This window comes from Carassius gibelio, chromosome B3, assembly GCF_023724105.1.
Source record: "Carassius gibelio isolate Cgi1373 ecotype wild population from Czech Republic chromosome B3, carGib1.2-hapl.c, whole genome shotgun sequence".
Lineage (NCBI taxonomy): Eukaryota > Metazoa > Chordata > Actinopteri > Cypriniformes > Cyprinidae > Carassius > Carassius gibelio.
The window spans coordinates 21,824,259-21,882,811 of record NC_068398.1 but is presented as its reverse complement, the minus strand read 5'-3'; the positions used below and the strand labels follow the sequence as shown (position 1 = coordinate 21,882,811).

The window sequence follows — 58,553 nt, the reverse complement described above, 5'->3', positions numbered from 1 at the left end:
GTGACTTTAGTGATAAGAAATATCATAACGGCACAATAAGGTACAGTAGTCCGTATGACAAATCTCAAAAAGTCATTATTGATAAATGCTCTTCAACCAAAGTTGTATGACTTTTCTTTGACATGGAATAAAGAGCATGCAATATAGAATACTTCATAAAACAATTTTAATGTATTTTAGACATTTTTGATACTTGAAGGTCATTATTAACTTCCATTCCATAGAAAAGAGCAGTGCGATGATTCATCTAAAAATCTCCTTTTTGTGTTCTAATGAAACATACAAAAGCATGTGAGTTTGGAACAACACGAGGGTGAATAAATAATGGAAAGACGTTTATTTAGCATAATTAAAGAGCATTGAGCCACTGGGTTTCTCCGACACCTGCTAAAGAGGTTAAAGTGCCTCCCATTATAATGTCATTTATGCTCCAATTCCACAGACAGACAACGTAAGCTACACATACATTAAAATTCCACAGTGTCTCTTCCCAGCACCGTAATATGCTTATGTGACATTTAGATACCCTTTTCTGAGTGTTATAAATAAACGTTAACTATTGAGATCATAGCCAGCTCTAACGTATCAACTACACTCCCCACCGTCCTACACCACCTCCTCCTACGCACGGGCTTACACTCAGATTGGTCTGGAGGTGTGTAGAAAGCCATTGCAGAAGCATTATGGACAGAAACAGAGAGAGCTACCACCATTTCCATCATGACTCTGTGGATTTCACAGCTTCCGTTTAGAACTGATTGTTTAAATATTAAAAAAGAATGTGTTAAAAAGCTGCGGAAAATGTTATTCTGTCGTTTACTAGGGATATTTTTAATTGTTGTGCTATAGCTATATATGAGATTTATTGCACACTGTGTTTACTATTGACCTGCTCAGAGAAGCTGTCGTTTGTGGCTGTGGGAAGAGAGGCGCCCATCCTGTGACCTTATGATTGGACAGCTCTCCGTATCTAAATGAATCTCTGTGATTCACTGGATGCTTGACACCCACCCACACATGGTATGGATCCACAAAGAGGCAAATAGTGCTGAAGGCTGCTTGTGAACGCTGTGACATTATTCATTTCTTGGCACAGACTTATATAGGCCTCTTGTGCAAACAAAGCCATTTGCTCAAGGATAAAAATACATAGCTGCCCATGTGTCCTTGGTCAATAATTTTGCATTTTTATAAGTGCAAAGAAAGTTTTTTTCTCTAACACCAAATGTTTATAATCTTTGGTTAGTTACAGCTGCTTGAATTGTATAAAACATTGTGAGGGGTTATTTATTTTCTATTGTGTAAATGTTTGAACCATGTAAGTACCTGAATGCAGATGTAGCTTGATACAAAAGCTTAATTTTCTCACGGTGAAGGCTGCATTCTTAGCATTGCCACCGGAGGTGTTATAGCTGGAATAGTGTGTTTCGGTCCTCCTGGGAAGTTATAATTATGGTTTTGTATTGATGTTCAGCTTGTAAATACAATTTGAATGCACCATTAGTCTAAGTGAATTGTTTCCTTTTAAGCTAAGTTTTCTCTTTTAGGTTAGCGGTTAAAGTCAATATGTTTCTAGCAGTTTGACAAAATAATAACACATCTGGTTTAATGTCAGACCCAAATTTTTATTCTATCTCTTTGGAATTTTGTGAGCAAAAAAAGTCTATCAGTTAACTATTGAAGTAAACTCTGAATTTGCGTGACTAATCTGAATTTGCGTGACTAATTTGAACCTGTTGCGAAATCTGCATGAGGAAATATTTTGCGTGGATCCCCAAAAATTTATTCTATTACCACCACATGAATATGTGTTGGCAAAGCCATTTTGTCTGCATTCACGTACTTTCATATCTTAACTGTTCTCTTTAAAAAGTTCTGCTTAAGCTGAAGGCTGCATTTTGTGTTAGATTAAACAAGTTCTTTCATTTGATAAATCACTGTGTGTGTAGTCTGATATTTACCAAATTCTAGATTTATAAATAAATAAATATTTTGTCTCTGTGAATGTGCTTTTTATGCTTGCTTTAATTTTTTTCTTTCTTTTTAATCATAGCTGCTGGCTATTTCGGTTGTTTGCATTTGATTGAATTTGTTAAATTAATCATAATTAATACCAAGAAAGAGGAGAACTTTAACAAGAATAGAATAGAATAGCGTTGCTTACTACAAATAAATGCCCTAACAAAAAACAACAACACTGCAGGCATTGAAAATGGCAGTTACATGGAACTAGTTCTCGAAATGACTTGCAACTACATGTGGCTTGACATAACAGACTGCATATCTCCAAGCACCAGAGTGGAACATCATGTAGCCTTGCACTTTTGCTTTTTTTTATGGTTTAGCATGAGCAAGCCAGTGATTGCACAACAATGCCAGCCAGGTTCTAGTTTGAAGAAAATTCAGAACTTCAATATCAATAGTTGATCTAATATCAATAGATCAATAGTGGTTCCCATCATAGGCTTAAGGCTATGAAAGTGGTCAATCACTGCTGAAGTCTTGCTGTTTTCTTTTTAACCTAATAATAAATATGCAAAAGATTTGCAGCACCCCAAGCAAATCTGTGAATATAGGATGGCATTAAGTCATTGACGTCTTGACAAGCTGTTGTATGAATGTGTTAGGTGTACATGTCTTAGTGATATGGTCAGAGTGCTGGAAGCCTTATTTAGATGCCTTCCTTATTTGATACAGCCATTGATACAGATAATAGTGTGCTCTAAGTGAACTCTAAATGAGCTGATTAGTTGAATGTAGTGTCAGACCAAAAAAAATAAAAAAATAATAATAAATCAATCAGTCTTCTAGTATCTGTAAAAACATTAAGTTGCCCCTGGCAGGAGACAAGCTAGTATTTTGAAATAATTTCTGTTGTCAGTACTTAATTAGGGTAGTTCAGATCACATTGTTCCTAATAACATTTTTCCTAATTATTCTATCTATGCATTTTTCAGCGTTGTGACTCATGGGCCAATTATAGCGAGGTTGTTGTTAAAATGGAGAATTTAGACTGCTTCATCAGCCAGCAGGAAAGGTCTAGTAATTTCTCTTTCAATTAAATACTCACAATCTCCCTGAATCCCTTCTCTTTAATTTTCTCTTTCGTGTAACAGTGTTCATTACGCTGGTGTTTGGGACACAGGCATCACAGATGAAAGGAAAGGGATGGGGGTGGGGGTGGGGAGTATTGCGCAGGATTCTTGGAAACCAAGTGTACACAAACTTCCTGAAGCTGTATTATGCATGAAAGATCGACAAAGACAGAAAGCGGAGGAGTGAACAGGAAAACGGCAGAGCTGGAGGTCAGGTACTTGTACTGTAAGTGCAGAAGTGTATTATGCGGATCTGAATGGGTTTAAATACAAGCTTGATGGTTGACATCTGGCTGCATCTCTCGGCAGGATCAGTAATGCTACCAAAACATGACTCAAATGGCCCACACTTAACATGTGCCTCTTCAAATATATATATTTTTCTGTTATGTAACATTTAAAGGGGTGAATGATTATGATTTTTCTTTTTTTGAACTTCAGTTAGTGTGTACTGTTGCTTTTAGAACATAAACCATGTCTGCAAAGTTATGAGGCTCAGAGACATATTTTCCTTTAAAGAAATTGCTAGAAAAAAAGAAATAAGGACTACAGAAATGGTTGGTATGGACTACAACATGCTTCTTCCTGGGTTTTTGACATTACTGACACCAATGTTTTCATAAACCATGCCCCCAGGAACACGCTACTACCTATAATGGTAAGGGGCGTGACATTTCCAGACAACATGGATTAGCGGTTAGCGAACCAATCAGAGCCCATTGTGTATTTCTGAGGGAGGGGCTTCATAGAACCAGGAACCCAACAGACTGTTTTGATGAGAATGGAAACGATAAAGATAAAATATGTGAAAATAAAGTTTTTTTTTTTTTTTTTTTTTTTTTTTTTTTAGCATTTGATTTTTAAAATTGTATTAAATAATGAGTATCTCTCTGGACTCTATAGACAGCATAGTGAGCTGTAGCAAGCAATCGAAAAACATTTGTGTATGTGTTGTGTACTGTTATGAATGTGCCTCGAAGACTGACACAGAAGAGAAGAAATTAATTAATAAAGTCATTATTTTTGTTTTCTTCAGTATTGGCATAGTTTTATAACATTAAAGTTGAACCACTGATGTCACATGCACAATTTAAAAATGTCCTTACTAACTTTCTGTGCCTTTAGTGTGGTAGTTGCATTGCTGTCTATCCAGGGTCAGAAAGCTCTCGGATTTCATCAAAAATATCTTAATTTGTGTTTCAAAGATTAATGAATGTCTTATGGGTTTGAACTGACATTATAGTGAGTAATAAATGACACCATTTTCATTTTGGGGTGAACTATGCCTATAAACAACATAAAAATATAAACACATACATAAATAAAAAATGCCCTTAGAAATAAAGTGAGGTCTGTGATGGACTTCCAATACATTTAGGATGGCTCGAGACGCTGGGAGAAGATAAAGTGGTGCGGAAAATAGATGGATGTTTTTCATGAGGGAAATATTGAAACAAGGTGGTTTGGAGAGGAAATTGAAAAGAATATTATTTATTACAATTTAAAGATTGAATTGCCATTTAAAGAGACATGCACCAAAACAGCTTGCTGTGCACAGAGGTGTTTTGACAAGGTAAAAAGCGTGTTGTTTTACACAGCCATTGAGGAATTTTGCACATATTTGATGAAGACCCTAAAGAATCATACCAACTTGTGGAAAATGAAAATCCATCAAGTCTCCGAAATAATGCACACAAACATTTATTTAGTGGCCCTGTTCTAGATAGGTGTGCGACTCAGTGAAGGAGAAAGAGCAGGTATGCTACAGGAAGAAATGTTACACAGCAGCTGTTGATCATTTCACTCCCCAAACACTGGAGAGACGCCAGCAACTCAATTAGTCTTTCCAATTGAGTATAAATTCGTACATTTATGCTAAAGCAGGTGTAGTCTAATACTTGCAGGATACGGAGCCCTGAGAGGAAATTACCTCAAAGTGTCAATCTCAGCTCCTGCTTTCATTTTTCTTCACAATTATCTCAAAGGTTATTTGGGTTTCTCTCCCAGGCAGCTCCTCAAAAACACTTGGAGAAATGAGGCTGCATTAATATTAATTTAGCGTCTACCTTTGCAGGTGTAGTCTAGATATCTTTCTTTTATGAGCCAAATTACACCAATTACGCCATTATGCTGCATTCCTGCACACAATATTTTTTGTTTTGTTAAGGACTCGCTTTCGGTGAAACAGGTGCAGCAGCAGACATGTATCCAAAGGCAAAAACATGTTTACCTCTCACTCTAAATATCATTCTCATTACATAGTGGTACATTTTTAATGTGATATTTTTTAATCCTCACCGTGTCAGGGATGGTAATAACAGGCTCTGCAGCTGCCTTGGCTTTTAGTGAGGTACAGCGCACCGCTGTGCGACCTGTGGACGACCTAGAAATGAATGACAGGCCAAGATGTAAAACAGCTCATCTACCCTAATTGCAATCCTTCATGAGTGCTATGAGACGCTTCACCAAAGGAGCCAAATTAAATGTCACCACCCCTAATTTGCTGCCTCTCAGTATCACATACTGAGAGTACACTCGAGGTAACTTGTCTCTCAGCGGCTCGAGTATTTGCAGAGCGCAGCAACCTTTGAGTAGCGAGGATTGATTGATTTCTCCTTCTTTAAATGCATAGAGGCTAGTGGCTTTTATGGAAAGACTGCTACTGTATCACAGAGCACTGAGGTCTGCGAGAAAGGTTTGGGTCTCTGCTGCAGATGCAGAGATTCGGAGGACTTTTAGTCCTCACATGCCCCCTCATATGTTCATTTCCACACCAAAGTCATTCTGCTAAGACTGTCCTGAAAATGTTCATTTCAGTTTAACAACCCGAATAAACAGAAACAAAAATAACAACAGTCATTTACACGTGCCCACAAATGGAAGTTGAAAGAGAGAAATACAATTTTAAACCACATGCGTTTTGAAACTAGAAAACTTCACTCTAGCCTTAAAGGAAATGAGTCATGTTGCTAAGAGACCAAAAAGCTGAAGACAAGAAAGAAAAAAAGAAAGAAAGAAAGAAAGAAAGAAAGAAAGAAAGAAAGAAAGAAAGAAGGTGATATTAGAGTGCCAGGTAAGTGGGTGGTTGGAGAAACAAAGTATAGTTGAGAAACTGGGAGAAGAAGCAGAAAAGAGAGTGAAGATATGTAATATCAATAATAACAAGTGATGATGTTATTAATTTAATAGGATATTAGGTCAATACTTAGTTTGTATTTACATAACACTGTTCACCTACGATAATCTTTAGTTGACACCACTAAAGAAAATATTAAAATGACATTTTTTTAATATTTTGTATTTTATTTTGTAAATAACTTTTGAATGGTGTAATATTTTTAAAACATATTAAGATTAACGTTTTACAAAATGTTTTTGAAAGACATCTCTTATGCTAATCAAGAGAATTTAAAATAACCTTTCCATTTAATTTTTAAATAATGTTCTTTTTTTATTATTATAATGTAATTAACTTTTTTTAAGTATATTTTTTTTGAACTCTTTTAGCCAAAAACATCCCAAAACAGACTTCACAACAAGAAACAATAAATAAAACATCACTCATTCCCCCTAAAAAAAAGAAAAAAGAAAAAAAAAATTCACAGAAATAGGAAATGCATATAAAATCAGAGAATTTAGATAAATAAATGCATCAAGTCCAGAGTGTTGTGTTTAGACAGATTATAGATTACACTTCTTTTATCTAAGCCAAACATGCCTTCAGACTTAAAGACCCGTAATAAATAAAAAAGGATCCCGAATCAGATAGAACAGAAAAAGCTTTGCTCTTCATGCTGTGGAGAATTGCCTCCGATTAATCAGTATGTTTAGGCCTCCGATTGAATAATGCTAGAAACTGTAGATATCCATGGATTTAATGTGGGGGAGGGGGGTGGGTTCCTCATTAATCCACCTAATCAGGATACATAAAGTAAAATATAGAGAACGTCTCTGTTCTGAAAGCCTGAGGGTATCTCTTCATTTAAACCCGAAAAGCAGTCTGTGCTCCAACACAAAGTTGACATGCAAAGACAGAGTTGAGCTGTAGACCAATCAAGTCCCAGAACTGTTGAGGACATACAATGGTAGAATGTCCCAGTGTCAGATTTACATTTGAAACACAGGTCAGACAGACTTGGTTTCATTTAATGTCTAATTGGTAATTGTCTCATCTATGCAGAACTAGAGACAAGTACTGCAAAAAAAAAAAAAAAAAAAAACTACTAAAAGTATTCATTCATTTTTTTTAAACCCTTAATAAATAGAACATTAAAAGGAGCAGCATTTATTAAAAATAAAAGTTTTGTAATACATACTCACAGCTTGAAGAGGAAACAGTTGTGTTGAATTGTGGTATGTAATTGTTTGTGTGTCTGTATTATCTGCTGACCTTTCTTCGCCGGCTCGGCTCGAGACACTTCCATTACTCTTAATCAGTTGATGTCTGATTGGTTCGCTGCACCTATTATCCCCCTGCAACCAACTGTGCACAGTGACGACCTTATGGTCAGAGCTCTGATCTTACACCTCACCAGCCATCAGCTTTGATTTACCTCGAAGATGTGGAATGAGGAATCCACATGCCGACAGGTTTAGTGTGGTCAAACTTTAGATTGGAGACCTCACTATTCTCACTATTTACTATGACCTCACTACACTCTTAATTTGCTGCTTATTAATAGTTAGTAGGCTATAGTTGTAATATTTAGCTATTGGGTATAAGGGATCCACAATATAGTCATGCAGATTAAGGCGTTAATATGTGCTTTATTATTACTAATAAACAGCCAGAAATATGCATTCTAATAAACAGCTAGTTAATAGTGAGAACTGTTCCCTATTTTACTTTCAGTATGGACTTAGTGTGTAATATGACATGTGCATCCAATGAGGGAACAATAAACTATTTGAGCTTGCAAACTGAGATTTATTGTGCCATGTTAAATATAAATATGGTCACATGTAAACATTCATTCTTATTTGTAGTCCATTACAGAAGACTTCAATTCATAACTTATACAATTAATAAATATATGGCTGAGAGAGAGTACAGATAATGTCTTTTTTTCCATTTTGCTCCAGACACTATAGAGATCAGAAGGAGTGAAGTGCCTCATCTTTCATATACAAGTTATGTTTCTTTCAAAGCTCCTGTTTCCAGACTGACAAAACTGTCATGTTAAATGTGTCAAACAAATCTCAGCATGCCACTTTGTCTGTACAAACTGTACAAAATCTACATCGCTATCACTCAAGCTGCTACAGTTTCATATGTATGGCAAAGCAGGCACATTAAAGAGAATATAAAAACATTAACCCTGACAGTCTTTCCCACTCACTCAGTCTAAAGGTATCACTCACAAATGTGTTGTTTTTGCCTCGGGGGGGTAATGAAAAGCTTTCCTCGAGTGACTGCAGATCCAGATGTGCAATTCTAAAAGAAAGAAGGATGATATCGATCTGCTTTCGTATCAACGTCTAACACCACATAACTAAAATAAAGTGGTGCTCAGTTAAGAGAGCGATTCCTTTCATTAGCAAACGCTCCCTAAAACATCAAATAAACTCCCAGTCTCTACTAATGAGACCAGGGGAGTAAATATGCCTCATTTCTATCACGCCAAAGATAAAACGGAACAGATGTAAAATACCAGCAGAGAGAATCGCTAAAATAGTTTAATGATATGAGAGATGGCACTCAGCAGGTACTCTTGGAGATGTGTACAGGAAGCCAAATCTAACTAAACCCAGTGGAGAAGCAGTATTTACAGAAAAGAGAAACCATTTCAGTGCCTAAAGGAATATACCCTTCTGTAGTTTACCTAACGGGATTGTTAAATCACTCCAGATCTGCAGTTTCTCTGTTGTTCAGTAGAATCTGAACTGTTTCTTCAATATAATTAACGCTGAAAGTCTAAGCAAGGATTCCATCAAAGCTGTCAAGTCTCACAATACAACCAGTCTGTAAAGTTGACAGGGTCTGTACATGAATGCCTTCATTAGTTTCACACTGAATGAACAGAAAGACAGATCAATTTATAATGAAATGTCAGCATGTCCCGTAGGACCTTTGTGTGTTTGTCGGACAGCCATTAGGGCTGGTGCTGGCTCCATCTGCTGAGTAGTGTACTCAACTCCGCTCTCAGCATCGCTTTTATACATGTGTTTGCTCATCTTGGATCATAGCATCTTCCCTATGAATAAATGCATGAAGCTTTCCACACCACCGGGGCTCTGGGCACAGTCTGAGATCTGAAATGCATAAACTCAACCTAGTATTTAGCCTTTTATCTGACACTATGTGTGTAATATAGAGGGAAGGAAATGTCCCTGATGCAATGGGGCTATAGTGAGGATGTCAAATTTACAATTTACATACATACATACATACATCAAAAAAATAAATAAAAATACACACACAAGAGAAACTTAATCTGGCAGAGAATTATGTATATACAATAAAAGAGTGCAAACACTGCAAATAAATATGTGGTGTAGAAGTACTTTAATCAAAGTTTTGTTTTGTTTTGTGTTTGTTTGTTTTTTGTTGTTGTTGTTGTTTGTGCTTACTTCTTGATTTTTGTGTGAACGTGTTTATCTCCAAGAGTGCAGGAACTTTGCTCAAACATATCCTCAAACTGTGCCGCCTACACTACAGTTAAGTCAACTTGCAGAAAACATGCCTTGTTGACACACACATGAATGGAGTGGAGTGGGTTTTGAGGCTCTCCAGGGTAATCACTTTCTACCTAAAATATTAATTACTGAAAGAAAAAAGAAAAAAAAAATCTAATTTGAAAGAGAATTAGAACTTGAGAGCTGAAGCTGCCTGAAGTTGGCAGTAGGGGATGCATTTCTCAGTATTTTATGTGTCACACTGTAGAATCTGAAGAAGTGTGAATAAGAGTGACTAACTCTATTATTTTCAAACCCTAGAAATACACCAAGATTAGGAAATTTACTGATAATGATGTCCATTGACAAGACTAAACACAATTTTCCTAGTGTAACATGTAACAAGTTTATTTATAATTGTTAAAATAAATAAATAAAAAAGATACAACTGAAGAATATATATATATATATATATATATATATATATATATATATAGATATATATATATATATATATATATATAGATATATATAGATATATATATATATATAGTCCTCTAAAAGACTGCTTCTCGTACTGATGGCGACGATAGCTAGATGAATACCTCTCTCAATAAATAAAGCCTACCAAATAAATCCACAGGTAAAGTCCATAGAGTTCATATCTTTATCCAACAAATATAAAGTCAGGTACACTGGCATTAAACATATGTAATAAAGATGTGTAATGTACAAACTTCTGATCCATAATGGGTTAAAATGTGAATGGCTTGTTTGTGCTAAACTATTGGTTACATTCATACTATGAAGTCCAAAATTAATTCAACAACACGAAAAGGTAAATGTAAACAATTTTAATAGAAACTTAACTTGTACACATCCAAATCGTTGGTCTTCCTTTTTCAACCTGTGTGTGAGCTTTTATTTGTGAGATATCCGCAAATACGGGAGACTTTTATTTTATTTGTGAAGTGTCGTAAATTTGTAGTGACTCGTTCCTTTACGGCACGGCCTCTCACCGCACCGTCTGGAAGTAAGCGTGCATCCTTGAATCAATACGAAATTGTATTACAGTAAAGGTATGTTTTACGTGATATAATCTCAGATAGTGTATTACAACAGTCAAGAGCGAAGGCTAGAAACCGAAGCTCACGGAAAATAACTGAGATCAGTCAGTTCCCGTGTAATGAGATGTTCGCTGCTCAATGCATCAGCTGATTTTACGCGCTCAGTCCTTCCGCGCTGCTGTTTATCAGTCAAACTTATCGTGGCAGCGACTTTCGTAGAGTAATTCCTAACATATGCCTTTTACAAATATAAAGAAGAAGAAAAAGTCATAGGGAGAGTGAAGGGTTCTTGTTTTTGTGACTTCGCATTAGCGTTGAGTCTTTTCATCATGGAGGATGTCGTAGAAATGCTAACGTCACTACACAGTGGCCTTACTGATCAGAGGAGAGAGCCTCCGAAGCCCTGCTCATTCCAAGCGCTGTGCATTCTTTATATCCTGTCTATTCAATAACATTATTTTCGTGTTGTATTTCGATTTTACAGGATACTTGCTGATCAGTGAGAACAAAGCTTCAGGGCGTATGTAGATCTGTCACGATAACAACTTTTTCTTGTGCGATATATTGCCCCAGAAATAATTGCGATAAGCGATATTAGTGTCCTTTTATGCTACTAAATATATAACGTTAATCATAATGTAACCGCATAATAATGCAAGAAGGCCTACAAACTTCCAAATGACAACAAACTGAAGTTAAGAATATTTAGATCATGGAAATTAAGTTATCAAAATATTAGATACCCTAAAAAAAACCTGAATAGATAGCAAATAAATATTTTCTTTAAAAAAAAAAAAAATCACAAAGATATTTCCATCTACAGATGTTTCCCTGTTTTCTCTGTAAATGAAGGGTGCACACTATTGCTGAAAAACACTATCACTTCTTAGCAGTCAGATGTCTGTGTGCACAAAGATACAGATCACTAAATAAGACCATATCTGTAGAGTAAACTTTTTTTTATTTATTTATTTATTTTTTTCACTTTTCTTTTGTTTGAACTAGCTCCTCATGACTTCACCACTTATGTACGAGAAGCTGCAGAAAACATGGGCGCAAGTGAAATGTTCAAAACATGGTGACATTAATATTTAAGTAAATATAATGGCCAATATATTGCATCACCAAAAATTCCTGGGGTCATGTACATTGATCATTGCAACAGGCCTAGTCATGTGTCCGGAACCAGCTTTATTGTTTATGCTGGTAATGTTTATTTTAAAGCCAGTGCTCTGTTTCAAGAGACAAATTACAGAAATATATAGAAGTATATTTATAAAATATAACGTATAGAAGTGTTCTTAAGTGGTGCCTTATTTTATATTGTTAATTATGTACATTTTTTTTAGGCAATGGCAAAGTTCCATGCACCTGTGATCCAGGACAACCCGTCAGGATGGGGTCCTTGTGCTGTTCCTGAGAAGTTTAAAGACATGCCCTACCAGCCTTTCAGTAAGGGAGACCGACTGGGAAAGGTGAATTCGCTTGAATATTTCCTGCTCAATCCTGTTATGTCATATAACTGTGAAAGGTGGAAGATCATAATTGTATTTTTTTCCGCCAGAAAGTGAATTGCAATTATTTTTGTACACAGGTAGCAGACTGGACTGGTGCAACGTACCAGGATAAGAGATACACAAGTGAGTGTTGGCACATTTATTTTTATTTGTGTTCACCCAACAGAAGTTGCTCTTTTGGGGACCTTTCTTTTTTTTTTTGCTAAAGTCTCTTATCGGTCAGAATGGTTGTTCTCTGCTCTGTTCAGATAAATACTCCTCTCAGTTCGGAGGCGGCAGTCAGTATGCTTATTTCCACGAGGAGGACGAGACCAGCTTCCAGTTGGTGGACACTGCTAAGACTCAGAAGACGGCCTATCAGAAGAACCGTATGCGCTTCGCTCAGGTGGGTTTCTGAACATTTACATATAACCTCCCTCTTAACCTCCATATTCTTGCATTTTTAAGTCTTTATCATATTTTGTGCTTTTCTTCTACAGAGGAATCTTCGGAGAGACAAAGATCGCAGGACTCTTACTCAGTTCAACATGCAGACCCTGCCTAAGAGCGCCAAGCAGAAGGAAAGGTGAGCTCTGCTTAACCAGAGGGGAGAAAAAAACACACTAAAACATTTAGTTGTGACCTGTCAACATGCACTCACCCTTATGTTTCTGGGGATAGGGACCGTATGCGCTTGCAGAAGAAATTCCAGAAGCAGTTTGGAGTTCGGCAGAAGTGGGATCAGAAGTCCCAGGTATTGAATTCATGCGTTTCATCTCTTTTCATCTTTTCTTTGATCTCCAGCACCACAGCATTTCACCTCCACTTTTTTTATTTTCTTATTGCAGTCTTAAATATTTTGCACACTTTATTACCAGTCGTGTTTTACCATCGTCGTCTTTCAGCATTTGACTTTTCATTCACCCCCCCATCTATATTTAGATTCATACAAAGAAAACAGTGCTGTTTTGTTTTAACATTTGATTAATTTATTTCTGTAGAATTTCATGTTTCTCATAGCTAAAATTTCATGTAAACCTAAAATTACTATTTTATTTGCATCTTTGTTCTGTTGTATTTATTTGTCCTATTGCTCGTAATTAGTTTCTGTTGGTACTAGGGTTAATTTAGTCAATGAAAAATGTTTGTTGACTAGCTTTTTTCCCATGACTAAGACGAGATGACAATAAGGTCAATAAACGATAGCTAATACATAAATGTGCAAATTCATTGACTGAAAGGAAGACTAAAATGTATTCAAAAAGAAAAACCTTTAAACTTGCAAGCTTTCATGAGAGCGCTTGCCCCTAATCAAGAGTTCCTCGAATCAGAGCTTTGCTCTTATATTGATACATTTTCTTCCCGTTGGGTTTTAGCATATTTGAAGTAATCTGGCAACCATGCGCACACACTCGCTCCTCATTGGGGAAGCGCCACCGCTGATGATCTGAAAAACAAACAAGCTGGTAGTGATTTAAATGAAAGCGTCATTCAGCCGCTCTGTGTTCTGTCATGAGATCTCGACTGTGTTGTTTGTGATTTTTATCGCTGAATAAATACACTTACTACTATTTGTTTTGAATAACCCCCCCACCCCCGCCCTCCCCATTTTTTTGGTTTATTTAGACTAAGACTATTGTGTTTTTGTGCCAATTTCCAAGTTCAATAATGAAATTTATCGGAAGAATTTGGTAACACTTTATATTAAGGTGTCCTTGTTACACATGTTGCATGTACTTACTATAATAATAATAATAATAATACATTATGCATTATTACATGCAAGTAACCCTAAACCAAATCCTAACCCTAAAGAAAATAGTTAATTAATATTACTCCGTACTTAAATGTATAATTACACTGTAACAAGGACACCAGTAAAGTCTAACCAAAACTATTAGATGTTGTAACAACATAATTCAAGCACAGATTACTAATATTGTGGTAGTTATCATGAAATTAAATGCTTCCCTTTGACGTATAAGATTTGTCATATTGCCTGCCCCTAGTTTTAGTTTTGAATTTCAGTTTCAGCTAGGTACAAAACTTCGTGCTTTTCACTTTGCTACTCCTTCATTGGCTGAATTGATTCAGACTCTTCTCTTCTTCTTCGTGACTTCAGACCCAGCTCAAGCCCAGGGACTCCTCCGTGGAGGTGCGCAGTGACTGGGAGGTGAAGGAGGAGATGGACTTCCCCAGGCTCATGAAGATGAGATACATGGATGTGGCCGACCCGGCTGACATGTAAGCACTCTGACGTTAATCAGGTCACTGACAGATCATTTTATACGAGCGTGTTGCTCTCGAGGGAGTCCTTCACCGAGTGTTTTTTCCTCAGTGAGTGCTGTGGAGCTCTTGAGCACTACGACAAGGCTTTCGATCGCGTCACCACACGCAACGAAAAACCACTCAAGAGCATCAAGAGGATCTTCCACACCGTTACCACCACTGATGACCCCGTGATCCGCAAGGTACTCCCACAGGATCACTTCTGACAATCTTATATGTCTTTTTTTCTATTATAAGTGGCAGTGCTAATGTATTTTGTTCTGAAAATGACATCCACAGTTGGCAAAAACCCAGGGCAATGTGTTTGCCACTGATGCCATCCTGGCAACTCTGATGTGCTGCACACGCTCAGTCAACTCCTGGGATATCATTGTCCAGCGTGTGGGCAACAAGCTCTTTTTCGACAAGAGAGACAACTCTGATTTTGGTAAGCATGTGCTTCAGAGGAGTGTGCCTCATTTCGATGGATGTCAAAGGCTGTAGAGTCTTTATGCTGGTCATATTCGGATTTAACACAAGAGCGATTGCATTTTCGCTTGCCTTGATATGAAGAGCTCAGAACAGATTACCCTGGGTCAGTGTGAAGGGGGTCGCACAGTAGATGAAAAGCAAAGCAGTGTCGCATCATGCCACATCTTTAAAATTGAAAGGTGTTGTTTTCTGTGAGTGTGTGAACACTGGCGGCGCCACTCGGCGTCACCAATTCAGGCTGTTCAAAATCCTGCCATACCACCCACGTATTTTTGTTTATTTATTCCAAATTGATGTTTATGTACATAATGAATTCACCCTAGTCTGTTAGGTGGTGTATTGTGAGTGTATCTGTAGCTTGAATAAAGTTTATGTGGTTCATATAGAGAGCTATAATAGAATAGATTGTACTTTCGCTTTGCGTCTGTTCTGTTTATTTCAAACCCTGATCTTCAAACTCACTGACACCAGTTTGTTCATTCCTGAAATGAATTTCTGCCCATTTGGAGATTAAATGAACTGTTTTGGACTTAATTTACTTTCAATGAACCACTATTTATTCGTTACTAGTTTTTGAGCACACTTTTTTTCAGATTCAGCAGATTTAAATATGTGACGTATTTAAATACAAAGTAAAGGTATCAAGCTGGTTATCAGATGAGGTTTTGACAAATTTGACTGTTTTTTTTTTTATCTTTGTGCTATCAATTAGTATAAATACTGAATGTTACATCTTCATGTAGGGAGTCGTGGTCTAATGGATAGAGAGTTGGACTTGTAATCTGAAGGTCACAGGTTTGAGTCTCAGGTCTGGCAGGGATTGTATGTTTGGGGAGTGACTCTGTTCCACCCTCAATACCACGACTGAGGTGAGGCCCTTGTGCAAGGCACTGAACCCCAAACTGCTCCGGGTGTGTGTTCACTGCTGTGTGTGTGTGCACTGGGATGGGTTCAGAGCACATTTTGGGTACGGGTCACTATACTTGGCCACACGTCACTTTCACTTTATGAACCCTTACTTTTTTTTTAGTTGGGTCATTGAAAATGACTGTGATTAGTGGTGTAAAAAACAATCAAGCCCTGATAATTCAATTATTTGTGTTTTTGTTTCATAAAGTAATATCTGTGCACGTGTGCGGTTTTAAAGCTTAAACTTTTTCTCCTTCGTAGACCTGCTTACTGTGAGTGAGACTGCGAATGAGCCGCCCCAGGACGAGGGCAGTTCCCTCAACTCCCCCCGAAACCTGGCCATGGAGGCCACCTACATCAACCACAACTTCAGCCAGCAGTGCCTCCGAATGGTACGCTTGGGTTTTCCCACAGTAAACCGGCCATCAACATGATACTTTAATGATCCAGATTCCGTTTCAGACAAAGATATTTGTGTGAATGTTTTTTGGTTTGTTGCTTTGGTGTCAGGGAGGAGAGAGGCATAAATTCCCCAATCCTAACCCATTTGTTGAGGAGGACATGGAGAAGAGTGAGGTGGCATCTGTTGCCTACAGGTTTGTGCTAACCTTTTGTAGATAGATACAGACATATATTTTTTTTGTGTGTGTGGCTTTAAATCAGATCTGACTTTTGTTACAGACTAAGCATGGTGTTTGAGCCTGAGATTCTGATATATTTGTTTGAACAGCCCAACAATTATGAAATATATAATAAGCAATTATTATTAGTAGTAGTAGTATTACTAATTCTTAATCTTAACAAAGGATTAATATTAAGCAGAAATAGTGAATTTTGTAGGTTTTGAAATCATGACCTCACCGGACTGATTCTCAGGTACCGGAGGTGGAAGCTCGGGGATGACATTGACCTCATTGTGCGCTGTGAGCATGATGGAGTGATGACCGGTGCAAACGGAGAAGTCTCTTTCATCAATGTCAAGGCCCTGAACGAGTGGGACTCCAGAGTAAGACACAGAAAGAGAGCTGGATAATTGTATTTGGCTGTTTCAGAGATACAGGTGACATAATTCTGTGCTCTCCACAGTACTGCAATGGAGTGGACTGGAGACAGAAACTGGATTCCCAGAGAGGAGCGGTTCTGGCCACAGAGCTGAAGAACAACAGCTACAAATTGGCCCGTTGGACCTGCTGTGCCATTCTCGCGGGATCTGAGTACCTCAAATTAGGGTGAGAAGCATATAACCATTTCTATATGATGTTGATTTTTCATGTCATTTCCTATCCGATTTGTCATTGCACATCCTTCTCTCTTTAGGTACGTCTCCCGTTATCATGTCAAGGATTCATCTAGACATGTCATCTTGGGCACACAGCAGTTCAAGCCCAACGAGTTTGCCAGCCAAATTAACCTGAGCATGGAGAACGCCTGGGGCATCCTGCGCTGTGTGATCGACATCTGTCGCAAGCTGGAGGAGGGCAAATACCTCATCCTCAAGGACCCTAATAAGGCAAGGAGGAAGCTGTGCTGGGTTTTCAGTCTGTTGCATTGCAGAATTGAGATGTTTGATATATACTGCAACAAAGCAGGAAGCTCCAAATGACTATTGAAGGAGTAATTTTCTCTGATTTTTTTTACACATATATATATATATATATATATATATATATATATCTAAACAATAAACACACCTTGGGTAGAAATATACTGCGTGATATCGGTGGTGTTCATTTTAGTTGCAATACTGTGCCAGTAGGAATCACCTTGGTAACTTCAAAGTGTTTTTCTGCAATCAAGATTATTAATGCATAACTCTTTGTGTGTGTGTGTGTGTGTGTGTGTGTGTGTGTGTGTGTGTGTGTGTGTCCCTTACAGCAAGTAATCAGGGTGTACAGCTTGCCTGATGGAACCTTCAGCTCGGATGAAGATGAAGAGGAGGAGGAAGACGACGAGGAAGAAGATGAAGAGGGTGAGGATAACGGATTGTTTCTTACTTCATTACCTTTTTCCATATTTTTTTTGTTTTTATCTGGTTACCTCTGTGTCTAATGCACTTTTAATTTCCCCCAACAGATGAAGACAATTAAGGTGTCATTAACTACCACAGCTGTTGGTATTATGTGTTTCAATGCTGTCAGAGCTGAATAAAGATAATTGATTATTCTTTCACTGTGGCGATGTGTCTGTCTGTTTTATAATGTGCACATTCAGGTTTGACTGCCTTTCCTGTTTTAATCATTGTAGATTCAATTATAAAGTTTGAGGGCAATATAAGTTCCCCTTCTTTTAAAAACTTGTGCTGATATATTAGGATATTTCATCTTAAATTGTTAAAATATTGTGTGAGAAATGCCAAGACCATGGGTTTGATTCCCAGGGAACACGATAAGTAAAAATGTATAAATGTCTGATAAATGCATGAATTTTAAAATGCATAATGAGCAAGGCTGCATATGTTTGATCAAAAACAAAACAAAAATAGTGGAATATTAAAATAACTTGTTTGAATATTTATGTAATTTATTACTGATTTCAAAGCTGAATTTTCAGAATAATTTCTCCACTCTATTAGAAATCATTTTAATACTATTATTTGATGCTCAATAAACACTACTTATCAGTATTGAAAGCAGCTTTGCTCCTTAAAGGGATAGTGCATCCAAAGATAAAAATTCTGTCATTAATTACTCACCCTCATGTCCTTCCAAATCTGTAAGACCTTTTTTTTCATCTTCGGAACACAAATTAGGATATTTTTGATGAACTCTAAGAGCTCTCTGACCCTGCATAGATCACAATGCAACTGTAATGTTCCCAGGTCGAGAAACATGCCAAAGACATGGGTGGCTCGACCATAATTTTACGAAGCTACTTTTTGTGCACAACGAAAACAATAATTGAAACAATTCATTATACAATTCTTCTCCCCGAGTGACTGTCTTCATTACGAATAAGCATTAAAACATGTAAAGTATGCCATGTGGAATATAATTATTAAAGTCTGCATGAAATCTAAATTTACAATGTCTATTCTGTTAGTGCACAATGTCTTCAGGTGAAAAATTAATCTGTGCAAGTTAATCATTTGAATTTTTTTTTAATCAAAATCTGATCATTTGCTTCTGCTCCGGAATGGCAGGCCTCCTCGGATGACTGATGGCTTTGACAGAATTTGCTTAACCATGCCACCCAAACTGTTAGTTTGTTGCGAGTGAAACATTAGAGGACCATAAAAATAAAACCCCTCTCTCTACTCAATATTCTGTTTCAGTTGGAAATATGTCACCATACTGAAATACAGTGTCTATTACAATGTCTAACGTTGCTACTGTACAAAGCACAGTAAACTATTTCTAAAAATATTGCACTACTGATATTTTGCATTAAATACAGTGTTTTATGATACTATACTACAACCATTTATTACCACTGTTCATTTATTACCACATTGCTGCTGTTCATAATGTACATATAACCCTAAATTGCACTCCTATTTAAATTCTGCAAATACTCTGCTTCATTTTGTATATAGCAACTCCACTATACATACTGTAAATTATAGCTTCACTTATTCTGCACTTATCTGTATATAAAACACTATATTCTGCACTTCTGGTTTGATGAGGTTCATTAGCTCTGAACTTGTAATCTGCATAATGACAATAAAGTTAAATCTAATCTAAAAAAAAAATGGTTCACACGGACTTTAAACAAAAATCCAATTTGTTAAAGTGGACACTTTACTGAACGTTTAGGTAATGTAAAAACAATACAATTTTGTATATGTATTTTTGTTGAATGTCATGCTTTATATATATATGGGTTGTATAGGAGAATATGGAGCACACACACGAAGAGGGAAAATACTCAAATTATTGTGGGGGATGGGAGAACAATGTTTATAAAACCATGTTTTATGTCCAGTGCAAAACATGCTGGTTCTTTTGTGATTGTTTTCAGTTTGTTTTGGTGTCCAAGTCCCAGATGAAGTTCAGTGGTAAGTCTTTCACTCTTTCTTTAAAGGTCTGGTCAAACATTTCATTTTGTGCCACAGCGAATGCGTTTTTCCAATCTCCTACTGTCCCTGCAGCAGCAAACCAATTATAACAACAAAATAAGTGAAGGATGAAACCTGTCTACACTTTCCAAGTTTGTAATCTTTGAACACTGACCTTTGCGCATGAATTGGGGCTTAAGCAGATGATCTCCAGGAACAAATTCAGTTTGGCCTTGGGTCCTTCTTCATATTTTTAAAAGTGGCTTTTTCCACAATATGTGCAATAGCAGCATCATCCAGGCTTTTCTCCAAGAACTTGTAGATTTTCTCCACTGCTGTCCTGAGATTCTGAATGTGGCACCAAATACATCAGTGTAAGGACGGTATAAAGATAAATATTAAATATAGCTGCAAGCAGTGATTACTGGGGTTGAATTGCTTTATGATATTTAAGCGCATTAGGAAAAATACATTGTGTATTATTTAACAAGCCTGTAACCAGCTATTTCAGTAAATAAAAAGAGCTTTTATGCAATTCCAGGTAATTTACAATAGAAATGTTTATTAACATTTATGGCTGTTGTAATGCCATCTATGGTCCGACTCTGATCTCCATAAAACTTTGCATGCTTCTTTACAATCATCTGTCACGTGCGTTCATCTGGTTTTTATTTAGGATTTATAGGCTTTTGGGTATAAATGGCCATGCCCATTTTTCAAATTACCATTATAGCTTCCCAAAGAGTGAAGTATATAAGTTATGTACTGCAGTGGTTTTATTGAGGCTGTGCGAAAAACCTAGGACTAGTTCGCAAAAGTAGGTTTGCTTATTTTTTAACTATTTAATAAATTATTTGATAGCGGTGGTTCTTGAGGTAAAGTTTTTCCGAATGAATAGATCTATGATATGAATATTGTGTGGATGTGTGAAACACCACACAATTACAGAGGCTTAAATCTCATTAACGCCACCTGGTGAACGATTTCCTTCAAAATTCCTACAGACCTTGAGGACCATGAGTCAAACCAAATTGTAAGACAAGCCTGCAACCTTTAGCAAAAGAAAAAAGCATAATGGCTAAAGTTATTAAATTATAAGGGTCCTTTTCTTTTAATGGATGTCAATGGAGGAAAGGCTTCACTACACTAAATAAAGAGCTTTTGTGAGGAATCAGCTTATCATTTAATGAATCAACAATCAGTTCACTAAATAAAGAATACGTTTGTTGGGCCTATATAAATTTTATCTTGGTAATGTTATTTTATGCTATGCTAGTAGACAGTGTAGGTAATGTTGTGACAGGTAGGACTCATTTACCACATTATAACCAACAAATGTGCTACAATACTATTTAATAAAATATATGTAATACTGTTTATTGTCTAAAAATATTGACATTATTTTTTTCTTTGGTTTTTAGGTTTAATCGGAAATTAGTCTTTAATAATTGTAATTACTTATATGAGCCCATATTCCTTATGTTTATATATATATGTCAGTAGGCAAAGTCCCTTCTCGGGAGGCAGACATACTCTGTCAGTTTGAATCTAGATTAAAGATCCATCTTTTTAAGCTGTTTATACATAAACACTAACACATTTCTATAATTCAAATCTGTTAAAGGATTTTTAGGCTGTATTAAATAGGTTAACTGGAACTGGGAACAATTCCCTTAAAACCCAATGTACTTGTTACATCGTAAGAAGAATGGCATCTACGCTGATATTAGTCTGTTTCGTTCTTATTCCGAGGACACTGTAGCCACCAGATCCAGTCCGTATCCAGTCCAGATGGTGGAGCAGCACCTAGAGACCTGTCAGTGGAGACCATGTCAACTAGATGTGCCCCAGAGACAGATCTTCAGTGAAGACCTTCATGTCACCTAGATGGCCATCGGCATGAGACCACATAAACCAGATGATTCCTCTGCTCAATCTGACTTTGCTGCAGCCTGGAATTTGAACTGCTGGTTTCATCTGACGAGAGGAGAACAGAGATCTTTCTGTACTGGTTTGGTCCCAATTAATTGAAAAACCTAGAATTAGCTCGCATAAGTAGAAAAAAAAACAACAACTAAATGTTGCGCCAAATTCAAGGCATGCATGTTATCCATCCTTGGTCAAGGATTCCAACAATATAAGTCACTTGAGCCCAAAACTGTTTAGGAGTTATGAGCATTTTCGATCACTGTAGTGCCACCATCTGGCCGACTGGGATGAGACTTTGTGATGTTGTAGACAGTGTGAGTACCACACTCTTAAAAATAAAGGTGCTTAAAGGGGTTCCTCACAAATGTTGCCATAGATGAACCATTTTTGGTTCCAAACAGAACCATTATGTCAAAGGTTCTTTAAAGAACCATCCCTTTCTAACCTTTTTATAATCTGAAGGAACCTTTCCCCACAAAAAAAAAAAAAAAAAAAACTTTTGTGAAACAGAAAGGTTCTTCAGATGTTAACGGTTCTTTATGGACCAATTAGATAAAAAGGTTCTTCTATGGTATCGGGTTGCCGTGATTCTGCCAAGTAAGACATGTTCCTGAATCAACATCTTTTGTGGATCCTGGATAAACATAACTGTCCAAAAATATAGACTTAATCCAATACAATCCCTACTCCTAAACCTCACCCTACCCCATGAATCATGATAGCTGATTAACAAAGGAGTAGAAGCACCTTACCCTGATGGTAAACCTAAAACAGATATTTCCTGAAAAGTTATCCCTCAATTCTGATTGGTTGATAGGAATGTTATTCCAGGATCAACAAGGATGCTGATCCTGGAACATGTTGTACTTGGTGAAATCACTTTCACCATGGTACCGTGAAGCACCTTTATTTTAAACAGTGCACACTTCCAAGTTTTAAGTCCCTACAATTTACGGTTTTGTCTGCCTGATTAGTTTAGGGGAGCATGCTGATCCTTGGACATTCTAACAATTATAATAGGATTTCAGCGCTACACGCTTAAACCTCTAAATATTTTGTATTAAAGAACATCCTGCAAATGCATTTCACATGTTATGAGGTTGTGATTACTGATTACTCACCATGACCATGTCCAAAAATGACAGGAAAAGGATATTGTACTGGTCCCTTTTACTGTACCCCTCTCGGACATGATCAAACCAAGATTCTCCACCAACTATAACATGAGGTATTAATTGTTAACTCTGTTAACTTTACAAAACAACTTGTTCTGAATATGGTTTTCGTTGTTAAAAATATTCTAATGTGCTGGAAGTCTTACCATTTCCCGCTAGATACTGCTGCAAAAATTCTTCAAAGCTCTTGCATGTCTCAAGCTTGGCCCAGACATGGCTGAAGAGATAATATGACATTACATTGTCTTTTGGATTTCTAAGCACATACACAATCTGTTATTTAAAAGACATGAAGAGCAGTGAGGCTTAGACCAAACAATACATTTTGATTTTACAACCAAACAAGTGGCTGACATTTACTTTGCTCGCACAAAATACTACATTATTACTGAAGTAGTTATTTGTTTTACATTTTTGCATTGGATACCTAAATATGTTCCTCTCTTGTCCCTAAGGCCTGGTGGCAACAGTATGGGTATGAAATGGGTGTCAAAGAACTGTGGAGACGAGCGCAATGAATAGTCGGGTCAGCCTTAACAGTTCTCTAACCAAGGCATCTTCTAAGAATCTCAAGATTGTTGGGAAATATTGTTTAGTCTGTAGCATCTTCAAATTCAAATTAAATGTATGATGTTATATGTCCATATTGTACCTTAAAAAAAATATGGTTCAGCATGTTACAACCAAAGAAAAATAACACACACACACACACACACACACACACATCTTTATCATTAGCAGCAAACTTAATAAGGGAGACTGGGACCAGTTGTCATGCTATTTACTTCTGGTTTTCGCTACTAGTGCATTATCTATTAGATTTTGAGTCAAAGTCTATTTATCTATAGGCCTTTTTCCTGAGTAAACGATGAGTAATGAATGAATTACGAATTCATACTTCTTACTGGATGCTCTTTTGTTCTCTTTCTCCATAGGAACCCATTCAAATAGTGCCTATCTGTTTTAATGTAGGCAGCTTCGTGTAATCTACACACTCATTAAACTTTGAGCAGTGATGCACTGACAAATAACATTCATTTTGACACAGTAAAGTGATGAGATCCAAGTGTTTTTTTTTTTTTTTTTTTTAAACATTTTAATAGGTTTAACAATATATTATCACTTCAGAATATACACTAATTTGACTAAAAATGCTGGGGACCAGAATGCAAAGCATCCTTCCGGTTAAGAGTCAGGTGTGACTTCCACGTTCAGGAAAAACATCTACCTATCTTTTATTGGCATAACAATAACATGTGTCTATATAGACAAATGTCTGTACCCTTGGAGGTTTTACCAGTAAACAGAATCTGTAATCATTGCCTCTCCTTGATGAAACCCGGTATAATAAATTGATTTGTCAAGAAAACACATTTTTACATGCAAAGATTGAAATAATTCTTAATCGTACCTGACTTTGGATACATCACAAAATGCTGAAGAGTCTATGTACTCCGCGGTGGTTTCACCTTTCGCAAAAACATAGCCGTTTTATTTACAGAGATAGTTGTCAAGTCTTTCCATTATAATGCTGCACTTCTTTCCATCTGCAATGTGGAGAAACCAGTTAAAGCGGATGACCTTTGTAATCAGTGTGGAAGCTGAATTTAGTGTGCAAAAAGTGACGTCAACCCGTTTCTTCAGCCCAGGTTGGATGTTAATAATTAATTATAATAACACAGAGTGAAATAGAGTCAATATCACACATTAAACTGCATTATTATCACTAAAAATACATCATTTACACATCAACACAGAATAACATGAACACTGTGGGATAAAGTGTGACTTCATATTTGAGAAATACTTGTTTAAAAATGAATAAAAACTGTCAACTGATTTGAAAATAAAGCATATATAAAATCTTAAACAGCATAAAAGTTAGTAAGCAACAGGTGTGGTCTTCATAGTTTGTACTTTGGATATGTATGACAGTAAAAGAGGCTGTAAACACAGCCTGATACGGGATTGCTCTGACAATGTACAGGGAAAACAATATTTAGATAAGACGACGGATGAAATATTTCCTGGTCCAATCTTCTCAGCTGTGACAGTCAAGTCATCAGGAATGAACATTTTGTTAGGAGAGCAGCACATTTGAGCGAGAAACACTGAACAGACTGGATCAGAATGGATGAGATTACAGAAATATCCCACGGTCACGGTCAGTACACATTTCTGGATAGACTGCCTTCACTAAATATACAAGTTACTGGACAGTTAAATGTCAAGAATATTTAGCAAGAATCCAAATAATTGATATACTACAGATAGACTATTACAATCAGTGTTATTACTTTAAAATGTATTTATTTCATTTCACAGATCTTGCTAATTTCCTAAAGGGATTATTCAGTGATTATAGTTAAATTTAGACATGTATTAGTTAATTTCACATTCTGTTGTGTTGATCTTTTTAGTGACAGCCAGCAGTACAGGAACACGTGTTTTTCCCTTTTAGTCAAAAAAGATTTTTATTACCAGATCATCTTCCTTTTTTTTCTTTTTTTTTTAACAGCTCTAACGTCAATAGGTAGTCATGGCAGTGAAATAAGGCCAAAGTTATTTATCAGATGTTTGGTAATATCAACAGAGGTAGACCTACAGTGTTTGATATTTGTAACACTTAATGAAAAAGACCTATACTAAACTTCCAAATCAATAAGGCATGCACCAAATGAAAATTTAATGAAGCAATTAGTGTCTACAGACCAGCCTGGTGTGTGCTTATTATATAATACTATTATCGAGAGAGCAATAATTTCAATACCTAGCAGCTGATATTCATACAGCCTTTTTATTACTGTTTTTACTGCTACCAATTCAGACCAAGCAATATAAAATCGTCATGTAACTTACACAGTTTCAATCTCATACATTTAATGTTGCCTGTTCCGCAGCGATTTATTGTTCCAATACATTTAATTGTTTTGAACAAATTCATTCTCATTCTAAGCAATATGAAAAAAGAGCATTTTGAAAATGTGATTATTTAAATAAAATCAAAGAGATGCATTGCAAACAGTTAATAATAAACTATACCATGATATTTATGACAGAAAAATATGCAATAAAAAAAGTTTATTTTGTGAATGAAGTTAATAATGTTTTTTTTATGCAATTTAAATACACAAATCTTAAATTTGGCCTTTTGTCATGTCTATCTTTTTATCCACAGAACAAGGCATTTGTCTTCCTGACTGTCCTAAACTGAGAATTGTCCTGGTTGGAGTGACAGAATCTGGGAAAAGTGCTGCTGGTAATGCCATTCTGGGCAAGAAAGCCTTTGACGAGGTTGGGGTGAAGACCCGAATGAGTTTGTCATGTCAGGGTCTTGTGAGAGGACAGCAGGTGCTGGTGGTTGACACCCCAGGTTGGGAATGGTTTAATGTCAATGGCTCCTCTGCATGGTCTGTGAAGAAGGAGATAATGAGAAGTATGAGTCTGTGCCAGCCTGGAGCCCATGCCCTGCTGCTGGTGGTGCCACTGTCCTTCTCGTTCTCCCAGCGTGAACGTCGTGCTGTGGAGGAACATGTAGAGCTGTTTGGTCCAGAAGCCTGGAGTTACAGCTTGGTGCTCTTCACCATTTTAGACAGAAAGCAGTTACGTGGCTCCACCTTAAAGAAAGAAGTGATGTTGAACGTGGAGCTACACAGGCTGATTGTCAAATGTGGAGGCCGTTTCTGTGCTCTGTACAGCAATCCCAAAGCAGGGGAGGACCAGGTGGCTGGTCTTCTGGCAAAGATCAAGAAAATGGTGGCTACCAATGAGGAGACTATGCTCTCCAGTGAGAAGGTGTTGGAACGGGCCAGAGAAATGGAGGAAGAAGAGCTCAGAAGATTGGAGGAAGAACGAAAAAGAGATGAGAAAATAGAAAAAGTGAGAGAGTTAAGAAGATCGGGAAGGAAAATGACCCAACGGACAGTGGATGGTAGGAGAATGTTCTTGTCCTTAAGACTCATTAACTCATTAATGTTCTTCATTGTTTTGAAAAATGAAAATATATCAATTTATATTTGTGTGAAATGTAATGACCAATTTAAGAGAGATTAAAACCACTTTGAAACAATCAAAATTTCAAGTAAAATGTAAAACTTTAAATTACTTTTTATTTTATTTTTTACTTTTGCTTTTGAAGTGGTTTCATTTAGGGTACTTTCCATTTATGTTTTAATTCATAACTCAAAACTTTCAAATCATATAGATAAGCAGATTAATTGACTGGAGCAGAATACTGACACTATTGTTTTGTTGAATTTGTATTTGCCTCATATTTAAAGAAAGTTTGCATCACTAATTCTGTTATGTTTGTAATATTGTCAAGCTGTCTTGAGATCCTCCAAATTGATTTTGTTGAAGAAATAACAACACAACAAAACAATGGCAATATTAGTCAAAGTAGTGCCATATTTAATTACTGACAGGAAAACGAGGCTGTGAAGAGCAAGTGCATTCAATGTTGATTAACAAATTCTGATTGTTCAAAAACAGAATCCATATATTAAACTGTTTTGAAAATTGTGAATTGTTTGAAAATTGCGTGACCTTATAAGTAACTACCTGCGTGCCACTGTAAAGACTTCAGACAGTCTCTCTCTCACAACCTCGTTTCTATTCGTGTTAAATTAAATATGGCGTCTATGTGGTTACCTGAGTACGTCCGATTTGCTTAGAGGATGTTTTTCTTGTTTTCTACAGAACAGAAATATTCAGCTAGGTACAATATTAGCAGTGACCAGCCTCTAAGTAGCAGAAGCAGCGTTCGTCAGAGCTGCAAACAACAATGAACGACAGAAAGGAAAGGACCTCGCTTAAAACACAAACATCCACCACTGCAACATCCACAACCCACCACCAGAGGTCATCATCACCGCGCATCTCCATTCACCACAGAGTGATAGATAACCTGTGACACCAAACCAACCGACAAATGAGGAACATGAACTTAACAGCACTTTTCACTTTAGATGATGATTTATATAGTCAAAGCTCAGTAAAAATATATTGTCGCAATATTTTGTATTCAAACTTATTTCCCTTCTGTGAAAATACACTCATGGTAATTAAAGAACTTGAAAAAACAACACCCACAACATTCTCCTACTTTTGCCAGTTTTGGGGTTTAAAAAACATTTAAAACTTTTAAATCTTGAAATGTGTATGCTAAATAAATCTAGGTTTTCTGTGACATTTTAGTAGTGAAGCTAAATCTTAGATAACTTCCTTTACTATGCAAAAGAAGATGCATATGTTGGTTTTTCTAGTTGTCTTTGAAGAATAAAATACAAGTTGCAACATTTGTAATTATTCCTCTGCTGAAATCAGTCTGTGGCTTTCAAAATGTCCTTTTATGCTGATACACCCACTTTATCATATCACTAGATTTGCCAGTGTTTAAGTGAAGCATGTGAAACTCACACCACCACCCCAAAAGCAATTAACATGATAAACTGCAAAAGCTTTCACACTGATCCAAAAATGAGATGTAACCAGACCACTTGTCTTAAATATAAACACTTATATATAATATAAACACTCCATTATAAATCATAAGTGTCCTTGATCATAAAAGTCCTTGATAAGACAGAAACATTAATGCAATTAATTATATTATCAGTTATATACAAATGTAATTCGACAGTGTAAATCGTGTGTACTTATAATAAACAGATTTTTAAGCTTAGTTTTTTAAAAGTAATAATTTTTAACATTCATATTATTATGTAGCCTATACAAATTGAGCCGATCTCAGTAACGCTTAAATTTTTACTAACATGAATTATTAACAAGTCAGAAAGCTTGAAAAGACATAGGCTAAGTGTTGATAATTAATTAGTCTTCCAGGGGTCGGTTGCACTAGCTGGACGTAAACCCGGTTGACTAGGCTCGACATAAAATCCCATTTAAAGTTTTTCAAGACATCTCCAGCAGGTGATAAATAAAGTATATGAACAATGCAGTGCTAATTGACATAGCATTTATTACAGTATAGAAACTATTCTGCCTTATTATATGAAAAAAAATGTTTGTAGCATATAAATAAATCATTATTATTTTTTATTGTCCAGCAGTTAGAGATTTCTAACTGTGCGTCCACACCGCTGCAGTCGAGAGCATAAAAAATTGCTCTGGCCACCCTGCTCACAACGCTTAATACAACGTAGTATTAAGATCCTTTAATGTATAAAGCACTCTAAAAATACTCTGATGCAAATAAATATAACAGACAATGTTACTTAAGTAAATATAATCAAGTATAAACATTACTTAATTTAAGTATAATCAGGGAAATTTGTTTAAAAGTAAACTGGGACTACTGTACTATTATTTATCATATGATTATATGATTATTCCTGTAACATTACTGTACATCAGCAACTCACCAGGAACATGAACAGACACCTTGATTCAAGTATCTTTTTTTAGTTTTTTTATTTATGTTGCTGTACACAAAAAGGGACACATCATACATTATTGCAAACCTGCCACAGCAATAATCAACCTGTCCTCCATTTTGCTTGAGATCACTAATGTGGTCGGAGCTGCGTTCTCTGGAATGCTCTGAAGCGGTGGACTTCTACGTTTCAATTGGTGCCGCCAAACTGTGTCATACCTCATTACCATAAAGTTGCCCTGATTTCAACTCTCCTCGACGCTCTCTACATCCAAGTCGTGCCTTGCCACGGCTCGACGCTGGCTCTCATTGAAAATGGATGGTTTCTGGCCAATTTAACGCTCTCGACGGTGGCAGTGTGAATGCACAGTAAGCCAATGCTACGTTCCAGGCAGGTTTTTGAGCCCGTAAATCATGACTTCAAACCACGACTCACGACTTTGTAGCATTCAAGGCAAGTCACGCCAAACTGCCTGAGCGCAAGTAATTGTAGCTAGATTATTAATTTTATTGCAACGTTATATATTGTACTAAAGTCTATTTCTACCATGTACCACTTGCATAAACACCGCATCCATAGGCAATATTATCCGTAGGGCTGCCATTATTTTTTCGCGGGCTATGTGATGTCAGAGCTCAGAACTGGGAGTTCATCAATCTGGTACAAGTTCACAGGTGGGAAGTCAAGGGTTTTTCTATGAATTAATTAGAGAAGAGTCCCTTTTTATGTGCATCGTATATCTGTTTTTGAGAGACTTGCGTTAAGGGTTGCTTAGCCACATTCCTGGGCGTCATAAACCTAGTGTTATCAGATAGTGTGCCTTTGGTTGCTATGGAACCAGAGGCCTGTTCTGCCTTTTTTGAGGTGATAGTTGCATTTTGGGGAAGTGTTACAGGAAGCGTAGAAGGAGGCGTTAGAGATTATTTGTAAAATATAACAAACAGTTGTGTGTCTGATTGGTCCAAATGTTACACCAAAGTCACATTTACCTCAACAAAAACATTCATTGAACATAAACTCGATAGTCAGCTATTAAAAAAAAAATAGAAGCATTGCAAACTATTTATTATATTTCACTTAACCTTGATGAAATAAGTCACAGGAATGTGCAGGGAGACCCCATAAAAACATGCTGACTTGTTATGAAATGTTTACTCAATTAAATCATGGCTCGGTAGCTTCACATGTTATGATGTCTTGAGCAATTCAGTTTATATCAGCAGCTGTAGCCATTGCTGCGTGAACATCATCACAGATACAGACATCCCAACCTGCAAGAAGTAATTTCAGGGAGGTATCCCGAAGCCCCCCCCCCCCCCAAAGGAAGGAAATACATCTCAGCTGTAGTCACCTTCTCAGTGAGACTTTGCCTATCTGAATGGGAGAAATTCCCTGCGCTTAGCCTCCCTAAAATGTATTATTTCTATAAGCTATAGGCCTATGTAATTATTCGTTAATTATGATTAAATATGTAGATTACTTTTAATATTTATATAATCTGCTTATACAATTTATGTAAACTGCTTTTATTTATTTTCCATTGCAACTTTAAACAGGTCAAAAGAGTTTGATAAAAGCCCGCCCACACTGACAATTGATTGGTTGATTTGCAGAAACAGGCCAATCAGGATGCTCTCTGTCTGCTACACGGTTTGAAACACAGTATCTGTTTCGCATGCGCACCTTTTCTCGCTCGGTCTAGATTCTGGGAGATTTTAACTAATTTGCGGGTCTCAGGGAGGCGCTTTCAATATGCGGGAGACTCCCGGAACTTCCGGGAGACTTGGGATGTCTGCAGATATATCTATAACTGCAGGAGGCTGTGTCGGCTGATCATAGTTTCTGTTGGTGCAATAGGTGTAAACATTTATCTATGGAAAGCCATTTGAGACGAAACCCATTGAAACACTTGCAATACACATTGAAACACTGGCGATACACATTGAAAACTTGCGATACACATTGAAACACTTGGCAATACATGTGAAACACTATATGTATACTCTTATATACAATATACTCTTTGCATAAACTGTGCTTCTGTTTCGAAGCACGCTCTCATGATTCATTCGCCAGTTCTGATGCTCTCCTGCCCCGCAGCTTCTTCCTCATGTGTGGAGAGCCTAATGCTTAAGCTGTCTGCTTCTGAGGACGTAGAGGTGCTCAGCATCGAAGGCAGGGATTTTGGGGATGACTCGCCACCCGATGTCCCCACATATGAGGAACTGGTGGAGGTGGTCTCTCGTGCGGTGGCCCGTCTTAATATCATTTGGCCGCATGAAAGGCAGGAAACGCTTATTAAAAGCAAGTTGGACAAGTGTTTCCTGCAGCACAGAGAGCAACCTTATCATCAGGGTTTACCATTCTTTCCCGATTTACACAACTCATGGAACAAACCACACTCATCTCGCATGTCCAACCCCCCTGTGCTAAACTTTAGTGATATCTTGGGGGGGCAAGAGAACGGTTATGGGATGATGCCTCAAGTGGAACAGCCGCTTGCCACCTATTTAACCCCCGAGTCTAAATCATCCCTAAAAACCCCGGTGCTGCCCAGTAAACTGTGCCGTGATACATCTAGCCTAGGTTTTTCGCTCCCCCACCTGTGGTTGCCTCCTCCATGGAGCCCACAGGAAATTGATGTTGACTTCCTGCTGTCAAGTGCGCTTCAGGATGCATCAGTTTCCAGCGAACGCGCCCTGCACTGTCCGCCCCACAGGCTTGCGGCCAGGCAGCATTTGCGTCCTCACATCGAGAATCGTTTTTGGCCTGTCGAGGCAGGGGCTGATGCCCGGGAAATGGATACTCCATCCCGAGGTGGTGGAGTCAATATTTCAGAGGTTCGGCCCAGTGGAAGTGGATCTATTTGCGTCTCAAGAGATGACTCACTGTCCACTCTGGTTCTCCCTCACATATCCAGCCCCACTGGGCTTGGATGCCATGGTACAGACGTGGCCGAGGCTGCATCGGTATGCTTTTCCACCGATCGCTATGCTCCCGGGAGTTCTAGAGAGGGTTTGTCGTGCTGGCATCAGTTTATTATTGGTAGCCCCTTTGTGGCCGGCCCGAGAATGGTTCTCAGACATATTACTCCTGGACGGCCCTCCAAAGGGAGCTTCCCATTAGGAGGGACCTGCTGACACAGGCAGTGGGCTCAATATTTCACCCTCGGCCTGAACTATGGAAACTGTGGGACTGGCCCCTGAGGGGGCTACAGTACCGAGAGGCCGGCCTGTCAGCAGGAGTAGTGGAGACCATACTCAGCTCTAGAGCTCACTCCATGAGGAAATTGTACAGCCTGAAATGGAATATTTTTACCATTTGGTGCAGAGAGTGTGAAGTGGCCCCAGTTAAATGCCCAGTGGCTTCAGTGCTGGAGTTCCTCCAAGATCGCTTCTTGGCTGGTCTTACCCCGTCCACTCTCAAGGTGTACGTGGCTACCATTTTGGCTTTCCACGCTCCACTGAGTGATGGGCCTCTTGGGAGACAGCCGTTGGTCATACGTTTCCTCCGTGGGGCTTAGAGGATGAGACCTGCGGCTCATACCAGGGTTCCCTCTTGGGAACTGCCGGTGGTTCTCGAAGGGTTGGTTGAGGCCCCCTTCAAAACCACTTGAGTCAGCTGAGGCCAAGAACCATTCCCTAAATGTGGCTTTCTTGTTGGCCATTACCTCTCTGAGGAGGGTAGGAGATCTCCAGTCACTCTCTATATCTAATGGGTGCCTGGAGTTTGCTCCAGGCGACATCAAAGCCATCCCACATCCTACTCCGGGCTATTTGCCCAAGGTGTCGTCTAATGTGACACGGCCTACAGTTCTGCAGGCTTGTCATCCTCTGCCTCACGTGACAGTGGAAGAGGAGAGACTTCACCTGCTCTGCCCTGTCAGAGCTCTCAAAATATATATCCAGAGGTCCTCCTCATGGCGGTAGTCAGACCAGTTGTTAGTGTGTTTTGAAAGAACGGGCTTCCTGCTTCCAAACAGACCATTAGCAACTGGATTGTCCAAACTATATCTATGGCCTACCAGGTGCACAATTTGCCTTCACCTCTGGCCATGAGGGCTCACTCTACCAGATGAATGGCATCCTCTAGAGCCCTCCTTTCAGGGGCCCCAATCCAGGAGGTCTGTGATGCAGCCACCCCTCATATTTTTATTAGACTTTACAGCCTGAACATTCCATTGAAAACCGGGCACCCTTGTGCTCTCGTCCTAAGTGTGTCTATGCGCAGCTTCACACTAGGACAGGCAGGGCTCATTTGACGCAGTTCAAAGTTCCCTCGAAGGGAACCGTCTCAGGTTCAGGTTCATTCGATTGCAGTTCTCATTCCCTTTCTCAGGGAACAAGGTTTACAGTCATAACCCAAGATGTTTTCAATGTGTATCGCACGTTTTCAATGTGTATTGCAAGTGTTTCAATGGGTTTAGTCTCAAATGGCCTCCCATATTTATAGCCTAATCCGGCCCTCCAATCATCTTCATATGGCCCGGGAGAAGAGTCGCACACACCCCTTGCCATTGACATATTATACATAAACACCTCATGACGTGCTGGAACGTAATCCAGCATCGCCACCATACTGGTTAGGTCTCCTTACTCTACGCTAGCACCATAGTCAATCTGAGTCAAGGCAGAGCAAGCAACTATGCCTGTTTTTTTTTTGTATTTTATGGTTGAAATAACCTAAGCAGTATTGATACCAGATTGATCGGGATAACCTTTCAGAAGTAAGATTGAACAATAATTTTTGTTATTTTAACATTTCTAATATTATGTCATCATAACTAATGTTACTTACAGTACATGTAACATTCAGCAGGAACTGACAATGTATGTGTGTGTAATTTGCATTGCGTGATGATGCAATATTTGCAGTTAGTGCAAATAGCCACTGCCTTTCTTATTTTAATCTTTCCTCTGCCATGGTTCTTGTTTATTTATTGGGCCATTCCTAGTATGTGGTAACATATTGGCTTCAAAAGTGTTGGAAAAAATTTTTTATGTTTTTTTTTTGCATTCTACCAAAATAGTGATATGTTTAACTATTAGGAATGCATATTGGTCAAGCTCAGGGACTCAAAAAATTTGAATTATGGGTAAATTGTTCAGACACTGGCCATGAAAATATTCCACCCTGTTAGGGACATATAGATACTTATCACAACATGTTAATAATGTAAATGTTAATTTTCTTGGATAGTGTATGTCCTTTATGCCATCTTATTATTTTTTATTTTATTTTAAAAACAATAACAAAACAATTATTGATGAATATAATATGTCTTAATTATTAAGAACAGGTACTTTTTGTGCCAATTTTTGCCAATAGGGTTGTAAATAATAATACAAAATTGCTAAAAAACATGTATATGCTGTTAGTGCTCCTCACCTTTCAAAATAAGACAAAAATATGCCAAACATTTAACGATGCTGTCAAATTATTATTTAAAATGACTTGTCTAACAGGGTGGAAAGGAGCATAACAGGGTGGAAAGGAGCATAACAGGGTGGAATGGAGTATAACAGGGTGGAAAACCAGTGAAAAACAGGTTAGTTAAAAGTGGACTTTCCGTCATTGTCCTGTATGGTTTCCCATCTGTAATGTGTGGAACTGCACCTATATAACTGTTTCAAAACAATACCAAAAAAAATCAAATAAATAATAATCCAGATTTCCTTTGGGGGAAGGACACAAAAAATATCTCTGGTTCCTTATCACAATCATTCATGGCAGCAAAACAATGCTCTGTTCAGATGGCTAGAGAAATAATTACAAATTAGAGAGGAAAGACATAAATAATTTTTTATTTATATTTGGATAAAAATAAAGATGTTCTAAATAATTTGGATTAACTAGATTAATAAACAAACACATAAACCATCACAAGAAGGAACAATAATGGACAGTGATGCCATTTTTTGTGTTTTTTATTATGATGATAATTATGATGGAAAAAATGGATGCTGCGTTATTTGCATAAAATATTTTAATATTACCACGCTCAGCCTAGTGGGTGGTCTTTTTTTCTTTCTTTTCTTATACAGTGACCTTGGAGCTTAAGGGCTCTGCACAGTATCTTTATATATATATATATATATATATATATATATAGACATTTATTTGCTGTATACACTAAATACTATTTATTCTATTATAATTTCAACCCTGTTAGTTGCACAAACTTTTGAGCTAAGTTAGCCGTAGCTCATTGAGTGATCAACATTTAGCTAGCTAAACTTCTACAGATTAACAGAACTTTTATAACTATGTCAGATTTAACTGATGACACTCAACTCTACCTCTCATTCCATCCTGATGATCCGATGGTAGCTGCTCGCATCTCAGATTGTATAACAGACATTTCTTGCTGGATGAAGGACTTCACCTTCAACTCAACCTTGCCAAGGAAGAACTGCTTGTGGTTCCAGCAAACCCATCGTTTCAATACAATTTCACCATCAAGTTTGGCACATCAAACATAACTCCTTCAAAAATGCCAGAAACTTTGGAGTTATGATTAATGATCAGCTAACTTTCTCAGACCACATTCCTAAAACTGTCCGGTCCTGCAGATTTGCTTTATTCAACATCAAGATCAGGCCCTTTCTTTCGGAACGTTGTTCTTTCAGAACTCCTTGTTCAAGCTCTTGTTCTGTTCAGGCAGGACTATTGCAATGCCCTCTTGTCAGGTCTTCCAGCCAGTTCTATCAAACCTTTACAGTTAATCCAGAATGCAACAGCAAAATTATTTTTGATGAGCTGAAAAGAATACACGTCACACCTCTGTTTATTAATTTGCACTGGCTACCAATAGCTGCTCGCATAAAATTCAAGGCATTGATGTTTGCCTACAAAACCACCACTGGCTCTGCACCCCTTTACCTAAATTCATTACTTCAGACATATGTGCCTCTAGAAGCTTGCGTTGTGCAAGTGAACATGCTTGATTGTACCATCCCAAAGAAGCACAAAGTCACCTTTACAGACTTTTAAATTAAATGTTGCCTCCTGGTGGAATGACCTGCCCAACTCAGTCTGAGCACCTGAGTCCTTAGCCATCTTCATGAATCTGTTTTCTTTTAATTTATTATAACAAAAGCAAAAAAATAAAAACTAGCTTGCTTGATCTTGTTCTATTCTGTCTTCTTTTTATTTATTATATTATATAAAAGCCCTTGCTACGTGTACTGCATATAGGCTAAGTGAGACTTGTTATAGCACTTCTATATCATTGCTCATTTGTTGTTATTGATTGCTTCCATTGTCCTCATGTGTAAGTCGCTTTGGATAACAGTGTCTGCTAAATGACTAAATGTAAATGTAGATTTAAAAAAAAAAACATTGATAGGACAAACAGTCTCCATAATATAGCATAACAGGGTGGAACTTCAAGGGTGAGAAAAGCAGAAAATTGTAAAAAAATTGTAAGAAAATAACTATATTTTCACATGATTTGTATGATTAGAGGCAGTTTAGCCTAGTCTATAACATAATTAAAATATATTTTGATTTTTTTATTTCATAAAAAAAATCATTATTTCATGGTTTATATTTCTTGTGGAAATTGATTACTTTGCATTGAGGACGATATAAAATTGAATGCATATATCGATAAAAAGGTGTGTAAAATACAAAATAGTATTCATAATTTCTACTATCTCTGTTTAAGTGGACCTAATAAGAAGACCTAAATATATAATTTAAGCCATATCTTATAAATCTGTGACTCATTTTGGAGAAAATATGATTAAATAAATAATTGAAAAGTCACTGTATAACATGATCCTATTAACTCTAATTTTGTACATTTTTCTTTTGCTTTGGCAATTCTATATGTGCAATATTTAAGCAAATAAAGTAGTTTTAAGTTCAATTGACTCTATTTATACTGTTATCAGTTATACAGTATATAACTGATAACAGTGATCTTTTTTATTATTATTATTATTATTTCAAAGAAACAAAACAGAAAATATAATTGTATATACAAAAATAGATTTAGACTATAGACTATAAACATGACACAAGAAAAAAAAAATTACTCATTCTGAAATCCATCTCCATCACTGATAAAACAATCAACCGAGCAATAGCACTCAAATTCTTTGAATGAATAAAATGCATAAAGGACTCCCCTCCTGCCATTCCCCACACCTAGGTGGGCAGTCTTTAAATATCTCAATGCACTGTAGGCACTGGGTCAGTGTACATGGCACCCAGAAGTCCTGGTTGTATTGTGCAGAAAATGCACTCCAGTTCATGACACTGTTAGCACTAATTTTAATCTTTCAAACATGTAATTGTTGGTATAATATTTGTTTATTTTACAGCTGAATATGCTTTTCAATTTAATTTCTTATTTTATAGCCCTCCCCCCGAAAAAGACATTGTGATGAACGCCCCCACCTGGCCCCCTTCAAATTTTCAATTTGATAATCTGGCCCTCAAATGAAACTAACTGAATACCCCTGCTCTAAAAAGTAAGGCAGAAAGAGTTGGTCCAACACTTCCTGGCTCTTCCTAAACTTCAATTTTCCAATGCATAAGGAATCATAGATCTTCTGCCAGGCCTCAAGTTCAGATTTCCACAGAGCTGCTCTGGAGCGAATGAGCTGAGAAGCTTCACTCTTACTCCCTTTGGCCAGACTTTTACTGTCTTTGCAAATACATAGGACATCAAAACCAATAAAGAGGGCATTTAGAGCAATGAATCCAGCTCTAGCAGACTTGGAGAGCGCTAGTGGCGTCCCTTTCGCCAGCTGCTTAATGTCAGGCAGGTCTGCTGCCAGTTTGGGAATGCTGCGAGCACTTTTGCGACTCCTGGAGCCCGACCTTGGCTGCAGTTGGAATCACCTCCCTTTTGAGAATTTGAACAGGTGAGTCTTCTTTTACTAGGTTATAGATTTTTAGGCCCACTCCTCCTACAGAAACTATCAACTTTCCTGCTCCAATCATCATATCTACAACATCAACCCCCTCTAAACGCTGCTCACTACTGGCCTGCTCCAGACAGTCTAGAATCTTCCCCACATCATTCATGAATCTCTGGAAAATGTTCTGTGCATTTCTCACTTGCTGAATGTTGACTGCTGTCTCAGTGATGCCTGTGACGACACTATTGACACTGCTGGTCATCCCCAGGCTGAGACCGGTCACTGTCAGAGCCAGGGACACTCCTGCAGTGACGGGGGCCAGAGCAAGACCAACGATTGAAAAGACTCCCCCTGTTATCTCAAATGACCTGCCAACCACAGAGGATATAGTGGCCCCCATCTTCATCCTGTCCAGCTGGACTGCACTCTCCTCCAGATCTGACAGGAACTGCTTCATTCTTGAGCAACGCGGATTGAAAACATCAATGAAGAGCTGAGCATGTTTCTGAAAAATGAAGGTCAGCCTGGTGTGCTGGTCCATCCTGGACAATAATAGGAAAGATAATAGTTTAGTCACCATTGACAATGCATCCGAGAGTAAAGAAAACAGCTGATCATGATGCAAAAATAGAAAAAAAAGGTCTCACCTTATTTTGCACAACTGCTTCAAATGATCAAGCATTTTTTGCATGGAGTCCTCACTTAAGTTCAAGCTAAACTTCACTACAGGCTCACCCTTCTTAAGTCTGTGAAGAGTTTCATAATTATTAACAAACACTCAAAACTTCCCAAGGGATGAAGATGTTTGCATTGTACAGAAAGATGAAAGCATGACAGTACATCAGCCAATATATTAAGGCACATAATTTGATTTTGTTTATTTAGTGCTAATTTAGCTTTTATAGCACAAAAGTGAAAATCGTGAATTTATTAAATTACTTTGCAGAATAAATCAAATACATCTGACATCATTACTGTAAAATCACATATTCTATGTAAATCCAATTTAGGTCAATTGAATAATGTCAGACAAGTCAAAAGAATTCCAGTCAAAGAGATGCAACTGAAAAGCACTAACATTCTATGATTTATATATAGGCATATATTTAAGTGATTTTTATAAAAAAACTAATAAGGGTTTGAAGATTTTTTAACCTTACCCAATCGTAATGTATTATTTATTATTACTTACCTATGGATATCTACAAACCAAAAAACACTCCTAGATCTGTGAGATAAAATATAATAAATGCGAAAAAACATTAATAACTGATGAAATTGTGGAAGCCTTCAATGATTTAGTAAATACCACAGAGGTGATTCAATTATCTGTGCCTATTAAGATTTTTATTTAATCAAATAGCTTTTAAAATCAACATTGCAAGAATGTCAGAAACTTACTTCTCCATCTTCTCACAGATCTGTTCAGTGATGCGTATATATTTGTCTAGTTGGAAAGCCAGGACATCCAGGTTATCAAGTGAAGGAAGGAAGAAGGTTTTTGCATTTCGTTTAAAGTGGATGAGGAGAGGAGAGGCCATTTTGGCAGCTGTGATGACTGATCGCACACTTTTAGGACTCTCACCTTCTGGCAAGAAGATCTGTCCAGTGAAAACAAACGGTGAGGTGACTGTGAGTTTCTCCACTGCATCCAGAAAGTGGTCAAGCTTCTCCAGCCCCTCAAGTGTGTCCTTCAGGACAGCACCCAGTTCCTTCTCCAGCTTCAGATATCTGGAGTCAGCAGTGAATTGAGTTAAATGATTCTGCGTGTATTCAAACAACGCCTTGGCTTTGTTCTCGGAGCGCTTAACATGGTCAAACTTAAGATGGACTTGATCTGCTCTGTTCTTTATGTCTCTGATGTTATCCAGCTCTGTCTTTCTCTGAAGGGACCATTTTTGTTGTTTGTCACAAAAGTCCCTCACTGTCGAAATGCAGATGAGTGTGTACTCCACCTACTCTGACAGGAGCTTATGTAGTTGTTCCCTAAGTGATAGAATCAAAACAGAGGAATTTAGTAAACAATTATATTTTTTATCTGAACAAATATGTGATTACTGCATTTTAAAACAGTTCCAGAATAACAGCTTAAACTACTAAGTAGGTAATCCTCAGCTGCCATACAAGACAGTTCTTAAAGAGTTATTCTGTAGCTCCTTTTAAGATAATTTCTAGGTTCAGTTCTTGACTACAGTTTGTTGCAAGAAGGTCTGGCTGCAGACTTGCGCTTGCACTCTCTCGCGCTTCCGCAAGTGATGTTACTTGCAGTCTTTATTTTTTATTTTGTTCTATTTATTATTTTTGTTTAAAAGAAACATTTTACAACAGTAGCCAGGTGGTGAAGACCAGATTAACAAGATCAAGTTACATCTATATGACAAACACTATACATAATATACAATAAACATTTTACATTAAATAATTTCACAGAGAGGGCTGTATAAAAATATAAATATTTATAAAAAATATTGAAGCGTTTACAAACTTTCACAGTTTTAATTGCTTTTAGTTTCATATAAAATTGTATAGTATCACTATAATGCTCAATTTCCTTCCTAAAAGAAAAAAAGGTATTTGTGAATATGACATTTTGCATGTAAAAAAATGATATTTATCATGTAAACGTGACTGTGTTTATCTTTGCTGTTCTCCAATATCCCAAATAATACATATTTCCATTACAAATTAACATATTATTACGATTGAGTTACAAACAAACAAAGTGACCTTCAGGATCACTTACAGACGGCACAACTTTATTAAATCTATTCTTAAGTCTTATAACCCCAGATGAATGTTCAGAACCATGGGAAAACCATACTGAATTACCCCACTGAGCATTCAAAAATGAGCAATCATTTACCGAATGAGATTCTTGTATGTAACAAAAATCAGACCTGTATCGTTTAGCAAATAAAAACAGTGCTTTTCTTTTAATATTATTATGCAACGCCCTAGCTTTTAAGAGAAAATAGATAAATTGAACAGATTAACAATAAATTGAAAAAAAAAAAATACTATGTAATATATATAGTATAAAGTAAACCTCTGGATGCGTTTAAGAAACTAAAACTCAGGTTGAGCCGAGATATATTAGCAAGGATTGCAAATATTAGCAAGGATAACTGATCAATAATCTTTCAATTGGCAGTTTCCCTTAAAAACAAATTAGCAGCAAGAGTAAAATTTTCTGTTGGCCACTTTCAATAGTTTCCTATTTGTCATCCACAATTTGTGAGGAACTGGTGACGCTCATGGGACCAATGGTGCAGGACACCATCCTGAAAGAAGCCAAGGATGCAAAGTATTTCTCGATTGACTCGACACCTGACGTATCACGTCTCAATCAGCTACGGATTGTTATCCGGTACGTTCTGTCGTCGGGCCCAGATTTGATGTGTATGAGCAGATGGTAACCGAAAAGGTTCAACATGGCGAATACAAGGCTGAGCAGCATTGAGGGCATTAGCGAAAGTGAATGTCTGATGAAGGAGCTGCAAATGAAGCAGACCTCAACCCAAGGGAAACTTTCAAAACTCAGATGTATGTGGTCATGATCGACAGTCTTTTAGCTTAACTGGAAAAGCGGATGAAGGTGTATGACATAACTAATGTCATAGAAAGCTTAGAATCTTATTTCCTCGTATCCAGATGACTCATTTATGTGCACTCAGAACCTGGTGACTGTGAACGAATCAGCCGAGCTTACCATACTTACAAGCTTTTGTCATTGTTGAACCTTTCTCAGAAATATTTCCAAATGTCCTGGTCAGACGGTGTGGTGTTATTCAGTATGCAAATTTATTCAAAGAATGTAGGAAGTAAGACAACAAATCATCTCTTGCAAACAGCTTATTAAATATTAACATTAGCTTCAAATATAGAAAATGCAAATCCAAAATTAATATAGTTTTAAAAGCAATCCATCAATGATGGATTTTACCCATCTAAGATTAATACAATACAATTGATTATAATATTCAAAGTAATCAAACTGTTAAAATAATAATGCAAAGTATATAAAATACCTGTATTTCAAAGTCAAAATAATACAAGACAATGTATCTGATTTGAATAAAAACCTGTAAGATGTTCAAAGGATTCAAGTGAGCCCCGGAATACGAGAAGATAAAGATGAGAAAAACTAAGTCCAGCTAGAAGAGACTAGGCTGAACTCAGTCTGAGCTGAGGAAGGAGGGGTGAATTGCCTTCTTTTATAGTTCCGCGAATCGATAAACTTTGTGATTAAAACTGAAGTCATGTCTCAAATAGATATAAAAACATTGGTCATATGCTTCAGTCAGCAGGAAAATATCCAGATATGTATTGTGGTTTGGTTTCACTTCTACATTTTGAAAGGTCAAAACATACAAATCATAAGATCACCGGTATTTCGATTTTACTTTCTCGTATGGACTTGGCTCAGTTGAATGCAGAGTTGCAAACCTGTCGAGAGGCTGGCTGTACTGCACCTCTCATTAAAACTCAGACATACAAAACCACAAATAGCTCTGGAACAACATTGAGGAACTAAAATTTCAGACATATAAAAACCATAAGCTCAAAATTGCTGCCTTTATCTATTTCCATATTGCTTGCAAAAGTCTTCTAAAGTCTGCAGCTCAGTTAAGGCCTTCAGAACAGACTGTCCTGTGCTTTTAAGCACGTAGCAAGTTTACACGTGACAGAAATCAAAATTTGGGTTACACCAGTATCCAATGCCTCCGGCGAGCAGAGCTGCTCAAAGTTGGGAATAGTCAAAGGAGAGCTGGGGTCCTCAATGGGGCAGGAAAGGCTAAGCATGCTGGCGCTTATGAACATTGAGCATGAGCTGCTGCGCAGCCTTGACTTCACTGACGTGATCAAATAATTTGATATTGCTCTAAAAAACAGCAATATAAGTAAGCAGCACTAGCGCAGTAGTAAAAGTGACAGAATGTCTAGGTTAAGTTGATCTGGTTTAGCCATTTCTGTGTTAAGTGCATTTTTCAGACAATTGCTATTGAATGTTGTTGTAACATAGCTTGATTTTAATCTCGAGTTGTTATGATAATATTCATGTTCAATAAAGTCTGGCTGAATGTGTGATATGTACGGTGAGTTTTATGAAGGTAATTTAATGCCAAATAGATCTGCATACGCAGGGTAAGAGTTTTAGAAGTGTACATAAAACTGTAAGCGTAAATTAAATTTGCATGCACAATATAAGCTTTGTAAAGGTGTAAACGCGTTTCAAGACTAAGAAAAAAAATATTTGCTGCATTTTACTGTTACTCATAAGTGTTATTCAAGTATTGTGAAACTGCAGCTTCATGCTAAAGCAAAATAAATATGATTTGCATTCTTCAGACTTCCATTTTTCTGCGCTTACACTTTTGGCATGTGGTTTTTGCTAAAATATGGTCAAAAGTGAAGTGAAAACAACAGTTTAAAGAACTGCAAAACAGATCAACTGCATAGAACCAGTATGTATGTATACAAAAAAAAAAAAAAATATGCAAATGTGCAAATGACTAGTTGTGCATGTGGGGCAAAAAGTTCTTGAAATATCTGATATGTACAGCGCTGTCTTTCTTTTGTCTGTGCTGCCACCATCTTCTTGTAGTCAAACACATGAGGCTTTCACCGACTCTCCATTTAATTTGATCTGATTGGTTCAGTAAACCCATCATATGCCAAAACATTAATCTCCATTTAGTTCTGGGTCGTTCTTGCTGCCAGAATGGTACTTTTAATGTATACATAAGCTACATTAAAAATAAATATATAACAAATTAATTAAAACATGAAGCTTTATAAAGTGTGTACCATTAGGCTAGACTCCCATGTGTTCATACGGAATTGTGAGTTGGTGTTAACATTATTGGATTGGTTTGGCTTTACATTGAAATTTCATATAATCTGCATACACCATTGAGCTATTAAACATTACAATCAAAATGATGTTATGTGAAAATGCTCAGCACTAGTTTATCAGAGTGCTATACTTTGTGAAACCTTTTTACTTAACCAATGTAACTACATAAATCACCATGTCTCTGTTTACGGTATTTAACACTTAATTGTATAATTTTGAAATTTTGATAATGCTATTTACTTTCATGTGACTGATCAAGCTATTATAGGAAGAAAGTATGAGTAACAAATGTATTTCATTGTGTCCAGATTTGACTAAGGCAAAAACTTACACTTCAAAACAAAATAAATTACAATAAAAATTAATGATGTCTAAATATATCCAAATTAAAGAAACCAACATTTCCAGCCACTATAGGGAACACACAGACATGTTTATATGTTTATAGAGCTAACAGTCATATAGTCATCACATAATGGTATTACAGATGATAAATGGTTAATAAGTTCCCAAGTTAGAGATAATAATAATAATAATAATAATAATAATAATAATAATAATAATAATAATAATAATAATACAAATATATATATATATATTACTGTTGGTTAATATTTTTTATTGTTATTTATTTATTGTTATTTTTAATATATGTGTACGTTAAAAGTACCATTCTGGCAGCGAGAACGACCCGAAACTAAATGGAGATTAATGTTTTGGCATATGATGTGTTTATTGAACCAATCAGATAAAATTAAATGGAGAGTCAGTGAGAGCCTCATGTGATTGACTACTAGAAGATGGTGGACCCACCCTCTTCCTCACGCTTGCAAAACTCGGTTAGTGAGAGAATCATGCCAGAATTGTAAGCCCAGAGAAAAGAAAGACAGAGCTGTACATATTGATTTATTTCGGGAACTTAAAAAAAAAATAAAAAATAAAAAAAAGTGATGGGGAAGTCGTGGCCTAATGGTGGCCTTTTGCCCCACATGCACAACAAGTCATCTAGACATTTGTTTTTTCACACATACAGTGTACACATCAGTGTACTGTTTGAGTCAATGAATTACTCGGGGATATTGGTTTGTTTGAACTCAGAGGAAGTGTCAGCCATATTAAACAAGTTAACCGCTTAAGTCATTTGTGGATTAATGCGTATTAGAGATGCGAACCGTTTAAAACGATTCAGTTCGATTTGGTGAACTGGTTCAAAAAGATCCGTTTACATCGACTGATTCGTTCGCGAACCGGATATCACTAAACTGTTTGTTTTGAACTCTCTCACAACAGACACGGAAAAGAAGACAATGCTGAATAAAGTCATAGTTTTTGCTATTTTTGGACCGAAATGTATTTTCGATGTTTCAAAAAAATCTAACTGACCCTCTGATGTCACATGGACTACTTTGATGATGTTTTTCTTATCCTTCTGGACATGGAAAATAGTAGAATTGATCCACGGATCAGTTGACAATAACAATATACATGTCATTAAAAACCATCTTATCTGAGGTGATGAAAAAATAACTAACTGGGCTATCTCAGCTGCTGAACTATCAGGTCAGGCTACATGATATGATACATTAAAGATTTCCATTCAACTTGTTTTCCCTGATTCTGCGCTTTTGAGTGTGTGTGTCATCTTGCCATTTTTAATCTTTTGTGTTAAAATAGTCTTTGAGCTGTCAAAACCTGAGCTTGAATGACAGGTAGCGCAAGCGAATTAGTTTGACTGTTTCGAGTCTAAACCAATCAGATTCCTCGTGCACTTTCAGGATGCCTCTCTACTAGGAAGTGAATACTAATAATGAGTTTTCATTATTATTTGAGATGTCAATCCCAATCCAATTTATTTATAACAACATAAATATCTCCAGTGAACAACCATTTGTTTCATTAACGTTTACTTATGATTGCACTTATAGCCTAATGACATTAGGCTGTGTTACATTTCACTGAAACACGGAGGAGTAATGTTTTTATCACTGCCATGCCGCCAGCGGAAGGAACATGCATTATATCACATGTTTAATTTTTACATTTTCGGTTGCACTTTATTTTACAGTACGTGTACTTATATGTACTTATAGTTTACTTACAGTGTATTTATCTAAGAAAGTTCTGGTAATACAAGGTAACTACATGGGGTAGGGTTAGGTTTAGGGGTAGGTTCAGGGTTAGTACCTATTTATTACATAGTTATTGTAATTACTATAATAAGTACATAGTATGTACACGAGGAACAGGACTGTAAAATAAAGTGCTACCACATTTACTTTTTAATGTAAAATCTGTATAATGTCCATAATGTCCCATCCATAACGCAAAATTAAAGTGTTTACAAGTAACAAAAGTGTGTGAAGTGTTCATCGCATGATACCTTTTTATGAGTTAGCATTGCACAGAAACATTGAATATTTTTGCATTAACCCTGTATGTGTAGCATAAACTTATCCTCTAAGTAAGACGTTATGGATGTTACCTTGCCCTGGAACTCAAAGACACATTTAATAAGAGGCTTATAAATGTATTGAGCTTTACTGTTAAAGTAAGCTATGTGTAGGAAATTGCCTAGTGATAACATTTTATTGAAACATTGAATCTATCAGTTCACTTTCTTGAAAACAGTAGAAACAGCCTTTTTTAAAATGCAGCTTGTATTGGCACACACCTTGTATATGATGTGTAAATATCTGTAAAATTCAATGAGAGTGGTTACATACAATAAAATATAGACCTACTTTTACATTTTAAGAAAAGGTCTGTTTGTGTATGTCCAACTTTTTTTCATGGTAAGGATGACCTTTGCATGGAATTGCCCACCTCCTCCTCTGATATGCTACAAATGTCAAAGGATAGGACATGTAGCAGCAGTCTGCAGAGGAAAACAAGATGTGTAAAATGTGGGGACGAGCAAGAATATGAATTGTAATGTAATGCAACGACTTGGAAATGCTGCAACTGCAGAGGCGACCACAGTGCAGTGTACAGAGGCTCTGAAATTCAAAAACAAGCACAAGAAATTCAGAGATACAAGATAGATAATAAAACCACGTACACAGACGCTGTGAAAGAGTGCAAAAAAAGTAGACATAAAGAACAAAGTAACACAGCAGAAGAAATACCAAGAAAACTATATACAGATGCAGTAAAAGAAAACATCAAAGAACCAAGATATGGACTATAAATGCGCTTTGTGTGTGACACCTGTGAACAGAGGTTATATACAGGTGCATCTCAGAAAATTAGAATATCATGGAAAGGTTTTTATATATTTTTTGTAATTTAATAGCAAACTTTCTTATATTATAGATTCATTAGACAGAAATGTTAATATTTCAAGAGTTTATTTTTTTTTTATTCTGATTGTTATGATTTACAGCTTAGGAAAATGTAAAATTCAGTATCTCAAAACTTTTTTTTATATTTTCTCAAAGATCAATCAAAAAAAGATTTACAAAACAGAAATGTTAAAGATCTCCAAAGCAGGTTTAATTATGCACCCAATACTTGGTTGGGGCTCATTTTGTAAGAATTACTACTTCAGTGCGTGTGGCATGGAGGCGATCAGCCTGTGGCACTGCTGAGGTGTTACTGAAGTACTGGTTGCTTTGATAGCAGTCTTCAGCTCCTCTGTATTGTTTGTGAGATGTTACTTATCTTCCTCTTCACAATACCCCATAAATTCTCTTTGAGGTTTAGGTCAGGTGAGTTGGCTGGGCAATCAAGCACAGTAATAGTATGGTCATCAAACCACTTGGAAGTGGTTTTGCTACTGTGACACTGGAGGGAATATTGCATTGATTGGGCATGAGACTAGTTTAAGTGAAGTGTGGAACGTGTTAAAAAAAATGGGTGGTAAGGGGAAATATGCAAACATCCAAGTGATGGTAGAAAGTGATTGTGAATATATAAAAGAAAAGAATAAAGCCAATTTAATTGGTAAAAAAATTTTTTAGAATTTTTTTTAGAAAAGTATCCAGATAATAAAACACCAAATAAACCAATGGAAAACACTAGATGTTGAGTTCGACATAAATTAACTAACAACAGCACCGGGAGAAGACCAAATATCTTATATCATGTTCAAACATATTCCAATAGAAACACATGAATACATACTTAAATTATATAATAGAATATGGAAAGAAGGGAAAATACCAAAAAACTTGAAAAGTGCACTAGTATACTTCCAATAGTAAAACCTGGACAAGATCCAGCAAACCCTACTCTCCAATTCTCAACTATGATGACTTTTGTTCCACTAACTTAAATGATAGAAGTACTTGCGCTGTACAATCTATTAAGACTATGTATGTTCCCTGCATAGTGGGGTCAAAAAATCTTATCATGATTAAACCAGAAAAATTAAAAATAAATGAACAAAAATATTTTTTAAATATTTTTTCTTTGGGCTCATAAACATTAGATCATAAACATAAACATAAACTGCTTGACTGAAACCTGGCTAAAACCAAATGATTATATTGGTCTAAATGAGTCTACTCCACCAAACTACTGAGCCCCGTCAGACTGGTCGTGGGGGAAGGTGTTGCAACATAGTGATATTCTCAATGTTACCCAGAAAACAGGATACAGATTTAACTCATTCAAAACACTTCTGCTTAATGTTACACTGTCAGATATAAAAAATAAATCTATTGTGTATCTTGCTCTTGCCAGGGTTGTAGAGAGAATTCTTAAAAGAATTTGCAGATTTCCTCTCAGACCTTTTGGTTACAGTTGATAAACCGCTAATTGTCGGAGTTTTTAATGTTCACGTTGATAATACAAATGATGCATTAGGACTTGTGTTTACTGACCTAATAGACTCTTTTGGAGTCAAGCAAAATGTCACAGGGCCCACTCATCATTTTAATCATACACTAGATTTAATTATATCGCATGGAATAGATCGTCTATAGATCGAATAGATAGAAGTCACGCAACTTCTCTTCTGACGCGTATGGGTATTTTTACTTCTACCAGGCCTACTGCTTCAACAAGCTTGTACTATTTAAATATCAATAAATGGGGTCTATAATTTTCCGTTTTATTATTTAATGTAATTCAGAAATAAATATAAAATAATACGTTTATATAAACATTTTTACAGTTAAAAACAGATGCCACCATTTGTGTAAATAAATATAAAACGCTGGTTATATCTGGTTTTTTTTTTAAGATCACAGGCTATAACCTATAACAAAAAAAAATTAATATGATCGATCATAATAATCAATTATAGTTCACAAAGTGAAAACACAGTATCAGTGTTGCTGATTGTACGATCATTTCAGAATTGTATGAAAATGTAAATGATGGTAGATGCAGTCATAGGGCTTATTTTCTCATACACGAAATCGGCTCATTACAGACACTGTAAATGCGTTCGTGTGCACCTGAGGGTGTGTTAAGAATGCAGGAGAGTGCCCTGCTTTAAAGCCAACGAGCACTAGTTGCGGTCCATGATAGCAAGAACCCCTTCAACATCTGGCAACACGCAGTCTTCCGGTGACAGCGGCTCAGATGTGGAGTTAACTGCACCACGCAGCAACAGCTAAATTCCTTCTTCACTGGACACGACAAAGCAAGTGTTAAAAATAATTTAATATGTTTTATTAGGCTCCGCGACGCAGACAGTCACTGAAAATAAAGGGATAGTATTTTGTCTCACTGCTTCCGTCCAACAATAGGCCTTATCTCTTGTGGTAATTTGCAGGTCATGTCAAAATGTATAGATAAATAACTATTTTGATTCGTGTACGATAATTTTCTTCCAAATACGACAATTTTGAACTTCTGGTACGATACTTGGACATTTCCAATCTGGCAACACTGCACAGTATGCATGTAACTTAGTTGAAGCAAAATTGAATGGAGGAATGCGTGAATCTCACGTCTCTAATTTTGAAAATAGGCGATATCTTTATAAATAAACCGCACATTTGAGGTTTATACAACTGCATTCTTGCCTGAAATACTCTTAGAATTGCATTTCATGACACGATAACAGTAGCTAATATTTTGAAAGTTATGCGGGTCTTCCCCATCAATGCCAATAAGTGCAGATCCCAAAGTTATTCATCAATAATAGAATACATTAAATTGCACACCCCCAAAATATACATAGTTACATAGAAAAATTAGCTAATTTAACTAGTTTTTCTAGGTTGTAGGCTAATGTTTTGTAATGTGATAGTAGGCTATAGTTAACCTGAAGAAAACGGTTTCCTTAAACTTTGCCAAACTGGATATAAACTTATATTAATTCACGTTAAAACGCATTTTAGACTTTAGACTCTTTTTTCCTCTCTGAGAAATATGGCTTCCGACATTTTTTATTTATTATTTTTTTTACTTTGTGTGACTAAATATGAAAAAATATTACAATTAGAAATATTACCCACCTGGTGCCCATCGTTTTCCAGAATAGTCTGCAGATGGAAAGTTGTGATACTCTTTCCAAACTGAGGTGAGAAACCTAGAGACGAATCTTTTGTTTTTGCTGCTCCGGACATTAGTTTAAGTTTCGCTTTCTCTTCTCAATTTTCATTGATTCACCCGTCGCCACAGAGGTTCAAGATTTCATAACAATTGTCCCTTAACAACCGGTTAAACGCACAGAACACAGAAATGCTACTCTCATGGAGAGCACCATCACATCCCTTACGAAAAAGTACTATACTTCAAGTTTATTTTACTAAGTATACTTAAGTAAAGTTAAAGTATATTTTAAGTAGCAAGTATACAAATAAGTGTAGCTACTGTTTTAATACTCCTTGGGACTAAATTGTCCCACTTTCTAGTATATAAAAGTATACTTTTAAGTATACTTTAAGTACTTTTTATTCTAGCTTCATGCATTATTTTTATAAACACTTTAATGTGTTTCATACAAAATAAATAACATTTTGAACAAAAAGCTGAAATAAGACTATGATTTGGATTCAGAATGATAATCAAAATGTAGATGGTGTCGATCAACACCCCAAAGCTCTTCATCGGTCGACCTTTTTTTTTACATAATGTTAAAGTTTTTATGCTGTTAAAGTTTGGTTTTAAAAATGCTATAAACATTTTTCAAATGAAAGATTGCTATCAAATATCTGCCTGGATTACTAACTGATGACGAAGAATTACAGAGCAGCCATCAAATCTTAAAGGGTGTGCATGCAGAGGTTTTTGGTCTGATAATTAAAGGGGTCATATGATGTTGCCTAAAATAACATTATTTTGTGCATTTGGCATAATGAAAATTGTTTATGCAGTTTAAGGTAAAAAAAAATATATATATATATATATACGTTTTTGGTAATGTGATTATAAAGTTATCCTGTCACACTGTTAAAAATTGCTGTTAAAAAAGTGCTAAATTCTAACAGTTCACTTAGAGTGAATGAAAACAAATGAGTGAATTCAGACACTAATGAACACATGCTGTTAAAAAGTAAATTCAATGAAGGAAAGAGAAAATTCCACTGCCTTAAGTGAAATCATCTGAAATAAAAGAAAGGGAATAAATCTCTCAAGATTTTAACAACTCCATAAACCACATTACCTGCTTCATTTGTTTTTAACCAGAATCATTTTTTTCTTATTTAGAATAAACAGAACTTTAGAGGTTAAAAATAATATTTTGTTCATAGATAGCATTTTGGCGGTCTTTTTTCTCTGGATGATGTAAATGTGTGTTTATAAAGCCTATTTGCTATGGCAAAATAAATAAATAAATAAATAAAGCAAAGATACACAATTGTATTTCGATAGTTATTTACTGATGTTGACATGTCATTTCAAAATGGCCATATTCCATGATCTGTGCTACTACTGGCACCAAATATTTTACTAAATATCTGAATAATTTTTCATAACCTGTAAGCCAGTTTAGCCATTCCGTATGAATTCATAGGTTATTGCTACTATGACATCCTTCAATTAAAAATACAGAGCAATATGTATTTCATATATTACAGTTATAATTCACATGCATGTCTGATTTGAGTTATTTGATTTCTATCATTTGTTTTCTGTAAACTGAACTGTACAATACAGTCCACACGAGGGCGCTGTCAAATAACGATACAGCACGCTCCACAACTGCGTTCAGTATTTCTTCATTGGATACATATTCAAATATGACACATTTGTCATTGTTTTCGTTAAATAATCACTGTTATAATTTTTTCTTAAACCATCCAGAACTTGCAAAAACAAAATATCAATCACTCTCTGAGAATTTATAAATCAGAAGCAGCAAAAAAATAGTCATGACGGAGAATCATGGTAAACTTTGTCTTTTAACACGTGAATTACACTTAAACAGAATGAATTCTGCATGTGAATGATTGGCTAAATGTCCTAAGAGTGTGTGTGGTGTGGAGGCCTCCCACTGTGTGTTTCTAGTCCTCAGAGCTGGTGTAGTGGTGACACACTGTTAGACTAATTGGATTGGATTGAGAAGTCTTCCTGGGAAAGAAGTAGTTGGGAAGGTCAAGTATCCCAATATCACTGAAGCAAGCAGAATCTGATTGGTCACAGCCTGTGTGCATGTTAGCACCACCTCAAAACCCCCACCCTCCTAAAAAACACAATCGTACTAATGAAACAGAAACAAACTAAGAATCTCAGCAGCAGTGCTTGTTTTGTTATATTAGATGTGTGAATATAAGATGCACTACTTTGGATCGCTGCAACAATACATTAAACTGTTTTTTTTTCTACAAATATAAATAGGTATTGAACATGAATCTGAATTATTCTTTCTTTCACATTGTGGCAGATGATAAATAATGGCAAGAGCGTGAAGGCTTTATTAAACATCCATCCTCATGTTTCTGCATATTGTAGAGCATTGGGGGTCAGCTTAATCAGTTTAGTCAACTTAATAAAAACCAAGGAGCAATAAAACTGTAAACTGCAAAGTCTTATTTAACTTGAGAAGCCACTGTCTCATAAACAAGCGGCACCATTTATGCCATGAAACACTTTTACAATCATGTTGCACACCCAAAAAGATATTCTCTCTTGGGGCATCAATGACATTAAAGTAAAAGACTGAAGAGATCCTTGCCTGAGGTGAGCTTTACGATATACACATGAAGAGGCATGTAATACCTGGTATTTATCAGTGTCTGTGTGAGGGAGTGTGTGTGTGTGTCTGTGTGTGTGTGGAGGGGTAAGGTTATGTCTGCCATTGCCATGGAAACAGAGTCCCTGTGTAAATTTCGCCTATACCGATGCTTTATTTCTTATTTCCTCTGATCTCTCTTTCATTCATACAGACTGCATCACACGGCAGCACCACAACTAACTTTATTCTTTGTTGGCCTGGTTTGGTTTGGCTTTGTTTCCATAATGGTTCACAGAATCAACAGTAGATCGTATGGATTTCTGGGACAAATATGGGAGCAAAAAATGAACTTGAGCTAGTTTTAAAGAAGAGAGTCTTTGTTTCAAAAGAAAATGTAAATAGTGGTTGCTCATACAAACTTTAGCATCACAGTGCTAGGGTGTTCTGGGTGGGATTTAGGTGTAAGCAAATGTGTTTTTGGTGGTTTCCAGGGCATTGTTAGGTGTTTGCTGAGATATTTTAAGGCATGCAGAATGGGTGCTATGTTGCTATGCTATTCTGAGCCTATATCCTGATGGACAGACGGACGGACGGACAGACAGACAGATAGATAGCATTTTTCCAATCTGCTTGGCTTTGGTAATAATTACATAATGCAGTTATGACCTCATATTCAGCATGAAACGGACTCCAGCAGCTGGATGTTTCAGTGATGCCGTGAACGGTGGTGGCAGTGTGGCGTCTTTCTCCCTCCTTCTCTTGCCGGGAGACTTAGAAAGAGCAGAAGCTGTAATTAGAATGCGAGGGAGCAGGTCGCTGCTGCAAATTGAAAACATATTGATTCTCCCTCAGCTCTGTTCTCCCTAGCCTGAGAACAGGATGGAGATTCACATACAAGGGAACGGGGAGCAGGAAAGAGGGGCTGGTGGGAGAATTGAGAGAATATGGAAGAGAGAGCGAGGGAAGGAGATTACGTCATGCACTCGATTTTTTTGTTTTTTTATTCTGAAAAAGAAACGGCAAGGATGTTTCTGTTGAAAGTTTGGATTGACAGGCAAATAGCTCCGCCTGTTCATTCAGCTAATTTCTGCCCCAAATAAGATGAAAAGAGGGCATTCTAGTCCACTGAACTGACGTCAGGGGAAGTAGTTACAGCAAAATAGTTCGCTAGAGGGAAGATCGCTAAGGTCCAATGTGTATGTGTGTGTCTGGGTACAAGCACCAAAATAGGAGCAGTATTGGTGAAGGCAGATGGTAAGTCAAAAGTGTGAGGCTGTCAAATGCAGTCATCTACTGTGTTGTATGTCAGTGTCTCCCCTCAGGCAATACAATAGCTTCCTCATCTACAGCAATGTATCACCACTCTACAATCCTCAGGAATCCATGACAAGAAAAGTGATTTGTATTTGTTTATTTAGAAAAGGAATGGAATAAAGCATTATATCTCAGTGCAAATACAGAAAGAACTACATAAAGAACTGCTTCAGGGCATTGCTGTCAGACATACTGCTGGTGTCAATGTGTAAGGCAACAAGCTATAGGCACCAAACACAGCCTATTGATGGAGCCATGCACTTAATGTACCACAGCAGCATAGCTGAATATTTGGATGTTTCTAACTATTGTCAAGTTTCAGATGAATGGTGCTTAATAGAGCAGTAGAACACACAATAGAAGCAAAAGTCATTCCATGCTCGTGTTTGCTATGAATGGGAATTTATTACAATGGCAAAAGCTGAATCACTTGCAAATGTGAATATATGCAAATGAATATTTCCTTATGGGGAACTTTGAGTAAAGTTGAGTAAGTTATCTTCAAGTAATATCACTGTATTTTAATGTTGTTGTTTTTTTAATTCATTCTCCAACTAAACTAAGGGTATAAGAGAGTTAGAGAAACTTTAAAGAACTATAAAGAGGCTTAATGGGTTCTTTGTATGGCAAGTGGGGCTATATTATACCCCAGCCACCCCAAAGAACACCCAAATAACCAAGTTTTTATGTGGAATAAAACAAAATAAATATGTTCCTCAAAATAAAAATAAATAAATAAAAACAAAGCACAGATATAAACAAAAATATTGTCTTTTGTGATGCATAGAATAAATAATGTGATACAGGTTTTTTGTTGACAGAATTTTGTATATTTAGTTAGTGCTGTCAAATGATTAAACGTGATTATTTGCATTCAAAATAAAACGTTTTTTTGTTTACATAAGATATATGAGTGTACTGTTTATATTTATTATGTACCTATAAATACACAGACATAAATGTATATATTTAAGAAAAAAAAAATTAAATTTATGCATTATGCATTTTATCCAAAGCGACTTACGGTGCATTCAGGCTATCAATTTTTAATTATCATGTGTTCCCGGGGAATCGAACCCCCAGCCTTGCACTATATATATTTATTATTGTTAGAAAATACATAAAATCTAAATATATACTGTATATGTATATTTATACATACATAATAAATACACATTAAACGCACACATATATGCAACAAACTGGGATGAATTGTTTGACAGCACTATTTTTAATGGCTCCTTTAAAATTAGGACTTAATAAGGACTTCAAGATCAGAATTCATTATTCAAAAATCTGAGTGCTTAAGTGTAATTTTTGCAAACCAAAACCTGCATTTTTAACTGAATCGTCCATGTTTCATACAGTCAATTGAATTCATTTCAATTTAAGTTTATTTGTATGGCGCTTTTACGATACAAATGATTACAAAGCAACTTTACCGAAAATTACGTTTCTACAATATTTAGTAGTAGCTTATAAGTGATGACTGTCAGTTTATGTGCATACGACTGGATTATTCCGAAAAATCAATACAAGACGTAGTCAGCCAGACGATTAACATTATTAACAGCAAACATTATATGATGCAATCACACTTGTAGCAATATTTGTTAGTTCTGTATGTTGTTTCAAGGGTTAGTGTCATCTGAGGTCCTCTGAGGGGTTAGCACCATCTCTTCTCAGGTGTTCAGGATCCAGACTGGAGCTTGTGTAAATCATAGTTACACAAGATTTACATCCCGTGGCAAAACAGAGAAACAAATAGAGACATCATTAGCGTAGCTGCTGTTCCAACAAAGTAAAATTAATTATTAATTAAAAAAATAATAATTATAATTAGTTTAACCCAAGCTAAAGAATAATAATGTGCATTTGATCAGATGCAACTGCAGTCACAATTTATGAGATGCATTATTTGAATGCTTGGCGAAAGAGATGTGTTTTTAATCTAGACTTAAACAGAGTGTGTCTGAACCCCGAACATTATCAGGAAGGCTATTCCAGAGTTGGGGAGCCAAATGTGAAAAAGCTCTACCTCCTTTAGTGGACTTTGCTATCCTAGGAACGACCAAAAGTCCAGCCTTTTGTGACCTTAGGGAGCGTGATGGATTGTAACGTGATAGAAGACTAGTTAGTTACGCAGGAGCGAAACCATTTAGGGCCTAATAGGTAAGTAATGATAATTAGTAACTGATACAGAACTTAATAGGTAGCCAGTGCAGAGAAGGTAAAATTGGGGTAATATGATCATATTTTCTTGACCTGGTAAGGACTCTAGCTGCTGCACTTTGGATTACCTGTAGCTTGTTTATTGAAGATGCAGGACAACCACCTAGAAGTGCATTACAATAGTCCAGTCTAGAGGCCGAATGCAGTTTTTGTAATTCGGATTGGAATCTTCTCCAGACTGAGATGAAGTTGAAGAATTTTGTATCTTGTGGTTACTTTAAATATTTATTAAACAATCATCAGAGTAAATTAATGGTGTGTAAATATTTCTAATCAGATGCATGTTTTTATATCTATGTAATGATGTTTGTTTATGTTTGTGTGTTGTAACTTTGATGTAAAATTGTCTATGTAAACTCAGCTGCCGATCTTGGCCAGGACACTCCCGTAAAAGAGATTTTAATCTCAGTGAGTCTTCTTTCCTGGTTAAATAAATAAATAACATGGTAAATATGGTTTTCAAAAGACAAGTTGCTGTCTAATATAACACCCAGATTTTTGATTGTAGAGGAAGTAACAGAACATCCGTCTAGTTGCAAACTGTAGTCTACTAGATTCTGTGTACAATTTTTTTTTTTTTTTTGGTCCAATAAATAATATCTCTGTCTTATCCAAATTTAATAGGAGAAAATGATTGGTCATCCAATCCTTTACATTTTTAACACACTCTGTTAGCTTAGATAATTTAAAAGTTTCATCTTGACTCGTTGAGATATATAGCTGACATCAGCATAACAGTGGAAACTAATCCTGTATTTTCTAATACTATTACCAAGGGGCAACATGTATATTGAAAATAGAAGGGGACCTAGGACGGATCCTTGTGGCACTCAATATTTTACTGGTGATAAATGAGATGACTCCCCATTTAAATAAAAAAAATGGTAGCGATCGGACAGGTAGGATCTTAACCATCTTAGAGCCTGCCCTTGAATACCTGTATAGTTTTGTAATCTATCTATGAGTATGTCATGATCTATGGTGTCGAACGCAGCACTAAGATCAAGTAAAACTAGCAATGAGTTGCAGCCTTGATCTGACGCAAGAAGCAGGTCATTTGTAATTTTAACAAGTGCAGTTTTTACATAAAATGAAAGGTGTGTCACTAAGACTATACAGGCACTAGTTCCTGATTGATTTATTCAGACCTCAAAAAGTCTAGATCTAGACTCCTGTGTTAGACCAAATGCACGTGGCAACACAAAAGCAAGGTGTATTGAAACCAGTGTATCAATTATCTACAGGACCTACAGAAGAGGGAAATAGTATCAGCCCCTAAGACAGAGTGTGCCCTGAGGCGAGTTTTACCGAGTGACTTCACATAATCACATCCAATTAATGAAATCACAAAAAAGGAGGCAGTTCAAAGAGCTACCTTATCCTTTTGCGTTTCCACGACTCTTTCTCGCTCCCTCTCTCTCTTCTGCAGAGCACAATTCACTTTAAGCATTGCTTAAGCCAACGCTCAAGGGGTGTTTTAACAAGCAGTTGATTAGCGCTGGTCTTTTGCAGGCTAATGTTTAGCTGACATTAAAGGTCCACATGGGAAGTATGTACTCTGAACATGGACCTCAATCGTCGGGAATGATTTTCCAGTTTTCCATCTGCCAGTGAAGCCCAGAATCAGCAGGAGCCACACCATCAGAGAGCCGTTTTAGCAGCATCTCCAAAACCACATGATGGCCCCCCCACTGCTCAGGGATAATGGAGCCGCACTGAATTTCTGTATCACTTTAAAGCCTCTGATATTAAACTCCACGCACCTC

At 36.7% G+C, this 58,553-nt stretch overlaps 2 protein-coding genes, 1 long non-coding RNA gene and 2 pseudogenes across 4 annotated transcripts; 2 read left to right on the top strand and 3 right to left on the bottom strand.

The window, feature by feature from the left end:
- The first annotated feature begins 10,676 nt into the window (after positions 1-10,676).
- On the top strand, positions 10,677-18,116 carry eif3d (eukaryotic translation initiation factor 3, subunit D). Of its 2 annotated transcripts, none has more exons than XM_052551893.1 (16): positions 10,677-10,789; positions 12,127-12,252; positions 12,372-12,417; positions 12,543-12,679; positions 12,774-12,859; positions 12,955-13,027; positions 14,396-14,517; positions 14,612-14,744; positions 14,842-14,989; positions 16,204-16,334; positions 16,453-16,538; positions 16,819-16,948; positions 17,029-17,171; positions 17,260-17,452; positions 17,818-17,911; positions 18,016-18,116. In XM_052551893.1, the coding sequence occupies exons 2-16, from the start codon at positions 12,130-12,132 to the stop codon at positions 18,027-18,029; spliced, it is 1,659 nt and encodes a 552-aa protein (XP_052407853.1). In that variant the 5' UTR covers positions 10,677-10,789; positions 12,127-12,129; the 3' UTR covers positions 18,030-18,116. The 2 variants fall into 2 exon arrangements, with proteins under 2 accessions (XP_052407853.1, XP_052407852.1); XM_052551892.1 differs by having other exon boundaries at positions 10,684-10,743.
- A 1,531-nt stretch (positions 18,117-19,647) lies between these two features.
- Positions 19,648-24,986, bottom strand: LOC127953005 (amine sulfotransferase-like; annotated as a pseudogene).
- Positions 24,987-25,022: 36 nt separating this feature from the next.
- On the top strand, positions 25,023-27,889 carry LOC127953004 (GTPase IMAP family member 4). The gene is made up of 3 exons (XM_052551894.1): positions 25,023-25,207; positions 26,222-26,974; positions 27,742-27,889. The coding sequence occupies exons 1-3, from the start codon at positions 25,174-25,176 to the stop codon at positions 27,828-27,830; spliced, it is 876 nt and encodes a 291-aa protein (XP_052407854.1). The 5' UTR covers positions 25,023-25,173; the 3' UTR covers positions 27,831-27,889.
- LOC127953006 (uncharacterized) lies at positions 25,822-27,842 on the bottom strand. Its single transcript, XR_008153091.1, has 2 exons — positions 27,694-27,842; positions 25,822-26,660 (listed from the first exon to the last, which is right to left on the bottom strand). It is a non-coding gene; the product is annotated as an uncharacterized LOC127953006 (long non-coding RNA).
- A 7,415-nt stretch (positions 27,890-35,304) lies between the features above and the next one.
- LOC127951879 (apolipoprotein L2-like) lies at positions 35,305-50,710 on the bottom strand (annotated as a pseudogene).
- Between the last annotated feature and the right edge of the window lie 7,843 nt (positions 50,711-58,553).

Coding starts and splice junctions, on each gene's coding strand:
- eif3d (XM_052551893.1), top strand. CDS start 12,130: ATGGCAAAGTTCCATGCACCTGTGATCCAGGACAACCCGTCAGGATGG. Junction 12,253..12,371: donor AGGGAGACCGACTGGGAAAG/GTGAATTCGCTT, acceptor TTTTGTACACAG/GTAGCAGACTGGACTGGTGC. Junction 16,335..16,452: donor GCCAGCAGTGCCTCCGAATG/GTACGCTTGGGT, acceptor CTTTGGTGTCAG/GGAGGAGAGAGGCATAAATT.
- LOC127953004 (XM_052551894.1), top strand. CDS start 25,174: ATGGATGAGATTACAGAAATATCCCACGGTCACG. Junction 25,208..26,221: donor AGAAATATCCCACGGTCACG/GTCAGTACACAT, acceptor TTTTATCCACAG/AACAAGGCATTTGTCTTCCT. Junction 26,975..27,741: donor GACCCAACGGACAGTGGATG/GTAGGAGAATGT, acceptor TGTTTTCTACAG/AACAGAAATATTCAGCTAGG.